Genomic DNA, 65225 nt, shown 5'->3' with positions numbered 1-65225 from the left:
TTTGTATGATGATGAAAACATTCTATATCTGAATCCTGTCTGGTAGCCTTTAGCTACATGTGGCTATAAAGCACTTGACTACTGCAGCTGGGAAACTGACGTTCTAATTGTATTTAACTGCAGTTAATTAATTTAATTTAAATAGCCCAGTGTGGCTAGTGGCTACCATCTAGGACAGTGCAGTTCACCATTCTCAAAGGTTGTAAAGCACACCCCCACTACCCCCCAAAATGTTAAGAACCACTGGGACCAATCACTTCCCATTACAGCCCTGTTATGTTGGCATATAGTAAGTGCTTATTAAACTCCGATTGATTTGATTAACTAGTACTTAACGAAGAGTTACTCTAGCTCCAGAAAAAGGGAACTGAGGCAGAAAATGACAAATGGGCTCCTCGAGTTCACAAGTTTTATTTTCTAAGCCCCAAATTTGTTACCTTCAACCCAGAACTTTTCCCTAAACATTTTCCACTCTGTCACATACCTTGGAAACTTACTTTATGGCAGAATAAACTAGAAACACAAGCCAAGGGTTGAGGGGTATAAAAAGATTAATGACAGTGCTAATAATGTTTTTTGAAAGAGGAAGCCTTAATTTAATAGAATGCGGACATTTTTGGACTCAAACCAGTTTTGTACTAAGCAGATTTTTAATGAACTGTGTTAATATAATTAACAATGGCACCTCAAAAATAAACACATTCCTTAAAGGTAAAGAACAAATATGGGAAATATCTAGAGGTTTTTAAAAAGGAAATAAAAATAAAAACGAATAGAGAGCCAAGAAGCTTCTAAACCACACATCCCTCTGTGCTAACACATAAACTGACTTCTGTCTGGCTGAGGCTGGCTGCCCCCCCCCCCCCCCCAGCCAGCACATGTGCAGGGCTTCTGTGAATGTCACATTGACAGACATTTCGTGGAGCTAGGCAGATGGGGACCAGTTTCTTTTGTTACTCCATCCTTCTCACGGGCTGCCAGTTTGTCTAGTCATGGCACAGTCCTTGACGCGGGCTGCAGGAGACCAGGTTTTTTCCCCCTCACGGAATGCTTCTACCCCAGCACTAAAAGCCCAGGATTGTGTACCTGGCATCTGGGACTTCGCTGGCTCCCCCTCTCCTTGTCCACTTGACACTTGTTCATTCATTAAACTGATATTTATTGAGCCACACAACTGCCTGGCTCTGTGCTGAGTGCTAGAGATACAACAGTGAACAAGACCCAAACTCTGCCCTCGCACTGTTCACAGACACCTCAAAAGGCAACGAAGTGAGCTGTGTGCTGTGAGACATACAGGGTGCTCCTGCCGCAGCTGTTAACCCAGACGAGCGGGGTGTTCAGGGGAAGACTTTTCGGAGAGAGTGGCTTCCAAGCTGAGATCTGAAAAACCAGCTGGGGTTAGCTAGGTAAAGGAGGAGAAAAGAAAAGCATTCCAGGCAGAAGGGAAAGCGTGTGCAAGGAATGCTGGGAGAACAGAAAACAGCTTGGTGCTTTAGGAAAGCTAAATAGCTCAGCACAGTTAGGACACGGGGTGGGAGTGAGGGGTGTTTTTTCTCACTCTAGAGCCACAAATGCCTTAGGGAGAGATGTCCTCATGTAAATCAGCCTGGCTGGGCTAGATTATACATGTAAGGCCAAAGTATTTCAGCTGCTCAATGTAAATCAGTGTGAATTGCCTTTATCATACAAATGTTTATTGTATATCCTTGAATAGGATGATTGTAAAGGGGATGAGATACTCAGGCTGGGGGAAGGGAAGGGCCTGAGGGGAATACAGCCTCACAGTCTCCTAGGGGAGCTGGGAATAGCAAAGGGGTGCTTGTTTGGAAGCCAGAAGAAAAGCAGAAGAGGACTAAGCAAAAATCCAGTAATCCCTCCCAGTCCTGAGGAAAAAGGGCCACAGGGGGCACTAGCTTCAAAATGCTAAGATGTTCGTTCATAATAACTATGATTTCCCCAAAACTGGAAGAGACCTCAAGGTCTGTCCAGAGGGAACTTGTTACCCGAGAAATGTGCAGTTCTGAATACGATGTAGATGTTAAACAGACCAAGGCCAGATCCACAGGTATGAAAAGATCACCAAGCTATTTCTGGAACATCTGCAGTGTACACTGTGCTAGATGCTAGGGACAGAGGTGGAGGAGACAAAGAGCCCCCTGGAGGGAGCCCTATCTCCTCCCCCTTATCTTGGCCCTTAGCGATTTGCCTCCACCAGCCTCTCCTGATCGGCTGCTACTCCACCAGCTTCTCTAGGATCCGCTGTGTCTGAAGCCTGCACTAGATCTTTGCAGCGGCTACTTTTCTCCTTGGAACATTGATTTCTCCACCTCTGCCTCTCCAGTCGTTCCTAGCCATCCCTTCCCTGATTTAGTGAGTTGGAGCTCAGTGGTGCCAAGACCTGTGTGACCCAAGTCTAGAACTTTCAGTGTGTACCTCTTGTCGTCACTTCTTGCTCCTGGCGTTCCCTCCGTACTCTGGCTGGGTGGTTTGTCTGAGCACATTTTAGAATCTTTTTATCAAGTTTGTATGGCAGCTGATTGGTATTTTAATTGGAATGGTGTTAAATCTATAAATTTACATGAGGAAAATTTTTTTCATTCTTGCTATATTTGGCCTTCGCATCCAGAAGCGTTCCATTTATTCACACCTTTTTTCCTCCTATTTGTGGCTTATAATTTTTATATTTATTGAAGTCTGTGTATCTAGCACTGTGCTAATACCCATTGCCTTCCTGTGGTGTCTATTTTGACATCACCTCGGACATCAAATGTGTTGTTTCTCTACACCGATTTTCTAAAACCAACTCAGTTCTGACACTTACTACCCAGAGTTAGTGCAGACCCCCATAGGTTAAGGGCTTAGTCCCACAAGTCTTACTGTCATTTCAGACACTAGCCACAAATGGGGTTCCTAGTCTACCCAGACTTCTTACTGGCTGGCTATGAACTTGAAGGTTCCTATAGACTGAATGTTTATGGGTTTTCCAAAATTCATATGTTGTCTCTGCTGCCACACTGGCACCCCTCCCACCTGCCCACTCTCCTTAGTGACCTTTTGATCATGTGGTCCCCCACTTATAGCTTTTCAGGGCTGGTGGTGGCCTCAGGACAGAGTCCCTGTGTCTTAACCAGGCTCACAAGGCCCTGGAGGTTTGGCTGCTGCCCACCGCTCCAGCCTCAACCCTCCCATTCCCCCACATCACTTCTCTGTAGCCAAGTTGGCTTTCCTTCAGCTGTCAACATCCTTCCGGCCTTCAGGCCTTTGAGCATGGTGTTCCTCCCACCTGAGAAGCTCCCGGTACTTCCCCTTAGCCTAGGTTCCAGCTCCTTGAGATGGCTGCTCAAATGTGACTTCCCTGGAAAGACTTCCCTGCCTCCCAGGCAGAGCCCCCATTAACCGCTCTCAGACCAGCCTGCCTTCTCTGTCATTCTACTTGTCATAACTGTAATCACATCATCATGTGCACCTCCTCCACATGCAAAACGTAAACTCCATTAGGGCAGGAGCCATATCTGACTTACCCCCTTTCATGTCCCTGGTGCCTAGATGGGGCCTTGTACCAAGTAGGTACTCAACAAATACATGTTGAAAAAATGAATACGTGAATAAGAGGCAGGGCAGGAACTCTCAATGTTTAGCCTCTAAGTGGCCAAAGCACTTAGGCAGGAAAAATTAAATAAGTAAGGGAGTGTTTCTTGGATAGGTGCTGAGGGATCTACGTCTCTGTACCTAGTACCTAGCTCAGGGCTTGGCCCATGGTAAAAGCTCAGAGAATGTTGCTAGCTGAATAACCATTACTTCTTCCATCTGTAGGTACTCCTCCCTTGTGGTGATCTCACCCAGTCCCATGGCTTTAAATGTCATCTACAAGCTGATGACTCCCTAAATTATAGTTCTAGCCTGGACCTCTTCCCGGAACTCATATGTCCAACTGCATATTTGACATCTGCACTTGGAATGTCTAATAGGCATCTCATACTTAATATGGCCCAAAACAACTTTTTGTTTCTGTTTGGCCAGCCTTCTCCAAACTAATCTATTCTTCTCACTGTTCAGGCCACAAGCCTTGGAGTCATGTTGACTCCTTTCTTTCCCTCACACCTGGTATTAAACTAATCTGTCCACTCCAACTTCAGAATATATCTATAATCCAACCACGTCTCATCCGACCTCTGCCTGGTCCACACCACCATCACCTTTTGCCTAGACTGTTGTAATAGCCTCTCCCGGACCCTCTGCTCCCACTGGCTTCCCCACACCCAGTCTTCTATCCAGTAGCAAAGTAATCAAGTTTTGGCTCAAATGGCACCTTCTCAGAGAGGCCTGCCAAGAAACCTCTACATAAAACAAGACGCCTTGACTTGTCAGTCAGCCTTGGTCTTATTCGACTTTATCTTTCTCCATTGTACTTATCAGGGTCTGACATTTGTGCTTGTCTTTTTTATCTTTATTCTCCTGATAAAATATAAGTTCCATGAAGAAGGGACTTTGCCTGTTTTGTTCTCTTGTGCATCCCCAGTAGGGTTGTGATCACCAATTGCTATGCATGGGAGAGGCAGGGTTTCCCCTCACACCAACAAGCAATTCTCCAGGCTTTAGCTGGATGTCCTACAATTTTAACTCAATTCTGACACCCAGAGATAGCCCCAGATTCCATAGGTACGGTCAGTCATATGTATAGAATTACCTCACCCACCCCACTTCAGACTCCAGTCACAAGCCCAGGTTGTTACCTGTACTTCTGACCTATTGGTTATAAATCAGAGGTCCCCTCCCTCCTTGGGTTGATTAATTTGCTAGAGCTTCTCAGAGAACTCAGAGAAACATTTTGCTTACTAGATCACTGGTGTGTTATAAAAGGCTCTAACTCAGGAACAGCCAGATGGAAGAGATGGTAGGACAAGGTATGAAGAAAAGATGCAGAGCTTCCATGCCCTCTCCAGTTGTGCCACTCTCCCAGCTCCTCCACATTTCACCAACCTGGAAGCTCCCTGAACCCTCTCCTTCTGGGTTTTTATGGAGGTGTCATTACATAGGCAGGTTGATCAAATCATTGGCAATTGGTGCTTGAACTCAAATCTCCAGCCCCTCTCCTCTTCCCTCAGACAATCAGTCCCCACCATTAGGTGCTTTCCAAAAGTCACCTTATTAACACAAACCCAGTTGTGGTGAAAAGGGGCTTGTTATGAATAGCAAGACACACATTTCACCTTACGGCTTTGCAGGGATTTCAGGAACTGAGGACAAGAGACCAAATATTATGACAAAAGATGCTTCCATTGCTCATATCGCTCAAGAAATTCCAAGGACTTGGGGAGCTGTGAGCCAGGAACTGGGACGAAGACCAAATATGTATTTCTTATTATGAATCACAATATCACAATCCTCAGCACCCAGACCAGTCATGGATACCTAGTTCTCTCTCAAAAATCTCTCATCAATCATGAATGATGCTTTGAATGAAATCTTGAGTTCCAGAGAGTCAGGTTTTCCCTCAGTCAATGGATAAGAGTAGATATGCCAGAAATCAGATATCAACTACCTGTCCCTTTGTCTGGGGCCCTAGAATAATTGAGATTTAACTCTGGGCCACTTTGCATATAATTAAAGAGTGACACAGAGGTCACCTAGTGAGTCAGAGGGGGCTCTTTGGCTCTTAGAGCCGACTTAGGTCCTGCCTCTTGGTCCGCCCTGGAGAGAGCTTGTTCTGTGATTGTTGGACCTCCCATCACTTCCTTTGTAAGTAGGACTGCCTATCTTGTGGTCTTTACACGGGGCTGTGAGTTTGGGATCTGTGACATTCAGATTTAATCCAGATTGTCTAGGACAGTGGTCCTCAACTGGGGGCAGTGTCCTCCTCCAGGGAACATTTGGCGCTGTCCGCGAGACATTTTTGGTTGACAACTGAGTGTGAGGTGCCATCTAGGGAGCAGAGGCTACGGATGCTGTTAAACATCCTCCAGTGCACACGATAGGCCCACACACAACAAAAAACTTTCTGGTTCAAAATGTTAATGCCAAGGTTGAAAAATCCTGGCTCAGGGTAACCTTCTAGCATCGCTGATTTTGCCATGTGCCAAGTCCTGCACTACATACTTTACAGGACCATCTCAGTCTCCAAATTGTCCCTGAGAAACAAGGACTACTGCAGTACCCATTGTACACATGAGGAAACTGAGGCTCAGAGAGATGGACTCACTTACCTGAGGTCACACCTTAGTAGGGGTAGAGTCAAGATGCACACCCAGGTCTACCTGGCCTCAAAGTCTGTACTTTTCAGTCTCTGTTCTTGGTTGGTCGGATTCCTAATGGGGAGCTGAAGGGGGCCTATTAGGGCTCTGTGGAGGTGCTTGAATTTACCCACTGCCCCCAAGGACAGGAGGCTGAGCACGGAGCCTTCACAGGTATCTATCCACTCAGGTGAGGCTTGGCTATTGGCCAGGAGGGAGATTTTTCTTCCCTGAGTTTTCCTCCCTCGGTCCCGGCCTGTCTGACCTCACTCTCCCTGCTCCACAGCTCAGTTCTCCTGCCAGCCCCAGGCTAGTGCCAGCCCTTCTCCATGGGGAGGAAGCTTCTAAATTCAGTTCTAGGCATACTCTCCCATGGAGCCCCTCCTTTCTGGGCAGGGGTCTTTGAGTCAACAGTAGGGGCTATAAGGTCATGTCTTCTCACTCTTCCTTTCAGGTAAGGGAGGGCCAGAGCTGCTAGATAGGTGACAGAACTTATGGTCCAAAAAAGGGTTTGAGGTCCCAGAAAATCTTGAAAAGTGATTGCTGGACAGGGCTGGGAACAGTGCGATCCTGGGCTCATGGTGGGGTAGACGAGGAGCAGGCTGTGGTCCTTCCTAGTCTGTTTGCAGGAGGGTAGAGCTCCAAGACCTGCAAGGAATCCCTCAGCCTTCTTATGAACAATTCCAAAGGGCTTTCTGAAGGCCCTGGGAAAGTCTGACGGTTAAAGTACAAAGGTAATTTGTCCAGGGAAGAGCAAGACCACTCAGGGACCAATCTAGGTCAAGTTTGAGAGGAAGCAATGCTGGATTAGTTTGAAGTATCCACCCTTTCTTCCATCTGTCCCGCCAGCCAGCCAGCCAGCCACCCACCCACCCAGCAATACAGAGAGTGCCAAAAAAACGTATACACATTTTAAGAAAGGAAAACTGTATTAAAATTATAATACTCAATATACACCAATAACAAAAGATGAATACAAGTCATGTTTGACTTCTGCAATGACAAGAGGTGCTCAAAGTGGTTACCATCAGTGTCTAGACACTTCTGATGACGGTGAATTACTGCTTGAGCAACACTGACCAGTGTCCTCTTGTATACATTGTTTTTGGTACGCCCAGTATTTAGGGTCTTCTGCCAGGGGCCAGGCTACGTCAAAGTCTCCAGGGACACGCATTAGCTCCTTTTGTCTGGGAAAGTAAGGCAGGTCAAAAGTTCCATCCACCATGGGGGATTGTGGAGTCAGACCAGAGTTTAAATTCCAGATCTAACCTTTTCTAGCAGCATCACGTTAGGCTGGTGCTTCACCTCTCTGAACCTCGTTTTCCTCATCTGTGTAATAGATCAGTGGCTCTTGAAGTACACCTCATACCGTTGTGAGAAGTCAATGAAACAGTGTGTCCCAGATGCCTGGCACATACTAATAGTGAGGTCTCAATACATCATAGCAAGAGCTACCATTTTTTTAGACCTTGCCTAGGTCTTCAGATGCATTATTTAATATAATCCTTGCTACCTAGTACCTATGATGAAGGTATTATCCTATGAGCACCACGCTCTAAGCCAACTGAGCTAACCAGCCACCCCCGAGAATTACCATTTTTAAACGTTGCTCACAAATTCATTTTTTAAAGCAAACTACAGTCTAGATATGCTTTATGGGCCTCCAGTTTGCAACGTCTTGTCCAGTTGAATACTCTGTTTTTATAACCAGAAGACAGACTCAGGAAAGGTGTAGTATAATAGAAAAAATATATATATTTGGTCTTTGTCCAGGGTTCCTAGCACAGAACTCTTAAAACTTGGAATTTCCACTGAAGGGTGGTGTTTAGAGAGCAAGGAGAGATGGAGTTCAGGGAAGATGGCATTTGAGCTGAAATCTAAATGAGCAGACAGCTGTGTCAAGAGGGAGCTGGGAGGCAAGGAGTCCCAGGCACAGCTGTGGTGAGGAATCACTGAGTGAATGCAAAGCACTGGTGGTAAGCAGCCACTCAATAAATAGCAGCTATTCTTATTGCCTCATCCACTTGAACTACTTCCAGCAACTTCTGTTGAAACAATGAGAAGCTGGCCAAACTGTAGATCAGAGGGATAAATATACGTGTGCGTGTGAAAGAGATTTATGTTCTCGAGTCATCAGTAGATTCCACAGCTCTAACTCACACACCCAAGTCAGGTAGAAGCACCAACCCTGCCTCACTCTCATTGCCAACCCAACTTCTTCCTCAGGAGTGACACCATATAGAACTCATTTTAACTCTTTAAATCCATAATCCCAGCATTGGAAATCCTCTTAATTTGATTTAACTGATAGGCATACATTGTACCTTAAGTTCTTATCATTCCCACTTCTTTCTCTTTGGAGGTGTGTGCCTCTGGTCAAATTGTAAGGGGCTCTGGGGTAATTAGAGTAGGTGGCTAAGAAGAAAAATGCAGAAATCTAAATAGCTTCTGGTGACATGATTAACTTGATAACTTGTTTATGGAAGTTCAAAAACACATTATAGGCATTTAAGGGTTGTTTCAAAACCTTGCTGTGATTCTTGGGACAGTTGCATAAAGTGATAGTTGATAAGATTCGTTGGGCACTTACTATGTGCCACAGGTTGCGCTGAGAACTTCAGAGGCTCCCAGCATGCCTCTATGAAGTGTTTTCCTTTTATACTTATTCCACTTTACAGATAAGAAAACTGAGGTTCAAACAGCTGGTAAAAAAAACAACAGTGCTGGGGTTTAAATCCAGAACCGACCCTGCTCCCTAACCACCGGCAAGACCTTGCCTTTTTTTTTTTTTTTCCAACCACTTAGTGGTTAGCCTAAGCCAGAGGCAATACGTCTGAGGAATGCCTAATCATTAGGGCACTTCCCTCCGCCCTACAGATAAATCCCAAACCAAGAAATTCCCATACAGGAAAGAATGCCTCATCAGAGCAAGCAGCCCCACCCTTGCCACACACACACACCTGGAATCGGCAACTCCCATATCCACGCAGAGGGCCCCCCACACACTTAAAGGAGGTCAGCATTGCTCGCAGGGAGACCCCTCTCTTGGGGGTAATCCCTTAATTCATAAATAAACCCTCTCCCATTCCTGAGGAACCTCCCCCCAGTATTTCAAAGGAGGACCCGCTACATAATTCGCGGGGGTCAATACAAAATGAATATGTGGGGTACCTTGTTAAAGAAAAAAAAAGTATCACAAATGAGACAGTAGAGCATTAAACCAAGCCGTGGGGTCCCTCTTCTGCGACTGCACTGGTTGTTTGCCCAGGAAGCCTGCCCTGCTTCAGAGATAGATACCCTTTCAGTGAAGGGATTGGTCACCTCAGTCAGAATCAGTAAATCCTTCCCACCTGGGGTGGACCCCAATATCGTTATTCCAGAACAAACCTTAGGACAACCTCCGTACATTTGGAATCACTTCCCTTGGCTGGGGCAGAAGCTCCCCTCGTACCCCTCTAGCCGCTGGCTAGTTCTCGCAACCGCGCCCCAGCTCCACCTTCGGGGTGTGTGGGCCTCACCGCGTGCGGCCCATTGCCGGGGCAACCGACGCCACGAGTGGTGCATTGTGGTCTGCAACAAAATGCAGGGGAAAGATCCTCAAGGAACCATTGAGCCCATGGGCCAATGGGAGAATCCTAGGGGATGGGCCAAGCCAATAGGGATGTCCGGCGGGGGCGGGGCCGGCTGGAGTAGGGCGGAGCCGAGGCACTAGGCGGCGGCGGCTGGTGTGGGGCTCCTTAGATGCGCCACGGCTTCGGTAGCGACGGCTTCTCCCGCCGGGTCTGAGCCTCGCCAGCCCCTCCCCCAGGAGACCGTTGCAGTCGGCCAACCCTTGCTCCACTGTGAGAGACTTGGGTACACTGGGGGCATCACAACCTGGTTTCGTCCCCCGCTGGACTTCTCTCGTGGTTTTATCCGCGCGGCCCGCGCTCCCTGAGAAGTGGGGTGGAGGGCGTCATTCCGGGATGGCGTGGGGCGGGCGGAGGGGCCGGGGGAGCGGGCGCTTCGGAGACGCAGCGCACAACCCAACTCCTCACCCCTTGCCCGGGCCTCGTCCCCCAGGTAACCATGTGCGACAGAAAGGCGGTGATCAAAAATGCCGACATGTCCGAGGAGATGCAACAGGATTCGGTGGAGTGTGCTACTCAGGCGTTGGAGAAATATAACATAGAGAAGGACATTGCGGCCCATATTAAGAAGGTGAGGACGGGGCGCGGGCGGGGGGCTCGGGCCGATTACGCTCAGCTTGGGGGAGTCACGACTTAACGTAAATTCTCCCGGTTCATGCATCCCCAGAGCGCCTGACAGATCCTTGGGGGCACGGTACGCAGGGCAGCTCCGGTATAGAGGTTTCCAGAAAGAATGCAAATGAATTTTACGCTCTTCAGAAGACTAGAATCTCGGTGCCCCAAGTTTTTTTTATTATCCAGATCCGCGGGGGAAAGCGCCACCTAGCAACGGTTTCTAGGATCATGGAGCAGCGGTTCCCCCTTCTTCATGATTCCTGCGCGGAGGATCCATCTGCATGTTCCCGAGCGGGGAGCTGCGTGGGTGTTTCCAGCCGGGCAGGAGGGAGATCTTGCCAGCCTTCCATTGGGGAGTTCAGTCGGCAATTGAGAGAAAGTGGGTGGTAGTGGTGGTTGGGACCTGAGGTGGGGGCTTGGTAAATGGCAGTCTGTAGAAAGCTGGCAGGACTGCCAACTTCTCCAGCTATGTTTTCTGGAAGGAAAGGAAGCTGGCAGCCTAAGCCCTGGTAGAGTTCCAGTCGAGAATGGGAAGATGAAAGACTTAAGATGGAACAGAAATACCTTTTTTGACCAACGCAGCAGTGTGTTCTTCTAGCTTGTAAGAACGTTATTTCCCTTGATAGATCTTAAAGATGTTCACGCAGCCTACAGTATGAGAGTAGCCAAATTTTGTAACTTACCACAGACTTGTAAGAGTTTTATAGAGAAGGATTAGCTTTGGCCCCTGCCTATGGTCACCTAGTGAAGAAATTAACACAGGCATTCTAGATTCTAGTCTCCAGAGCCTTAGGGGGATGGAGAATAGGGGAAAATTGTTCCTGCAATTTGCTCCTTGTGGACCAGGTGGTAGATTATCAACAGGATAGATTGTGGAAAGGAGGGCTGTTGAAATTATAATTAATTAAGGGTAAAATCTGACTAGGTGGCTGTCAGGTTCTGCTTCAGGCATTCTTTTTGTAGGAGCAATGGAGTGCCAAGTATCTTGTCCCCTTAAATTCTGATCCACAGTGGTTTAGATGCTAATTGAGACTTTGTCCTTTTGGAAGTCTTTTGTTATCAGTGATACTGGAATGCAGTTAAAGAGAGATATAATGGGGTATTTTGGGCCAAATATTTACCATTTTCTTGGATTTTGGGGTGCATGACATACAGTAGAATAGTTTAGTTCTGTTTACACATACCGTGTTTCCCCGGAAATAAGACCTAGCCGGACGATCAGCTCTAATGCATCTTTTGGAGCAAAAATTAATATAAAACCCGGAATTAGATTAGATTAGATTAGACCCGGTCTTATATTACAGTAAAATAAGACCGAGTCTTACATTAATTTTTGCTCCAAAAGACGCATTAGAGCTGATTGTCCAACTAGGTCTTATTTCTGGGGAAACACGGTAACATTATAAACTAGAACTGTTGATGTCACCTGCTATCACTGAATAAGAATATTACAGAAATTATGAAGGTGGAATTACCGTGATAACAAAGCACCCCTGTCTTTGAGGCTGCCCTTTCTGCCTTTTACCTCCCCAGCCTCCCTTCCCAGCTTAGCTCAGACTGCAAGTATGTTTGCATTAATGCAGTATGTAGGCGACTTGGAGCAGGGAAACATTCTTTCATTCTAAGAATTTGCAGATGCTAATATTCCTCCATTCTGCCTCTACAGGCCCTCCTTATCCAGGGGCAAACTCGAACCTCTGGTTTAGCACTAAAATTCTAGTGTTTTCTCTCTCCCCCCCACCCCCCCAGGAGTTTGACAAGAAGTACAACCCCACCTGGCACTGCATCGTGGGGAGGAACTTCGGTAGTTACGTGACACATGAAACCAAACACTTCATCTACTTCTACCTGGGCCAAGTGGCCATTCTTCTGTTCAAATCTGGTTAGAAGCATGGACTGTGCTACACACCCAGTGATCCATCCAAAAACAAGGACTGCAGCCTAAATTCCAAATACCAGAGACTGAAATCTTCAGCTTTGCCTAAAGGAACACCTTGATCTTGAACCTTTGTGTTTTGTACAGGGCTTTCGCTGTACTCATTTGTTGTGGTTATAAAACAATTAGCAAAACAGCTTACATTTGTATTTATTTTCTATTCCATACCTCTCTGCCCCATGTTTTTTCTCAATCCATTCCTTTCCAAAAAAAAAATAAATCTGTTGAAGAAGTGTTAGTTATAATTTGTTCAAATAATCTAGAGTCGAAGATGGTCTATAGCTTCATCTTGTCTAGGTTAATGGGGGTCTTTGAACTAAGTTTCAGTGTTATATAGTACACTAGCCTATTCAGTACTTTTGAGCCTTTAATTCTCACCCATCTGCAACTGTTGTGCGTGGTAGAATAACACTCAGAAGTGCATGTCAGAAACATTTGGATTAAATCTTACTACTAATCTGATAAATACTATCTTTAAGTGCTCATTTTGTTAAAAGTTGTTGCTATGGAACGTTCTAGGCCTTAGGTTGCAGGTGGTGGTGATGAATGTGTAGTAGAACTCCCTTCTATAAGCTTTCTATGGCTGTAAAATGGAAATAAGCTGATAATAAGTTGGGCTAATGAGAAATTTGGGCTCTGGGCTATGCCACCTCTCCTGCGGGGCCTCAAAAGGATACTCTAAAGATGAAAGGTGGTTTTAAAAGGGAAAAAGTTTCTGAGCAGCAGCCCTCTGTGATTCTTCCCAAGTCTGCAAGAATTTAAATATGTAAGCCTGATGTGCTGTGCTTTAACTAGCTTTGGTCAGAAACCCAATTAACAAATGTGAATTGAAGCTTTCATTAAAAGACCCAATTAAAGCTGGATCGGTAACCTTCATTAAAGGTTTCCTGCTATCAATTTTAGGAAGACTTAAGTCTTTTAAGAAAAGCAAATATGGCAGACTTGGCTTTTGTAGGTAGAAAAATAGTCCCGAGTCTGAAACAATCCACACCCATCTTGGGGAGTTGTCCTGACTTTCTAGTTACTCTGCTCATTGTTCACATGAGGTAAGGCTTTTTGTTTTAGATCTTAAATCTGAGATACAATTAGGATTTCTGAAAACCCAGGCTACTGCTACACAGGAGGGGCTGATAGATTCTACTCCATCTTAAGAGCAGAGTTAGGTCTGTAACATTTTTGGAAGATTATTTTTGTTTACCAGAACTTAGGGTTTTAGTGAACTTGAACTGTGTTAAGACTGGGAAAGTTTCAGGGTAGAGGGGCAAAAAATTGTTTTCCTGTTTATTGTGGCAGAATGGGAGAAGAGTTTCTCATACTTTCTGCAGGAAAGCAGGATAAGGAGGTACTGTGGAACAGGAGACTGCAATTGGGGTGATTTAGGTTTGTATTTATATAAACAAGACTGAAAGTGTTCCCATAATACATCTTTTTTCTATCTCCCTTCCCTCTTTAGTGACCTGGCTATATTTCTATTTGAAGCCCAACAGCAATTTGGCCTTCAAAGCTGTATCCATCTTGTTCAGTTAACCCCACTTCCAAATAGTCTCCAGCAACAGACCCTAGAGCTGACTTAAGTCTCAAGCAGCTGGACATGGGGTGGGGGTGGGGGGTCTGGTTTGATTAGGTTCATCTGTATCTACTGCCAGGAAGTGGCAGGTTTTAACTATTTTTTAATTCAGATGTGAGAAAACCACGTTGTTGTGGAAATACTGTTTCCCTGAAAATAAGACCTAGCCAGACCATCAGCTCTAATGCGTCTTTTGGAGCAAAAATTATATAAGACCTGATCTTATATAAGACCTGGTATTATATTAATAAATATTATATAAGACCGGGTCTTACATTAATTTTTGCTCCAAAAGATGACGGTCCGGCTAGGTCTTATTTTTGGGGAAACACGGTAGGACTAGGTTGATGGTTTATGAAGTTCCTTCCAGTACCTGCTCCTTGTTAGTTTTAAAGGCTAATAGGTTGGCTGAATACAAAATGTAAGCTAAAGCTTTTCTAAGGTTTAGCATTTTATAAAATGCTCTTAGTTGCTGTTCATTGAGATAGTTGCATATTAGATAGCTGTATCTGGAAGCTTTTCAGTGACAGCAAGATCCAATGAGTGAAGGTACATAAATGACCCCTACTGTGCTGGGCCGAGAGGCAGCCTATCTGAAGCCTTTTCAAATAGCCCTGAACTAAGTTACCTGTAGTTAACAAACTGCCTGCCAACTCACAGCTTGATTCTGGCGATTTCTTAGCAAGCCTCCACAAAAACCTTAAGCTTTATCCACACTCAAAACATGGCCTCATTTTACATTCAGTTAAAATGTATTAAGGACACAAGAGCTCTGCCCAGCTCTGCCCCTGAGTACTGGAGGGGGTTAGGCTAGATAGTTTTCAAACTTTTTTTTTTTTGCTATAAAACCCTTTCTTCAAATGTATTCTGATGAAGCTCTCTATATAAAGACATGAAAGCAGGAACTTGGTGGTACATTTATTCTTTCAGTGAGGATTTGTTTTCATGACACCGAAGACGTGGTACTAAAGACACAATAGTGGCTTTTGGTAGAAGAGCACTGAATGAATGATGACAAATATATTTCCCTTACCCCTTGAAAAAAAAAATCACAAATACCATACAAATTGTAAACTGATTTAGTGGTTCAGTACATAATTCTAGTTGTGATCGTTAGCCCTCTGATTTGGGCCTTGGCTTTTGGCCCTCAAAGAGTCGTAAGCTGAAAGGTTGACTCAAGTTAGGAAGTTCTCTGGTTCAAATCATTAGGTTCAAATGACTCATTCCTCTGGAAGGCAGCACCAGCAGGGAAACTACAAACACTTCAACACTGAGTTTTAGTGCTGGTTTTATCTTAACCACACACTGCACAGCTGAGAAAAATTAGCAGGAATTGAGCAAAAAATACACAATACCTCGGGGAGAAGGCCTTGAAGCAGCTGCTAGTGAAAGCTGCAATACAGTGAGAACATCAGAACATGAGTCCAAGGCACATGTCCTTAAGAGGAGATGTTCTGTTGCTGGTCTCACTAGCCTGATTATCCTTCAGTTGCAGGCTTTTGACAGGATGTGACTGGTTCACGGTCCAGGATAGTAAAGGAGTTACAGTTTGAAGCCAGAATGAATGGCCACGATGCCCGATGTTAGACTTTCATAAGTCACCTTCTGAAAACCTGCATCTTCTATCATCTCCTTGAACTCCTCCTAAAACACAAAGGAAGATACAGCAAGGATCCGCCTGCATTTCAGCTTTAGGTCCTTTGTTGTAAGCTATAGAAGTTTTGTACCTGAGGTGGGAACTGTCGGATACTCTCTACAAGGTATTGGTAGGACTTCCAGTCTCCTGCGATGACCTCTCCCAGGACAGGAATGACCTGGAAGCTATAGAGATCATAAAGCCTAAGCAAAAAGGCAAAAGATTAAGATCAGAACATGCCAGCTGATAAGAAGCAAGATCTAAGCTTAGGCTCATAAACTCAAATTCCTACATATGGGGGTCAAGCAAGTACCTGAAATAAGTGAGTGGGCCAGCTGCCAGACAAGTAGGGAGCAGTGAGGATGTGGTGACAGGTACAGTTAGGAAGCATCATAAAAGTGGAGAAGGGGCAGTTACTACTCAGCTCTGACTACTGCCATGTGGGAATTGGCTTACCCAGGGTTGCCGTATATCTGATTTCCCACGTGTATGGAAATCCAGATTTTTTATGTAGACTTACTGATTTTTAAATATGGACATCCAAGTCAATTTTTTTTTTTTAACTTTTACTTATTTTAAGTGTGTTTTTCCAGGACCCATTAGCTCCAAGTCAAGTAGTTATTTCAATCTAGTTGTGGAGGGTGCAGCTCACAATGGCCCATGTGGGGATTGAACCGGCAACCTGTCGTTAAGAGGACTGCACTCTAACCAACTGAGCTAACCAGCTGTCCCCAAGTCAACGTCTTTTTTTTTTTTCCAAGTCAACTTCTTAAAATACCAGCAGTCAAACAAAGTATCTGTGGACTGACTAGAGCCTCTAGTTGCTGGTTTGAGACTCTTCTGACCTAGGGGTTGTCATTGAGAACTGGCTGACCTCTGAGGTGGCACTGTGCCTCAGGGAGTCTGGGACTCTGAACTATGAAGTTCATGCTCATAGCTTCCTGGCTACTTTCTATCCATTTGGGGATGGGAAACCCTTGGCTAGACAATGAGAATCAAGCCCTGTCAACAATGCCAACCTGGATACGAGGGGATTGTTCACTTGGCTGAACTCCAGACAGAGAAACCGTCCTCCTGGTTTCAGGACCCGATGGGCTTCCTGGAGAGCCTGAGTGAGAAAAGGAATAAGAAAATACACTCTTCAGCAGACCTCACTCAGTTCCCTGAGGCCGAGACAGCTTTAGCTTCTGTGAGCATTGTAAAAGTTATTTCCCACAGATCCCTTGTTCCTTCTTAGTTGGGAAGCTGTAACAGCAGAAATAACCCTACAATATCCTCAATTTTATAGGCCGCCTGCTGCCCATGAAGAGGTTATTTGGAGTAATCTAAACCGACTTAAATTGGTACAACCCCCATGGAGGGCAATTTCTGAATTAACAAAATCACAATGGAAATTCCTTTGATCAAGCAATTTCACTTCAAGGAATCTATCTTACAGAAATGCTTCTGTGGAAGTGACATGTATATGGGTTATTCACTGCAGCACTATTCAAATAGCACAAGATTAGAAGCACTTTAACCATTAATGAGAGACTGGGTAAATTATGGAACATCTATACAAATGGAATCCATGCAGCTATTGATAAAAGGAAGAGCCAGTGTTCTTCACCGACATGGAAAAATCTCCATGATAATACTTTTGAGGGAAAAAAGCAATAGGAAAAATGTTTCATAAATAATATTTGCATAAGGAAAGAAAGAAAAAATAATAAATATATTTAATATGCACAAAACATCTTTGTACAGATACACAAGAAATTGGTGATTGAAGGAAGAAGAAGGAAGCACTGAATGACCGGGATGCAAGGGCAGGAGGAAGATTTTCACTGATATAACTTTTTGAACTTTGAATGTATTCGATTTTTTTTTTTTTATTAAAAGAAATAATAAACAGGCTACAGAAACAGGACAGGTCATAAAAACCAAGCTAAAGAGTATTGTAAAGAATGCCCCACCAAAAGCAGAATTGTCCCACCAAAAGCAGGAGCCTACATTACAGAAACGAAACTGGTGCCGTGCACATTGTCTTCAAATGCTTTGGACAGAATGTTAAAGTAGAAATAAAGAAGAGTCGCATCAGAACAAGAACTGAACATTCCCTTCTCTCTACAGAGGAATCGCAAATCTATTAGCTATCTTCTGCCAAAATAGTGTGTGACTGCCTTTTTCTGTGTCAACCTCAGAAATGCCTCTGCTCTGAAAGGGATCACATATATGGTGATGGAAGAACTGACTGGGTGGGGAACACACAATGTGATATATAGATGCTATATTACAGAATTATACACCTGAAACCTAAGTAACTTTACTGACAATTGTCACCCCAATAAACTTTAATTTAAAAAAAAAAAAAGAAATCCCTGTGATCTTCTGCAAACTCACAAGGTCAGATGGCTCCACAGTGGGAGGAAAGAGCAAAACTGACAATCTCAAAGATGTAAATTAAATATCAACCCAAGCAACAAAAGGCTCCTATGGGGATCTGCTGTATGGTTTTGGTCTTTCTCAATTTTGTGACTAGGAATATTGGCAACTTAAAGGATTAAGGCCCCTGCACCTCAATCTTTCCACTCAAGAGCCAAGCCCAGAGAAGAATCTCCCTCCTTCATTCACTCCAGCGGTGAATGAGCCACTCCAGGAGAACTCGTATCCTGAGATTCACACAAGCTGAGGATGCAGCCATTCGTACCCGGTCGATGTGTGTGACATTCCGGATCCCAAAGGCGATGGTATAAACATCAAACTTGTCTTCATCAAAGGGCAGTTCTTCAGCATCTCCCAACACCCAAGCAAGTCCTGAAAGAGAAAATTGGTTTTCCTCTCAGCCTGGGTGGCTGTCCCTTCTGCACCCAGCAAATTACCAAATCTGAGGAGCAGGTCATGGGAACCCCTGAATTTGTAGTCAGCCAGGCAGAAGTGGGGAGGGCCTGGACACCCATTTGCAGCTGGCTTGTGAGGTGGGGTCAGTCTTGTGGGGTATTCTAAGTACAGAATTTAGCATTGTTATATTAGTTATTTTTTAAAAAAACTTTTTTGTTGTATTAGTTCTATTGGAGTCATAGAGAATCAAAGTGTCTAGACCCCAAGTCTGGTCATGAATTCAGAAAACACCCAAGGGAGTCCCCTATCAGCGTGGTTAGGTCCTCTAGGATCTGGATTCAGCTTTAACATTAATCAATTTGCAGCAAAGTAAGACATATGATATTGAAGGAAGGCTCTATAGAGGAAGACAAATGAAAACCTTTCTGGAAGACAAACGAGCAGTATTTAACAAGAACCTTCAAAATAAGCATACCCTTAGACCCAGCTCTTTTGATTTTTAGGAGGAAATTGATGACATCATCATAGCTACTGCTTACTGAGCCCTTGATGGCAGGGTTTGTGTTATTAATATCACTTTACAGTACTGCCCCCTTATGCGAGGTTTCGCTTTTATCTGAGGTTGACTCCTACCTATGGTCAACTGTGTTCTGCAAACATTAAATGGAAAATTCCAGAAATAAACAATTCACAGGTTTTAAATTTTGCATGATGAAATCGTACTCTGTCTCGCTCTGTCCCGCTGTCCCGCCTCTGACTTGAATCATCCTTTTGTCCAGAATCTCTGTATACACTCTCTGCTTGTTAGTCACTCAGTAGCCATCTGGGGTATCGCAGTGCTTGTGTTCAAGTAATCCTTATTTTACTTAATAATGGCCCCAAAACCCAAGAGTAGTGATACTGGCAATTTGTCTATGCCAAAGAGGCGCCGTAAAGTGCTTCCTTTAAGTGAAAAGGTGAACGTCCTCCCCTTAATAGGGAAAGGAAAAAAAATTCGTGTGCTGACGTTGCTAAGATCTACGGTAAGAACGAATCTTCTATCTATGAAATTGTGAACAAGGAAAAAGAAATTCATGCTAGTTTTGCTATCATACCTCAAACAGCAAAAGTTATAGCCACAGTGCATGAGAAGTGCTTAGCTAAGATGGAAAAGGCATTACAGTTGTGAGTGGAAGACAAGAACAGAAAACATGCTCTGATTGACAGCCCCATGTTGCATCAGTAAGCTTTAAGCCTACAGGGAGACTTCAGGAAGGGACCCCTGAAACGAGTGACCACATTCACAGACTTTTATTACAGTATATTGTTTTAATTGTTCTATTTTATGTATTGTTAATCTCTTACTGTGCCTAATTTATAAATTAAACTTTATTATAGGTATGTATGTATAGGAAAAACATAGTGTATATAGGGTTCAGTACTATCCACGATTTCAGGCATCCACTGGGGGTCTTGGAACGTATCCCCCATGGATAAAGGGGGGCTACTGTACATACATCATCTTATCCTCATACTAACTCCATGAGATAGCGGTCACTATCATCCTCGTGTTTCAGGTGAGCAAAGTTGAGTATCAGAAAGGCTAACTAAGTCCAAGGTCACACAGATGGTTGAGAACTCAGGTAGTGTTATCTCAGAGCCTGTGTTTTTAACAGCTATGGTATAGTACCTCCTATTATGAGGTGGTTATTATTTTATCCATTTCAATATATTGAAATCTAGATAGTTAAAACACTTGTTCAAGGTTATATAGTAAGTAAAAAAAATGACAAATGCATGCAAAAATGTACACATCAGGACACAATGTTGTGCTATATATAAAAACAGGAAAAAAACGAAAGATCAGTTGGTTATGTAAATTGGTTATATGAATCATGAAACATCCATATGGGGAAATATAAAAATGATTTTAAGGAATTTTTAATGACATGGAAAAATCTTGTGATACAATGCTGAATTAAGGCAGGATATTAAATTGTATATACAGGATGTTCTTAATTTTATAAAAAGGAAACGATTAGGAGAAAGAAGGAAATCTTTTAATATATTGAAGGATATCTTTGGATGTTGGAATTTTGGGTAACATTTACTTTCTTCTCAATATTTTCCCCAAAATTTGAATTTAGAAATCCAAAATTTCTCTCATATCATTTTTAGAACACATCAAATAATCTTTCTAAAAATAATAATAATAGTCTTTCTAAGGCTGCTGCCCTCAGAACTTCCATTTGGGGAGGAAGTGAGACACATAAACATAAACAACCAGATAACAGTGCTACACATAAAAATGCCTTTACACATTAAACCTATTTTATTTTATTTTATTTTACTTTATTCTATTTTATTTTATTTAAGTGTGTTTTTCCAGGACCCATCAGCTCCAAGTCAAGCTGTTGTTTCACTCTAGTTGTGGAGGGCGCAGCTCACATTGGCCCATGTGGGGATCGAACCGGCAACTCTGGTGTTACGATCATCGTGCTCTAACGAGCTGAGCTAACCGGCCACCCCATTAACTTTTACATTAAGTAATTTCTAGGATCCTCCTACTTAGTTTCAATGATGTTTGCATGGTATTTTTTGCAAAGGCATTATTATTATTTATCAGTGGAGACTGATACAGCAAGGAGGAAAGATAAAGACAACTGTCCTAGGCGACACTTGATTCCTATGCAGGTGGATTTGTCTTGGCAGGGAGGAGAGCTTGAAGGGCAAGCCATACTACGGAACAGCTGCTTCCAGAACTGGAACGTTACCTATCATTTCTGTCTTTGTTCTCCATTCTTTATGGCTGAGCACCAGAGAGAAGGGAAACACGTTTTTCAGTAGGAGTAAGGAAACATAGTGCCTTTGTCTAACAACGCTAATGACTGTCTGCCTTCTGCTCAGTGTTGATGGTTAACAAAAGAGCCCTTCATTTTGGGGGCCCAGGGAGCTGTGGTTCATATAGGCAGCTCCTTCTGGGGATGGGAGGAGGAGGAGGAAGAATTGAGCTAAAATCACCCTAGACACTCCTGATGGGGCTGAGGGAGGGGGAGGAGAGAAGTGCTGATGCAGACCTGAGTGAGGGCCTGGGTTTTCTTTGCTGTCCACCACTGCCTCTCACAGTGGCTGCCTGCAGTGCTCGGCCTGCATGGGAGAGGGCAGTGCAGCACTCTGAAAAGCGGGCTCAATGTGGTGCAGCTGCCAAGATCATTACTTCTACTTGAAAACATTGGGAGTGGGGGGAAGCAGTATTTCCAAACGTTAAAAGAAACGGAAAGCCAAATGCAACATGTACATCTTTAAGCTAGGCCACAAATTGTCCGTTTTGAGGTTGCAGTGGGTTCCTGGAGATAGGCAGTCACTCTCCCAGCTGCTGTTGAGAGTGCTGTGGTAGAGAAGGTTTAGGAGAACAGTAAGTCCTCACTTAACATCATCGACAGGTTCTTGGAAACTGCGACTTTAAGCAAAACGGCATATAATGAAACCGATTTTATCCTAGGCTAATTGATATAAACAAGAATTAAGTTCCTATGGCATATTTCTCGTCACAAAAACATCACCAAACTTCTAAATGCAGACCCAAAACACTAATATTAAATATTGAAATAAATGTGAGCTATATGTATATTTAAGACAGATTAATAAAAGCAAGTCAGATGATGATTTTCCAACCCGATCGTTCCAGGTCAGCATTGCAGGTGGCTAGAGCCTCTCCCAGCAGCTCAGGGCGGGGAACCCACCCTGGACAGGACGCCCTTCCAGCACAGAGCACACTCACACACACCCACACTCACGCAGAGTGGGATAATTTATACACACCAATTCACCTCATATGCACAACCTTGGGATGTGGGAGGAAACCAGTCCCTGGAGAAAACCCACTCACACAGACAAAGGGAAGGACGTGCTAACTCCACGCAGACAGTGGGTGGAGCCCTGGCCGGGAATCAATTATTTTTTCTCATTAATGTTATAACAAAATGATGTTGAATCAAAAAAATGTTATTTGAGGACCTGCTATACTGGCTACGGGTGTTTCTTCACCTGTGTCAGTTGGGCCTTCTGAGAAACTAATGCTGAAATGGAGGTAGGAGTGCAAAAGTATTTTTGGGGGAGGGGGCGGACATTTGGGAAAGGTGAAAAGAAGAGGAAGCATGACTGCCTTGGGGAAAGCTGTTAGACCTTGATGCAGATCTGATAAAGCCTCAGCCTCCCAACAGGAAGCTCTGGGGCAAAGACTGTTAAAAGAATCCCACCTGGGAACTGTCCAGGCCCTAGTGGCCCTCTAGTTCTCAGCTATCAGCTGGGTGCTGCCAGGAAAGAGCCTGGCTAGAAAGCTGAGGCAGAGCCTGAAGGTGCTAAGAGCTGGAGGCTGTCAGCTACCTGCAATCCTATGGTTGAAGGGCACGTCCCTTCTTTAAGGGCAGCGCACTGGCTCAGCTTCCACATCAATCAAACCATCCTGGCACTGATAGGAGAATGGAATAGCTCAGGAATAGGACATTGTGGTCATCGGGGAGCTGCTGGAAATTAAAAGCAAAACCTCTGTCTCAGGGTCTAGGAGCTGAGATCTGAACATTCCGCTCCAATGTGGGATCTGCCATTTAAACTATGTTACTTGAATAAGATACTTAACCTCTTTGGGCTTGGGTCATCTCCCCTGTCACATAGGGCTGATAAACTAACTCCCTGGGTCGCTGAGATAATGTACGTAACAGCACAGACTGGATTCACCCGCACAAATTATCTTCAACTCCAACCTAGCTATACATTTTTGAAAACTGGATAATAAAGCATTTAAACATTTTCCATATTCCATTGTATTTTATAAACCTACACGCATTTCCTCCGTGTCTACTTTCTGTAGGACTTACCAGCCTTGTATCCTTGAGCGGAGGCTTTCTGCTTTCCGATCTTTAGCATCTCCTTGTTGATGTCACACACCATGACGTGGGAACCACCCAAGGAATCCTCTTCATTCTGGTACTTTTGGGCAATTTCTTCCCAGGATAAATTTTGCTGGGCCCTTACCTGCCTCTTCTGCTTTCCCCGATACTGTGCCTGAACATAATTAAGGAACCGGAATGCAATGTCACCTGTGGGAAGCCAACAGGAGGAAAGATGCAAACATAAACAAAAACAAAACCCATCATTTCCTAAACCCAAAAGGGGCAACAAAAGTACAGGAGCTGAAGCGAGTACGAAAATGAAGTTTGTACTCATCTCCACAGTAACTGATTTTTTTTTTTTAACAGCGATTCTAAGATTCTTTAAAGAACCTTTTTTAAAAATTGCATAAGTAATACATGGACACATTCTTGCTATAAAAGACTCAATACCTCAATATATAGAATAAAACATGAATGTCACATTCCCTGTCCACACCGTCTCCAGACATAAGAAGTGTTAGGAGCTTAGTGTGCAGCCTTCTAATCTTTTCCTAATGATTTTTATGACAGTAACAGAAGGGCATAGTTACAAGGAACAATCTATGCCCCATCACTTCACTCCCAGTTCAGTTCCCTAGAGACCATCTTGCCCTACTCTTTTAGTTGTTTCTTCTGTGGGTTACAGCTATTTCTTTACTTACCAAATTTATAATATATTCTACCCTCCCATCTCTGCACGCCCCTACCATCTCAATATATTCACATCACTTTTCATAGTTCCTCATAGATACCTTTGCAACCTAGAGTAATAAACTAATCAATATTTTATTCTTATTACATCAACTACAGATGGTATCTCTTAACTCCCCTTCGACCTTCCATCATGTGTATTTTTACTCTATCAAGATGTAACATTTTATTTGTTCTATAGCTATAATTAAGTCTTCTGTGCTTTACTGGTGGTTTGAGTCCAAAAGCTGAAAATCAAAAGTGTTTATATTATTGTGACCAGGTAAATACTGTTTGGGCAAAGCCAGTGCTTTTCAGGATCTCATTTCCTTTCTTATAATGCTGGTTCCTTATCTTTGTTTTCCCCACACTATTTATAAGAAATATATCCTTTTTTCCAGTCTCTCCATCAAATTAGGTATTCTCCAGCCACTTTTCTATATCTATGAAACAACTTAGAAACATAAATGAGGATCATATTATACACATTGTTACACAGCTTGTTTTCTTTTCTTCCCACTTAACATCTTGAGACATTTCCATCAGTATTTATAGGTTTTCCTCATTCTTTTAAATAGCTACATAGTATTTCATAGGGTGGATGTATCTTAATTTAAAGTCATTTATTTTGGGATAAATAGGTTATTTCTAATTTTTTACTATTATTAAAAATGATGCAGTGAGCATATTTATAGCTATATCTTTTTAAAAATGTCTCTTTAAATATATGGGGTTACTTTTTAATTACATTTTCTAAATGGGCAGTTGACGCTACTGGTTATGGTTCACTGGAGATGTAGGCAGCTCTGACTGAATCCCTTTGGTAGCTGTATCTGCGTGCAAGTTTTTTTTTTTTTTAGACTCAATCTCTAGAATTAGAATTGTGGGATCCTAGACTCTAAGCATTTTCTATTTTGTTAGAGTCTGCTAAATTGTCCTCCCCTGAGCAAGGTATCTTACTGCCTTCTGAACTTCCACTTGGGGAGAGGAGCACACCAACAAAGCCACATACACATGTTTCAAACATGGAGATTATTGTACTGTAATGTATTATACATTCTTCTGTTAGTATGCTTGATCACATTATTACTTTACACATTGCTCTAATGTAATTTAATATGGACATTAACCATGTAATGGTATCACCAAAATGCACTTTAGAAACCCATGACATTTTCCTCCCCAAATGCCTAGTGTGCACCAAGTAAAAAGGAGCATGCCTAAACAATTGAGCTTTTGATATTTGATGCTACAGTGTATTAAGCAGAAATGGCTGCCTCGAAAGCTTATGTAATAGGATAAAAGGCATCTTCCCCAGAGAAAGCGAGAAAGTGGGTTAAAGTTTAAACAGAAGGTAAAACAGTCTTTTAGATGGTGAAATGTCACTGGAGTAAAAAAGTGGTCTTTTTACTTTGTAACCCTGTATTGTACATTTTAGAAAAGTGACAAGCACAAAGCTGATATTCTGTGCTTTTGATTGACATTCATTTAAAAAGAAAAGAGTAAACCTTTCTTAGAAGTGTATCGATTTTCAACTACCAACTTCAGGCTAATGGGATGGTGAGCTTGTTCATTCCAACAAGAGACACTAATTTCTTTAAAAGATGTTCAATGGTACCTGAGGACACTAACAAAGTTAGGACATTACCTGTGCCGCCCGCAACATCAAGCAGCTGGGTCCCAGGAAATGGGCGCATTTTCCAGAGCAGCAAATCCTTCCAAATACGATGGATACCAAGACTCATCATATCATTCATTACATCATACTTCTTGGCCACACTTTCAAACACCTGATAGACTGACGGGGGAGAAACACAACACAATTAGGTTATTGACAAGATTAACTTGGGAAAATCCTAAATTAAAGAATAGGAAGCTTTAACTTCCCTCCTGAAGTTGCCTGTCTGTTGCAAGGTGAACCTAAGCCATGATGTTTGATGCCCAAATCTACATCTTAACATTATCTCTTTTTAGAAAGGCTTGTATTCATGTAAGAAATCAACCTATTTTCTACTGTCTTAGTTAGCTTTATCTAGGACCACTAATGCGGAATCATGCCATGCACATACTTGGTACTAAATATATTTCTGTTTCTTAGAGGATGGGGATGTGTGTTGAATTTTTCTAATGGTTATTATAATAAAGACAACAAAAATCCATTAGAAAGACACATGACTAATGGATGGAAAGGCCTCATCTCATCTCTGCCTGCATCACTGAGAAACAGAAGGAATTTACTATCCATGACACTTTAAGGCTGCCATGAAGCTGAATTTGGTAATGAAGGGGAGATGCTTTGAGTTCCTCAGACGAAATGTGCTGCATGCATTCAAAACATTACTCTCCTCTCCTGGATCAGCAGATTCTAGACCTCCTCTTTTCACTCCCTCTCCAATGCCTATTCTTAACCTTGGGTCTCCAAGCTTGCTTTTTTTCTTCTGAACATCTTTTGGGGGTATTGAGGGGCATTAAGGCTCAGCCCACTGCTGGTTTTGCATGGTTCCGATGTGCATAAATTTCAGTGGTTTAGTTCAATAAAACCAGTCCCCCAGCAGCAGCATTTAGATACAATGGTATATTAACTGCAACTGCACATAAAGTACAAACTTTGCTAGTTCTTCAGTCCACAAATCACTATATAAATAATAGACATGCATCATAATCAATAACCAGTCATGTCACTTCTTTCAGTTTGTAATTGGTTGGTCACTGTACATCAGTAATGTAGTTCACACACACACAGAACAAAGCATGTAGTTGTGTTACCTCCTTATCTCTCAGCTGTAAACACACGGGCATTTTACAAAACTAGATAATTGAAAGGGGAAATTGGCCAACAAAAACGAAAGTGCAGCAAAGAGATGAAAAGTAATAATGCTGGAAGTGAAATTTAAATAGATTGTCCATGGAGTTAGAGGAGAAACCGCTGACCATGGGACTGTTGATACTACACGAGAGATTCTAGATAGGCAGACAGAAGAACTTTGAGAAGATGAACTTATGGACGTAAATAAAGATGTGGTTGTGATGAAAAGTTTGAAGGTGTCCCAGGGGAAATAATACCAGCCAAAAATTTCACAGTAAAGAAATTCTTGGAGGTATTTCATGACATTGAAAGTGAAAGGATAAAATGTGAGAAGTTGATTGAAACTAAGAAAGGAGTATGACAATTTGCCAAGGCATAGAGACAATGCTCACTCCCTGTTGTAAATTATATGACAACAAGGTAGTAAACACTGTTTGAATTACTCTTGGTAAATTTTTACAGAGGAATAAAACAACTTAATTCCCAATATTTCTAATTTTTTATTAGAATTGTAATTTAACAAATTTTCAACTTAAATTAAAAATTCTAATTGACTTAAATGAAATGAAAATTAATTAAAAATTACAGTGTGCTAAAGAAATATTAACTTCACTATTTTTTCATGTCTCTATACATTTATAACTGACAGTAAGAATTTTTGATATTCAATAATTTTTAAAGGTCATGGAACAATGATAATTTTCCCCATTGTTTATTAAGATCATTGTGTATAATTTTAGCTTGCATAGTCATTTTTACCATCCTGCATCACTGTGTAAAGGGAAGACTCTGCCTGTACTTTAGTCTTGGGTCCCACATCTGAAAGCCTTATCTAGCTCAATTGATAACTCCTAACATGTTTGTCATTGTGTGAAATGTTGTTTATGTACTGTAAAACACAATACAGAAGTTATACATCACTATTTTGGAAGCAGTCCATCTGGATTCAAATGCCAGCTCTGTGACTTACTAGCAGAATTTCAGCCAAGTGGCTCTGTTTCAATGGTATCTTCATCTATAAAATCAGGCTAATAGTCCTATCTCATTGTATTTACAAGAATTAATGTAAAGTATTTTAAAAGGTTTCAGGCTCTCAATAAATGTTTACTATTGTTTTACTTGGCTCCACTTATTTCACTCGACAAGCAGTTATTAAACTCCTAAAGTTGCATCAGGCATTGAAGATATAGATATGAATGAGCCACTGTTCTAGCTTTCTGGGGATTAACACTGAAATAAGTGTTAATTTAAATTCAATATTCAAGAGTTACACAAGAGCTATGTATTTAATAAAGTTGGGGTGAGAGGTAATATAATGTTCTAGTTTTTAAGACGATGGAAAATTCCATTGCAGCCTCTTTTTCTTATTTCCTGAATGTCCATAGTTTAAGTGAAGGAACCTCTCAGAGCCACACCATAGCCATCTGTAAAATGGGCATAATATCTTCCTCATTATAAATGGTACAGTTGGAGTTTTAAAATAGTTCTTTTCCTTTCCCATGCCTGTGGCACAGTGCTGGACTCAAAGAAACTGCTCTATCTAATATCTAATATTTACTGAACACTTACGAAATGTCGGGCATTGTTCAAAATACTTTAATTTTAATGTATGAAGTGATCTAATCCTCACAAGAACTTTAAGAAAAAAGTTACTATTATTCCTATTTGGCAAATTTGGAAGCTGAGGCGAAGAGAAGGTACTTTCCTTCTTCTTTTTCATAAAAAATGACCAATGTCCTTAGCAAGAGATTAAGAACATGGGCTCTGTAGACTGACCAAAGTGGATTGGAATACTGACTGGTTCCATCACTCACTAGCTAGGTTAAATTGGGCAAGTTCTTGCTTAACTTTTAAGTCTCAATTTCCTTATGTGTAACATGGGGATAACAATATCCACTATCAAGAATTTTAAATGAGAATTGGAAATGTCTGCACAGTACCAGGTACATTATAAACGCTAAAGTGATGCTAAGCTATGCTGGGTCAGGCAGGGGTGTGGCGGCTCCTTAGATGTCAGGACTGCACAAGCTACAGCATCGAAGCTAACAGAACGTTAAGTCAGCCCTTAGTTGGGCAGAAGAAACTAGATTGCAGACGGTTAGATCCCTCCATCCGCCCTCTCGCCCCTTTCACCTTTGCCCCCCTTCTCCTCCTCCGACACAGTCTCAAACCCGAAGTGCGTTTCCGTTGCCCGCTTCTGTTGGGACAAGAGCCGCGCACCTAGCGGGCACCCAGGCCAGCAGCTACGAAACCCAGGGAGCCGGCAGCCCGGCATCAACCGCGACCACCCACGGTCGCAGTAGCCCCATAGAGCGAAACTCCTGGGGGCCGCCATGTTGACAGGTGACAGCAACCCGACGGTACGTCTCATTGCATCACTAGACGATCGACGGCGGCCGGCCGGAGACATTATTAGCTGAACGCGTCCTGAAACCTGACATTAGGGAGTTATGCATGATCTCTGGGATCCAGAGGCTGCTTAGTCCTCCAGTACCCGAAGTCTTTTCTCTCTTCCTATACCGAATATAGAATTCACCAGGAGTGAGCGTACTTTAGGGAGAGCCGCCAATCACCTCTCAACTCTTGTTTTCTGGTGAAAAAGTGGGGAACTGAGGTACAGTGTGGTAAAAGGCTAAGATTACGGGGTCAATTCTCCCAAACTTTGGTGTGCGTAAGAATCGACTGGTTTGATCTTTAAAATGCAGATTCTTGGGCCCCAAATACTACAGCTTTTGAATCATTAAATCTGGTATGGGTGCTGGGAATCTTTATTTGACCAAACTTTTCTTTGAAACTCAATAAGGAAACAACTACGTTCCCAAACAGCTAAATATGCAGGTCCAAAAATGAAGGTTTTTTGTTTTAACTGCCACACTCGCTGCGAAGCCCATTCATCTCCTTCAGCATCCCAGAGATTATGCACATGTTCTGCTTATCTATGTTATAAAGTGGCAAAAACGCTGCACCCCTGACATCACAGGACAGTTGCCTATAAAACTAGACTTCGGAGGCTGAGCCCCAGCTTCCCTTTCTTACAGGTCGTCATCCTTGTCCAGGAGAGCCGTTGTCTGAGCACCCTCTAGGTCGTGCTCATATTGTGCTGCCAAAGCCGGATCCATGACAGCCTCTGGTGGGGCAAGAGCAGGCATGGCAACAAACTCCACGTTAGGGTCTCCGATGAGTTTTCTAGCACGCCAGAGGAAGGGCTTTTCAAAGTTGTGGTTACTTTTGGCAGAATTGTCATAGTGCTGAAGATTCTTCTTTCAGTGGGAGACAATTTTGTTTTCACTTTCTTGTCCTTAATACCCACTCTGTTGCCACATAACAGGATGGGGCTGTTTTCACATACTTGTGCCAGATCTCTATGCCAGTTAAGCACATTCTTATAAGCAACTCTTGAAGTTACATAAAATATTATGACATAGTGGACTTGGATGTAATAGCCATCTCTCGGTCTACCAAATTTCTCCTGACAAGCTGTATCCCATACATGGAACTTAATAGGTCCTCTGTTGGTATGGGACACAAGGGGATGGACCTCAACATCCAAGGTAGCTACGTACTTCTTCTAAAAGTCACCAGTCAGATGACGTTTCACAGATGTAGATTTTTCAGTTCCACCGTCACCAACCAATATAAATTTGAACTGAATTTGGGGTTCTCCTTGGGCAGCCATCGTGATGTTACTTCCAGAAGTGTCTCCAGGCCCATCTTTCTGGTGATTCCGATGCAAGGAATTTGCAAACCATTCTTGAGAAACATAGGCTAGATTACTCAGAAAAACAAACATAGGAGACTGTTCTTTGGCCTTTCCATTTTATGAATCTAGGAGTACCTAAATGGGAAAGAAAGCTCTGGTATCGGTTTAGGAAGTCAGAACCAATCACCACTCACCTTCCCTCTCCTGCTGTCACACAGCTGCATTTCTAGCTCCAGTTGGCATAGCATGGGTATTTTACTTCAACCCCAGATTTTCCTCTTTGTTTTTTATGGAAAGGGTAATGTAGAGCATCTTGCACAAAAGAGGATGAGGGTGGTGCGTTTTGCTGGGATTTCTGTATGTTTCTGCTTTGATTCTCTTTAAATGTATGTTTCCTGTAAATATTTTACAAGGAGAAAGTGCTAAAGATGCTAAAAACTATTTGAAAAATGAGATATCTCTTTCTAGTTTAATGTAGCCTACCACTTTCTTTTGGGAGAACTACACTGGGCTTTCTCTCTTTGCCATTTATTTATTTATTTTTAATTTTTCAATTACAGTCAACATTCAATATTATTTTATATTAGTTTCAGGTGTACAGCATAGTGGTTAGACATTTATATAATTGCCTTTTTTATTTTTAAGAGTGAAAGGAAGGATTCATCTGTGTAATCAGAGTTCCCACATCTTTGTTAAAGGAAATAAAAATTCATCAAGGAATCTTAGTATATCTTCCAAATCTAGTCATATATAAAAATGGACCTTAGGATTTGGGGCTGTTCCTTCTAAACATCAAATTAAGTTTCCAGACTAAAATTATGTAGCTCTTCTCTCATTTCAATATGATCTGTTGGGGAAAAAACTGGAAAAGGTAAAGCAAGATAAGGACTGATGAAGGGCATTTTATGGAAATTAAAAAATATGAGATTAATATCTAATTTCCTTTATCCCAGTTAAAACTGTTAATTTCAAGAAATTGATTGGCATATATATTTATTAATGTTTTGTATAACATGTGATAATTAATAGGAACCAATTCATGACTTGGATTTTCTGGAAAGATTTCAGTTGAGGAATGGGAACAAGATTATAACAGCTTTCCAATCACCACCAACTTCAATTTCCTTGGCTGTTATATTCAGCTTCCTCTGCTGGGCCTTGAGGTTCGAGTTTATTTCCAGCTCAAGAGGAGCCTGGGAAATGCCAGACTCCTACTCCTCTGGCTTCTTGCCAGTGGGCTTCATGATCTTTGGGCTGAAACTGAACATGGCTTTCTCCTTGGTGAGCATCAGCCTAGCCACAGTAGTTTCTTATTTGCTTAACTAACTCAGGAAATTATATAATAAAAAGCCTCAATCTTAATGTATTTTGGCATTCCTTGTGCTCAGCACAGTGCCTGGCTTAGGCTTCTAACTAGCTAAGGTTACTCTGAGAAGAATTATTTGTTCATCTCTTTAACAGTGAGTGTATGCAATCCATTGAATTTCAAACTGCTACGGTTGGAGGGCATCATTTATAATTTTCCAAAGTACAGGTGAATGTGATGTGATTCCAAAAATACCTATGTGATTTTCTAAGTTTTAGTATCTACATTTGTAAAATGGAGAGCTAATCTCATAGGTAGTTGAGAACATCACTTATTAGCTATGTGATCATGGATAAATAATCTAAGCTTTTTTTTTTTTAGTTTCAGGTGTACAAAACAATATAATGATTAGACATTTACACCCCTTACAAACTGATAACTCCCCCAAGTCTACTACCCCTCTGACATTGTACATAGCTATTACAATACCATTGACTATATTCCCTATGCTGTACTTTACATCCTGTGACTATATATGTATATATATGTGTATATATATAACGAGGCGTGCCAAAAAATGTGTACAAGTGGACACTTTGGTCAACGTTGCTCAAGCAGTAGTTGTAATCAGAAGTGTCTGGACGCTCATAGTAACCACTTTGAGTACCTCTTGTAATTGCAGAAGTCAACGTGACTTGTATTCATCTTTTGTTATTGATATATATTACAATTTTAATACAGTTTTCCTTTCTTAAAACGCGTATACATATTTTTGGCACCCTCTGTATATAATTATAGCTGACATTCAACATTGTTCTACATAAGCTTTAGGTGTACAGCACAGTGGTTAGGCATCTACACAATCTATGAAGTGATCTTCCCCGATAGGTCCAGTACCCATCTGACACCCTACATAATGTTTACAACATTATTGATTATATTTCTCATACTGTATTTCACATCTCTGTGACTATTCTGTGACTACCAATTTGTGCTTTCTAATCCCTTCACCTTCTCCTCATCCCCCAACCCCCCTCCCATCTAGCAACAATCAGTTTTTTTCTCTGTATCTATTTTTGTTTGCTCGTTTATTCTGTTCTGTAGATTCCACATATAAGTGAGATTATATGGTATTTGTCTTTCTTAGTGTGACTCATTTTACTTAGCATAATATCTTCTAGGTCCATCCATGTTGTTACAAATGGTAAAATTTCATTCTTCTCTATGGCAGAGTAATACTCCATTGTGTAAATGTACCACAATTTCTTTATCCAATTGTCTGCTGATGGGCATTTCAGTTGTTTCCATATCTTGGCTATTGTGAATAGCGCTGCAGTAAACATAGGGGTGCATATATTTTTTTGAATTAGTGTTTTGGATTTCTTTGGGTAAACACCCAGGAGTGGAATTGCTGGGTCATAAGGTAGTTCTCTTTTTAATTTTTTGAGGAAACTCCATACTGTGTTTCATAGTGGCTGCACCAATTTGCAATTCTACCAACAGTGCACAAGTGTTTCCTTTTCTCCACATCCTCACCAACACTTATTCTTTGTTGATTTATTGATGACAGCTATTCTGAAAGGAGTGAGGTGATATCTCATTGTGGTTTTTATTTGCATTTCTTTGATGATTAGTGACACTGAGCATCTTTTCATACGTCTATTGGCCATCTGCATATCCTCTTTGGAGAAATGTCTATTCATGTCCTCTTTCTATTTTTTAATTGGATTGCTTGTTTGATCTAAGCTTTTTAAGCCTATTTCCTTGTCTTTAAATTTGAGTTATTGTGAGGATTGTGATAATCCATATAAACTGCACAGCACAGTGTCTGCTGGTGATAACCACTGAATGATGACTATTATAATTAAATACTAACAATGGCTTATATTAACAAATAACTTAACAATGAAATGAAGTATTGTATGAGGAAGTGCTGTAAAGTGATATTAAATGTAAGGTTTTACCATTATTGTTGCTATTATTATTACAGGAGATAGAATAAGAGCCATAAATAAATTGATATCAATATTAGTATAAGAACTATAAGTTAAACAGTGAGTCAATAAAAAATTTCACAGGTATTCCAATGTTTGGATGTGTTATTAGCAGTGTATATTATTACACAGTACATATTATTAGCGTTCTAAAACCTGACTACAAATCCCATTATCCTGAACAGCCTCTCCAACACTGAGAAAAACAAATCACTGGACCCGGATGAAGGAGAAAACCACATTTCCCAGAGTGCCTCACTTCAGCATCTCCACTATATATAGTCCATCCGGGTTCTTCGAGATGCTGTTTGGCGACTCGTCGCCATTCCCAGAGCAGCTCGGCCTCGGCCCAGAGGCGAGTGTCAGTCGCTGTGTCGGAGACACCGGTCCCCGACACCAAGAGAGCCAGCCCTCTCCCCTGCCCCGCGGCGGGAGAGCGTGTCCGGCCGGCCGGCGGGGCTCGCGCACCCTCCCCTCGCCTCCCCGTCCCCCGCAGCCTCCGCCCCGCCAGGCCCGGCCCGGACCTCCGAGCCCCGGCCTCCTCCTCCTCCTCGGTCACCGCCGCCACTGGGCTCGACAGCCCCGTCTGCCGCTTCTCCTTTCATTTTGAGAAGCCGAGTAAGGAAACAGGGAAAAAATGTCGCCATGAAGGCCGAGAACCGCTGCCGCCGCCGACCCCCGCCGGCCCCGAACGCCATGAGCCTGGGTCCTTGCAGCGCCCGCTCCGCTCCGACCGCCGCCGCCGCCGAGGCCCCCGTTGATGCCGCAGAGCTCCCCCAACGCCGCCGCCACCGCCTCCGACATGGACAAGAACAGCGGCCCCAGCAGCTCCTCCGCCTCTTCGGGCAGCAGCAAAGGGCAACAGCCGCCCCGCTCCGCCTCGGCGGGGCCTGCCGGCGAGTCTAAACCCAAGAGCGGTAAGGGCGGGCTCCTATGGCGGTGGGCGGGGGTTGGGGGGCAACTGCCCCTCAGGCTGGAGCGGATCCTTGCTTTGGTGTCTGCTGGGTCACACCCCGGGACACGCTCCGCTTTCTACCATGGTTCCTACCTTTCTGCCCTTTTCCATGGCTCCCATTACTTACAAGGAACACTTTAATGAGCCCTGTACCGTGTGGTTTACGTGTATCCTTGCATTCATACTCGCAACAGCTCGTGAAATAGGTGCTATTCTTATTCCCATTTTGCGGATGAGGAAACAGGTTCCGAGAGGTAAGGTTGTCCACCCAGTAGGTGCCTCACAGGAGGCTTTAAGACCTGGTTGGCCTGACTCATCAGTCCCGCTCCTAAAACCACTAAGTTGTTCTACCCTTGAATGTTGAATTAGCATTGGATAGTGTTCAAGTTTAAACAGAGGAGGGTGGGGCAAGGACTTTTCAAACTCAAAGCTCGTATTTAATAACCTGGCCCCTGAGCCATCCTCCCTCTGTTGAAGAGGGCTTGTCCTTGAATGGCTTTGTTTGGTGTGGAGCAGTTTAAGAGCACAGGCTCTGGATTGAGTCTTTAGGTTTGCCAGACTTTGAGTGAGTGTCTGAATTTCCTTACCTGTAACGGTGGAGGTAACGAGAATTAAATTAACTTAAAAAACATGAACCTGAGGATTTAGGAGAGGACGTGACACCTATTATGCACCAAATACACATCGTGCCTCTTTCCGTGTTAGGCTCCAGTAGTGTCCTTTTACAGGGAAGATTTTGTCATTTTTGTAGTCATGCTTCTCAATATTATGACCATCATGATAATAATAGCTACCGTTTATGGAGGGTTTACCATGTGCCAGGTCCTGGGCTAGGCGCTATCCTCTGTTATGGATACTCCAGTTACTAACCTGTCCAGCAAGGTGGAATTGTTTATCTAAAGAAGGAAAAAGTTGAGAGGCCAGGAGTTTAGGAGTTGGCTGAGTCTGGAGTCGCAATCTCTTGTAATCTCTGCTCTTTTGTATTGTGATTATATTAACAGTGGTAGGAAGGTGTTTTCGGTGGGAGTGGGGAAGTGTGTCAGAGAGGGGAACATTTGGAGTCCCCACATGTGGAGGTCCAGTTGTTTAAAAACTCTTTGAGGCTGACTTAGAAACAAAAAGGAAAAACTGTAAGGCTTACTTGAGTTGAGAGTTTATCTGCTGGATATAGCGCACTTGTTTACCTGGTGTGCCAAGTACTTGTCGAGATTGGTTATGAAACTCAGGTGGAGACCAGTTGTCTCGATAATAAATGAATGCTTTCAATGTCCAGGCCGGGATTAGTGTGGACTCTTCAGGCCACGTCAGGCAGTATTATGTAGACTAATTTTGGGGTTTTGCACATGTGTAGCTTTATCACAGATCCCTCTAGAGATAGAGGGTAGCTACTCCTGGCTAGTGTTGGGACTGGTTTAGAGAGGTTAGAATATTTCTCAGTGTAGTTAATAAATTACTTTTGTACACTATTCCCTGATGTACAATTAAGGGTTTTGGTTTTCCAGCTATCCGAATTTTCAACTAATTTTTCTGGGGCTCTTGTTCAAATCACTAACATACTGTTATGAGTCAGCTGCAATAAATGTCTTAAGTTTATTCTTTAGTGAAGCAACAGTTGAAAGTTTTCAACAACCGAAACAAAATAAAACTGAGGTATTTAAGGCATTTTACTCATATTGTCCCTCACTTGGGATGTGTTGATTAGTGGAATTAACTCTGATTCCCAAGCAGGATGATACAGAATTCTGTTGTAGTTTGACCAAAGCAAACATTTGTCAGTGTTAATGTATCAAACAGACTTGTACAGAATAATTATTAATTGTTGGGTTCATTCTGATTAAAGTGATTTCTGTTTGTTTTTTTAAACAGTTAAATACTTATAAAGCACTTTTAAAACACTTGTTCACCTTAATTGAAAGCTTTTGAGGAAGAAAATTTTAAAAGGGAATTTTTGCTAAGTTTTATGAAATACACAAGTGTGCCCTCTGGTGTCATTAGTTATTGTTTAATATATTTGTTAGAAAACGTGACCATGTTTGCCATTGCCAGTGCCTACTTTTCTGACTACTGCTATGTATTTACCCTTAGCAAAAGGGACGGTTTGTAGCTAAGTAAAGAGTCCTTCATCTATAGTCCACTGCTTGCATTAAGGAACAAATTCAAAGGTATAATAGAAACAGATTAAAAATGAAATAGGAAACACTGGATATTGGCTAATTTTTAAGATGAAGTGAAGGGTAGCGTACTCTTATGCTGCCTTCAGAGCATTACAGACCAGTGCTGCCATAAATAACTTACTCAGTACCTCTTATACAGTGACTTCTAGATGGTTGCTCTAACAAAAGGGTGGACTCAAATTCAACAGAATTCCATAAAAAGGTTTCTGAAATATTTCAAAATTTGACTCAACACTTGATGTATTTGATTCTGCTGGAAGTTGTTGAAAGGACCTCTTGAGTTTCGGAGTACTGAATTGAAGGAAGAATAGGAAGGGTAAGGTGAAAGAAAAGACATAACTTGGCCTTTCTTTCGTCAAAAGTAACAAGAACAAGAGTTCTGCAATTTTTAAATATTTAATTTCTTTTCCCATTTCCTTTCCCTACCTCATATGAGGAAAGAACTTCTGTAATTTCTGTTCTCTAAACCATGTGTGTAATACATGGTTATTTGTTTCCTAGCTACGTGATTAATATACTTGAGTCTTTGATCCTGTGGCTGGCTTAAGTTTGCCCTTCATGCACACAAGAAATAGGTAAATTTGGCTTCTGGGGTTTATTTGATTCTTCCAGCCAGAGTGACATACCATGGTTTGTTTGCCTTGGCTGATTGCTTCAAACATTCACATACATTCCTTTTCTTGGACATATTCCGTACAGCTTTGTTTTTGTAGGGTTAAGATGCACTTCTAAGAATATCAGTGAATACAGTGAATATCCCAGGAACATAGCCTGGAGGAGAGAGGTGGGATAGGGTTTGGGAAAGTCTAGAAAGAGTAAAAAGAGGCAAGAGGACGCTAGGCAGTTTATGGGCAAACAATGGACCTTGGCCTGGAACCAGTCTCTTGCCTCATCCCCTAGGGTGGGGAATGGTACTGCCATGGAGGTTAAGAGAAGGTCAGGTATGAAGAAACAGTTATTTTGAGGTTGGTGGTGTGAAGCACCGTCCTGACACTCTTCCTCTTATTCCAGTACCAGAAGCCAGCTTACTAGTGGTAATCTGCCTTGAAGAATGCCTCTGAGCTGTAAATGGACCTGGAGGTTCTAGTGGTTTTGAAAATTGAGGTGACTTGAAGCCTTCCGTAAAAACCGCTTACAGAAGTTAAAAGAATTCCAGGCCTGTTGGCTAGAGTCCTTGGTTTATATGGCTTTGTTGGAAGTTGGTGGCTGCTCTTGACTAGAATGAATTAGATTTATTAATAATAAGCTTTCAAATAATAACAGCAACTATGTGCCAGCCACTGTGGTAAGCATTTTACAGAGGTTTTCTCTTAATCCTCATGATCCTGTGAGGTGGGGGGTAGAGGATTAGTCCTATTTTACAGACAAGAAAATTGAGGCTTAGGGGGGTTAGAGTGATTTATTCAAGTGAATTCTTAAGAAGTCTTAGGCAATATTTATAAATACATTTTGTATAAATTCATTTATCATGAAGGTAACTTGCTGGCACATCCATCGTTCCTGATACCGCCTCTCTCTTCCTTTCATTCAGAATTACTCATTTCAGCAGGATTCCATTTGTTGTCAGTTGATTCTGTAGTAAGGCCATATAATGCCCCTCCGGAGGTGCTTGTCAACCACTCTGGACGATGGGTAAGCAGCTTGCTTGTGATTACAGCGTGAATCAGCAGCAGAAACTTCCTGGCTGGTCTTCTGACATCTAGGCTGTGCCACCTGTCAGCACTAGAGCTAGACATGTTGAAGATACCAAATGATTTAGCTGAAAAATTTATGGCCTTTAATTTGGTAATGGAGGCAAGAGACTGAGGTATGCTTACTGTTACTTGGTAGAGATCTTTTTACTAGGGGAATGTGAAGTAACTGAGACATTGGGTTAAGTTTTCAAGTCTCTTGTGGATTCTGGGATCCTGCATTCTGGTTTTGAGCCATTTAACTAATGGTCTTGTCCCTTTTGGAATGTGTCTTGATAGTAGTTCTTGGCAGTTAGTTGTCAGCTCTGGCTGTGCATTAGACTCTCCTGAGGACCTTTTTAAAAAATAGGTCGCTAGGGAAGTGTAGGGCCCTTCCCTAACGATTCTTTCTGATTCTTTAGGTTTGGGTTGGGCCCTTGGGCCCTGACATCCATAGCTTTAAAAGTCTCTGCGAGTGATTCTGTTGTGCAACCAGAATTGAGAACCACCACTTTGAAATGTAAAACTTTCAATATAGAGTATGTTTCTCCCAAAAATTTAACTTGACTTTTTTTGTTTAAAATAGATCATCTCACTGCTATCTCCTATGAAAAAAGGAGGACAAATTCTACCCTTAGGTTATTTACATGTATGTCCTGGTAAGTTGTCTGTAGAACATTTCAAAAACAGTACTGTGAATTTTATCCCTGTGTCCCAGGCCTGACTGTGCCTTCAGTCTTTAGCTGCCTGTTGCCTGGGTCTAGAGATAAGAGCCAGCTCTCACTTTAGATGTCTGACTTCATACTTTTAGGTAAGTGGAAGACAAGATAAGGGAGTTGATTTTAGCAACTGAAATCATAAATCCATATGTGGTCAGTTGTTGTAATCTGTTTTAGAAATAGTTCTCTGTCCACCAGAGAGCATTATGAAACTGTTTCCTTGTCAGTGTGGTAATAAGTGACTACATGAAAAAACCATCCTGCTGTGTGCCAGCTTACTTTCTTTTTGAGCCTTGAAGTGTATAATCTGGCTTTAGTTAAATCACTGCAAATTATTAGGTGTTTGTTTCGAAAGCAGCAGAGTCAAGCAGGACCATCTTAAACAGTCTTAGGTAATGAGGTTTGAGGAGTACATGTTTTTTGTGTATACCTCTATGAGACCTCATTTATTCTCATGGTAAAGTTAGCTGGGGCCTGTATCACTCTGAATTTTCTATTTATTTGAAATCATGTAAATGAATTCCATGGGTTGAGGGCAAAGCAAAATTTGTATGAGATCTAAACTTCACTCTCTAATTGTTACACTGCCATATTTGACAGTAACTTGCTAACTGAAATAGGTAAAAGTATTTCATAAATTCTAACTTCAGATTAAATTCTAGCCACTTTCCCTAACGGGTTTAAAGGTAACTGGTATGGAGTGAGCTTAGCCTGGCAGTGTTTCTGTGACCATCTGTTCTCTGTTTACATCGCTAACATCTCACATGACTATTAGCTTGTTTCCTAGGTCATAGTTTGGTCAGGTTTGGACAGGATGGCATACTTCTCATTTATCCCATGTTGTTGTCAAACTGAGTGCTGTCAAAATTTAGACTCTCGTTTGTCAGCTCACGTTTCCTTTTCTCTGAAGATGTGCTTACACCTTGGATTTATTTAGTCTGCTGTAAAATAAGCTAGTCATCCTACTTGTCTAGAAATAATTTTTTCTAGGTATTGATAGTTTTAAAAATTACTGAAATAATAATATACTGAAATCAGAATCTTGGAAGGTGAGGCCTGAACACAGGAATCCCTTAAAAGCTCATCTGGGTGATTTCTGTGAACTAGTAAAAGTGGATAGTTCTTTTCCCAAAGGTAACTGTCATTAACAGTCTGCTGTGTTGCCTTTCTGGACATCTTTCTTTCTTTCTTTTTTTTAAAAGATTTTATTGGGGAAGGGAAACAGGACTTTATTGGGGAACAGTGTGTACTTCCAGGACTTGGTTTCCAAGTCAATTTGTTGTCCTTTCAATCTTTGTTGTGGAGGGTGCAGCTCAGCTCCAGGTCCAGTTGCCATTGTTAGTTGCAGGGGGCACAGCCCACCATCCCTTATGGGAGTTGCACCGGCAACCTTGTGGTTGAGGGGATGCGCTCCAACCAACTGAGCCATCCGGGAGCTCAGCGGCAGCTCAGCTCAAGGTGCCGTGTTCAATCTTAGTTGCAGGGAGCAGAGAGCCCACCATCTCTTGCGGGAGTCAAGGAGTCAAACCGGCAATCTTGTGGTTGAGAGCTCACTGGCCCATGTGGGAATCGAACCGGCAGCCTTTGGCGTTAGGAGCACAGAGCTCCAACTGCCTGAGCCACTGGGCCAGCCCCTGACATATTTCTATTACATATTTTTAACATAAACAGTATTAAACTATATATTTTGGGGGGAAAACTTCGTAGTTTCTGATGCTCATGCTGAAAACCTCTACTCCCTTAAAGTTTGAGGGTTAGCCTAATGAATTTCTTCGTCAAAAATCCAACTTCCGTTTTCTCTTAAGTTTTTGCTTTTAAAGCCATTAAATTAGTATGCAAGATTTGATTTGGTCAGATTTCCATGTTGAAATAAGACAACATGGAGTGAGCAAAAGGACAAGAATGGTACATTAGTCTTTTTTTGTCTAAAGATCGGGGACTTCTTTTACCTTATTTAGCTGTGTATGGTTCTCACACAGGTTTTGTTTTGCCTTTTTTTGTTTAAAGCTGATAAACCCTGGCGCAGGTTAAGTATGTCTGGTCAGGGCTCTTTGTTCAATTTGGGACAAAATAATCAATGCAGTTCAGTTCCCCAGCAGAAAAAATGGGGCAGAGAACAAACTGTTTACACAAAATACAAATGGTCAGCAGATTGAAAAAGTGCTTGTTGCCAGTCATCAGAGAAATTCAAATTTAAAACAAACTATTTTGACCCTTCAATTTAATAAAGTTTATTCAACTCAGTATTATTGAGAAAGTAGTAAATTAGACATTCTCTCTTATAGTGTTGTTACAATATAAATAAATTAGTATAATGGTTCTAGAAAGTAACTTGAGTAAAAGGCTTTTTTTAAAAAAGATTTTATTGGGGAAGGGGAACAGGACTTTATTGGGGAACAGTGTGTACTTCCAGGCCTTTTTTCCAAGTCAAGTTGTTGTCCTTTCAGTCTTAGTTGTGGAGGGTGCTGTTCAGCTTCAAGTTGTTGTCCTTTCAATCTTAGTTGTGGAGGGCGCAGCTCAGCTCCAGGTCCAGTTGCCGTTGATAGTTGCAGGGGGCACAGCCCACCATCCCTTGCGGGAATCAAACTGGCAACCTTGTTGAGAGCCCGAGCTCCAACCAACTGAGCCATCCAGGAGCTCAGCGGCAGCTCAGCTCAAGGTGCCATGTTCAATCTTAGTTGCAGGGGGCGCTGCCCACCCTCCCTTGCGGGACTCAAGGATTTGAACCTGCAACCTTGTGGTTGAGAGCCCACTGGCCCATGTGGGAATCGAACCGGCAGCCTTCGGAGTTAGGAGCATGGAGCTCCAACCACCTGAGCCACCAGGCTGGCCTGTAAAAGACTTTAATTATCATATTTGACCTGCTGATTCCACTTTAAGAAATTCACATAATCATACAGGCCTCTGTATAGATAGAGAGGCTCCCAATACTATTATATAAAACTAGCAAAAAGGTTAGATGCCACCTAAATGTATAGCAATAGGGAATTGCTTATATTATTATGTAAGCATATGGTAGACAATAGTGCAGCCATTAACCATGCTTCTGAGGACTACGGATGCATGGAAGTGCTCCTGGGGTGGTAGGTAGAAGACGGTGTATCTTGTATGCCTGTCATTTTGTGGAAGATGTGGCATGTGGGTAAAATGGAAAGTACAAGGAGATTAAACACTTCATAGGCTGGTATTCCCTGAGTACTGGCAAATGTAAATTCTTCTGGGTTTCAAAATTGAACATATAATTGGAAGGATAAAAAGCAAGAAATATTTTTTAAAAGGGTGTAACTTATGCTGATCTAATGCTTTATTTTTTTATTTTAGATTTTTATTTATTTATGTGTGTTTTTCCAGGACCCATCAGCTCTGGGTCAAGTAGTTGTTTCAATCAAATAGTTATGGAGGGTGCAGCTCACAGTGGCCCATGTGGGGATCGAACTGGCAACCTTGTTCTTAAGAGCACCGCGCTCTAACCAACTGAGCCAACTGACCACCCCTGATCTAATATGCTTTTAGAGCTCAACTTATGTGGTCAATTTAATAGCTTCTCAGTTTGACCTCTAGAACATATGTAAATATTGTTTTGCTTTTATGCCTTTTCAATATATCTGCTAGGGCCTAGGCCAAGCTGTTGCAGTATAGAATCTAGCTATTTTGTTGTAATTTAAGGAAAAAATGTCTTCTATCCTGCCTCCAGATAAAATACTTTTCCCTTATACATATAGACTGTTTCTATCACTTTGTGTGAATGGATTTTTATAAGAGCAGTGGTTAAGCTCTATAAAACAGAGTCATTGTGAACTGAAAATCTGTGTGGTTTGATCTGTATAGTGTTTGTCCTGAGGGAGAGACCCTTCAGGTTTCATCATTAAAAAACAAAACAAAACAACACCGTACTATGTGATGACTTATGCAAAGCACCAATGCTCTGGCCCAAACCCAGAATTCTTGGAGGTTGTGGAAGGGCCTCATTTACCCTTGTTTAAAGACAGCTTTGTTTTGAGGCAGACAACAATTGGCCAAAGTATTGTATCATTTCTCAACTAGTTCTTTTGTGTTTCTTGCTTTCAGATGGAAAGAACTCAAGTGGATCCAAGCGTTATAATCGCAAACGTGAACCTTCCTACTCCAAAAATGAAAATTTCAGCAACCAATCCCGTCGCTCCAATGCACAGAAAAGCAAAACTTTTAACAAGATGCCTCCTCAAAAGGGCGGCGGCAGCAGCAAACTCTTTAGCTCTTCTTTTAATGGTGGAAGACGAGATGAGGTATGAGATTTTATAAATGTTCTTTCTAGAACATAAGCATGAAGTCTTTTTTTCCCCAGTTTATCGCTGGTTGGGGAGGTGGAAAACAAGAGGTGGAAGAGTAAATAACCAAAGCAGTCTTGAGTAGCTGAGGGTTAACCAGGTTTGGAGCTTTGCCTCCTTTCTTGCTTTGAAGGTTATGAAAATTTCGTTGAAGGACGAAGACATCATAATCATGGATTGTGAAAAATTACAACAAATTTGGAGTACTTTAATTTGTATAGTCCTTTTATTATTGCTGTTAAATTATAGGTACCCTTTGGAATATTTAGATAATAAAAAGATTAATTAATGACATTTGCCCTATAGTATCTAGCAAAATATAAAATGCTATATCCTTAGTCTCAGGTACTCTGATTTGGGAAGTTTCTTAGATACCAGCTACCCTTCTGTAAGGGCGTAAAGACTTACATAGAAGGGAGTTCACTGTAGCGTTGTTTATATTGCAAAATTTAGGAAACAACCCAAACGCCATCAACAAGGGACTGGTTAAATAAATTACCCTGCTGTTTGAATGTCCCACACTATGTAACCATTTCAGAATAGGACAGGTTTAACGGAAGAATTCATTTATTTACCAGAAATTCGCTCCTTGCCTGCTATGTACCAAATACCATTTAGGAATTTGGAATTTAACATAAAGTGGAACATTGTCTTTCAGGAGCTTACATTCTAGTTTGGGGAGATAACAAATAAATTGTTATGTAATAAATCCAACGGTGAGTGCTTATTAATTTTTTAAAAAGTAGACTAAGAGAGGTAAAGGGATAGAGGTAACAAGCAGTACAGTTTTAGAAGGTGGCTAAAGAAAGCTGCTCTGAGGAGCTGAATTTTGATGAGAAGCCTGAGTGAAGCACGGGAGCATACCATACAGTGTTGAGGTCAAGTGTCTTAGCCGGAGGGAATAACAAGTGCAAGGGACCAGAGGTGGTAATGTTTTTGGTGTGTGGGAGGTAAAGCAAGTCGCTACTATGGGTGGAGGCGGAGTGGGCAGTGAAGCCAAAGAAGGGGAAAGGGATCAGATCCTGTGGAGCCTTGAGGGCTTGGCTTTTGTTCAGAGATGGGAAGCACCTGGGTTTAAGAAGAGATGTAAGGTAATCTGACTCGGAGTTTAAAAGGGAGAATGGAATCAGGGAGACTATTCCACTCTCCCCTTTAATAGCTATAAAGATATTCCTGGTGAGAGTGATGGAAGCTTTGAAACAGTGATGGTGGTGAGAGGTGGTCATATTTGGGGGATATTTGACGGTAGAGCCAACAGGATTTTTTAATACATTAGATGCAAGGTCTGAGCAGAGAAATGAATGAGTAAAGTTTTTGGCAGGAGCGCAATTCAGGTACCATTTGCTGAAATGGGGAAGATTTCTGTCTGTATGCAATTGGTGTTTGCTGCTGTGGATCTAAGAAGGTCATTAAAGAAGTGAGTGTTGCAAAAAACAAATGGATTCAAGGACTGAGCCTGTAGTCACCATGATAGGGAAACAGCACAAAGGGAGGAAAACAATTGAAATCCATTTAGAAAAAGTGATCAGTTTTGTCCTGTGCTGTTGATAGGCTGAGATTAGAACTGAACGTTGACCATTAGATTTGAGAATGTGAAGGAAGGTTGTTGGCCTTGATCTGCTTTGGTGGAGTAGTGAGGACAAAATCCTGATTGGCATAGATTTAGGGAGACCGGGAGGAAGGGAAGAAGAAACAGCAAATTTAGACAACACTTTCTCGTGGGGAGCAGAGAGGTGAGGCAGGCAGTACCTTGAGGGGAATGTGAGATTGAGAGAGATTTTGAGGTTAGAGAAATTCCAGCATGTATCTGCTAACGGGATTGTTCTAGTGAGAGGGGAAATGTGTTGCAGAGGAAAGGGGGAGAATTGCTGGAACAGTGTCCTTGAGTTCCTGAGGAGTTGGGAGCCCAGTACCCCAGTGGAGGAGTTGGCTTAGCTAGGAGCTTCGCCAGGTCATCCTCAGTAACAGGAAGGCAGAGGAACAGGTAGCAGAACGCAGGAATTCTTTTCTGGAGTTGTTCTTACTGTCTCAGTGAAGTAGATAAGGGAGCTGAGAGAGGAGGTTTGGAAGCCTGAGCAATGGAGTTGTCTGGGTGAATGGGGAGTTAATGGAGTACAGAAGTGCAATAGGAGTGTAGTATGACTGCCACGCAGCATCAGGGTCTACGTTAGTGAGACTGGCAGTGTGGTGTGGCAGTGTTCTTTAGGCCTGTTTAACTGCTCTGGTGTCGGTGCAGAACAGGCGGCGAGTTGGATTAATCAGGGGAAGGGTTTTGCTAGGTGAGTAAAACTGGTGAGATGAGAAGGGGGCAATGGACCACAGTATCTAAGGCAAATAAGGAAAGAAACTTTGGGGGATTGGATCACTAGCTTGAAGATCCCAGTGGGGTGAAGAATTGTTGGAATCGGAACTAGAGGGCACAGGCTGGGAAAGGAGTCAGTTGCTGTTGGATGTATGGTGCTCACAATTAAGATGGTGGAAGAGGTGTTCCCAGCATGGTCTAGACTGTAGAGCAGTACTGTCCAACGGAAGTGCAAGTCAACAGGTGTAATTTAAAGTGTTCTAGTTGCCACATTAAAAAAGTAAATTTAATTTTAATATGTGTAACCCAATACAGCCAAAAATGCTCTCTCACAATGTGATACTTGCAGTTCTCAGCAGCCACATCTGGCTAGTGGTGACTGCTGTATTGGACAATATATATGTAGATGGTATGACCGTGGGAATGGGTGTCAGGGTGGGGGGCCAGCTGAGTGGAGGAGAGGAGGTCAAGGAACTGAGAGGTTAGTGTGCTAGAAAGATAATCAGGAATTATGGGCAGTGTCGGAAAAAGTGGCAGTAGGGTGGTAACTGGTTAGCCCAGCTGGTTAGATAGAGCGTGGTGCTAATAACACCAAGGTTGCCAGTTCGATCCCCGCATGGGCCACTGTGAGCTGCGCCCTCCTTAAAAAGAAACAAAAACCATCTAACCATGTTTGAAGACAAAAAAAGTGGCAGTGGGTCAGCTGTGGTAACAGGGTGAAGATAGAGGCTGAGAATATGGGGGGTTTTGCTGAGTGAGCACAAGCTCTTATCTAAGCTTGGGGCATTGGGAGTAGAAAGCTGGTTCGGGGACAGCAGAGCCAGACGGAAATGAAAGTCTAAGGGACGAGAGATACATATGGGATGAGGTGGGATTCTTGGGCTTCCACAATGGGTGGGGTGTTGTCTTCCAAGACCTGTTAATAAGATCAAAGGAAATTGCCTAATTGTATTTAATCATAAATATAGTATGCCACTGTATTTAATGATAAAAGTCCTAATACTATGAAGTGTACTATGATTCTGTATGCATAGAATATGTGCATAGAATGCCTCTGGAATAGGAGGTGTCTTTCATCACGTCCCTTTTTGTACTCCTTAGGTTCTTTATCACCTATGTGCAAGCACTGCTTACTAATCTCTAATTTGACTAAGCAGCAAAAGCCTTACCTTTGCATTTTTTGACCCAATAATTCCTGCTGTACACTCAAGAAATAATTGTAGGTGCCCAAGTATTTGTGCATAAAGATCTATCCAAAAATGTGTTTATCACAGCATTATTTTGTTACATGGTGGAAAGCTACAAATAATCTGCGTCCTACACTAGAGCGTTACAATACACACATACGATGTAATGATAGTGACTGTATCATTTACAGTGATTGTATGCTAGTATTAGTGACATGGTAAATGCTCATGACATTAAATGGGACAGTGGGATTAGAAAATGCATTAGCTGACTTACAGCAGGGATCTGTCCCACTTCAACTTGGGAATATTAAGAGGACCGAAAAAGCCCCAAATGATTTCTTTCATCTTTGTGTGCAGTGATATTTCTCATGTTTCCTGCCACTTTCTAAACTTTCTGAGTCTGCTGATCGGATTTATTTCTGGACAGAGCCACTCTTCCTACTTGTTCTAATTCTGTCAGTTTTAATTAACAATGACTAGCAGTATGTGTCTTAGATAGGAGGTTTCTGGCCGGCTCCTGAAGCTATGGCAGTTAGCAGCTGCCTGCGAGCCGCCTGCAGAGTGTAATTCCACAGATTTGCTTTCGCCAGAAACAAACCAGAGAACAAGTAGCTAACAAGAGAAGCTGTAGGAGTTCTGTGGGACTGTGGAAAGATTAATCCCACAAGGAAATCTTTGTGCTTCAAGGTAGGTAGAGGAGTTCATTTTGTCCTTTAATGGTTAATTGCCACTTAGCAGGGCAGAGCGAACAGTTTAATAATTGTATGTTAAAGACTCTTTTTCTCCTCTCCGCTTCCACCTGGATCTTGGGTAGATTTTCGCATTGCTCCCTCCTAGGAAGATTGTGTACTTTAAGCCTGTATTTTATTTAGTTGATATTTTAGGCCATAGAAGGAGGGATTGTGCTGTTTTCTGCTGTAAATCATTGTGTCATCCTAATCAAAATACTCTGATTCATTCTCATTCTCCCTAGGTAGCAGAGGCTCAGCGGGCAGAGTTTAGCCCTGCCCAGTTCTCTGGTCCAAAGAAGATCAACCTGAACCACTTGTTGAATTTCACTTTTGAACCCCGTGGCCAAACAGGTCACTTTGAAGGCAGTGGACATGGCAGCTGGGGAAAAAGGAACAAGTGGGGACATAAGCCTTTTAACAAGGAACTCTTTTTACAGGCCAAGTGAGTATGGCTACTCTTAGGAGGAAAGTGAAATTGCACCTCTGGGTAGTTGTACTCAGAAGAAACTTCTTTAAACTGCTGTGGGAGAGAGACAGAAAAGGTCTGGGTCTTTTTCGTTTTTTTTTTTTTCGGTTCTCTCTTTTCTCTTTTGGCAAGTATTGAAAACCCACTTTCCAAGTGAATGTGTTCTTTGTGCTTAAAATAATACAACGCTTAAATAAATAAATAAGTAAATGCTAAAATTAAACAATGCTTTAGTATCATGATGAGGTACTAAAAGTGTTTGCTTTGGAATTAGACCCAGATTTGAATCTTGTTTTGGCCTTTGATCTTGGGTAAGTTAATCACTTTGAGATTCACCTTCTCCTCTGTAAAGGAGGAGAAATTACTTAAGGGAGAATTGAATGACAAGTTGGAGTGCTTGGCATATATTTGCTCAAATACTGATTCCCTTTTTTCTTTTGTGTGGTGTTATAATGTAAGATTTGACCTTGGATCTAGACTGAAGTAGCCATTTAGTACTTTATTTGAACTGGTACTCAGATGATTGAGTGGGAACAGCCTTTTCTGCTGCCTTGAAGACTAACTCTGTTCCAGGGTTTCTGGGGGTGAGGGAGCAAATCTGGCTTCCTGCTGGTTGTTGAAGCCACAGTCTGGGTTAATTTTAGTTCAGGGGAGGACTGTAGGCCTTTTTGCTGGGCTTGGCAGCAGAAGAAACAGTTCATGGATTAGACTCCTACCCACTGAGTCTTTGGAGTTCTTCCAGAGCCAGGGTTCAGAACTGAGGGTGAAGCCCCAGTTCGTTGCTTCACAAACCATGGCTGCTAATGGCCTGCATTTGATTTAAGTGAAGAGATGCTGAATTTCTGTTGAGGGCTTGTTGGTAGATTCTTACAGCCTGCCTTTTCCATGTCTTCCTACTTCTAGCTGCCAATTTGTGGTGTCTGAAGACCAAGACTACACAGTTCATTTCGCCGATCCTGATACCTTAGTCAATTGGGACTTTGTGGAACAAGTGGTGAGTAGCTTCCCTAAGCTTCTAAGCTGTTAGTGGGAGAGAGAACTAAAGAAAGGGGCTGCGGTGACACAGCAGTGCTTGGCTGGGTTCATTGCCGATACTCTTTGCCGCATGGCCTTACTGCAGACATTTCTCAGAGATCAGTCCTGGTTTCTCCTGCAATTCACTTTGTGCTCATTGGCACTGACTTGTCGGACTGGGGAGGTGGAGGGCTCTGATCTGAAGGTGTAAAAGCAGTGCTACTACCTTCTCTTTCCTGGGAAAGGTAACCAGGGGAATACATGACAGGCTCTGGTTACCCTTCTGACTCAGGGTGGGCTCATTACGTGGACATTGCTTCATTGGTAGCTGTTCATAGTAATCAGTATCAAATCAGGCCTCAGCCTTGAGGCTGGTGAATGAGCCACACAGCTGTACTTCTGTCCAAGCCACTGCTACATTTGTTTTCTATTGAAGTTAGAGCTCGGGATATCCCTTTGCTGCTCCTAGGTTCTGTGATATAAAGTACCTTTCAAAACGATAGGCCTGAAAGCCTAGACTCCTGTTACTGTGAAATTCATAAACTCATCTGAGAATGACATAGAAGGCCTGTGAAACTTAAGTTTTATATGCATTGGTTTGAAAAAATGGAGATTCATAAAAAGTGAAAGTCTCATTGACTGCTGTGTTGGAAATTACTGGAACATTACTTCTAGACCCTTATTAAAGCTTTTATGTATGTATGTGTACATATAATTTTTTTTTGTAAATAGGATCACATTGATTTCTGTCATTTTTTCCCCTTTGATATAGAACCCCCAAGATGCCTGTTGTGTAGTTTTATTATATTAAACCACTATTAACGGTTTCCTTAATGATGTGCTTAAAGTGCTATCATACGTATACTTGGCATTGTTGAACAATTTTATGAAGATGGTGTTGAGTAGAGATTTGTAGGGATGAGGACGGGGATGGCAGAGGAGAGGCTTTAACTTTGCGAATCCCTGGTCAGTTCTGAAAGCAGTGTAACTTGTGGTGCCATTTTGTTTTCAGCGTATTTGTAGCCATGAAGTGCCATCTTGCCCAATATGCCTGTACCCACCTACTGCAGCCAAGATCACTCGTTGTGGACACATCTTCTGTTGGGCATGCATCCTGCACTACCTTTCACTGAGTGAGAAGACCTGGAGTAAATGCCCCATCTGTTACAGTTCTGTGCATAAGAAAGATCTCAAGAGGTGAGAGGGAGAGATTTACTAGATGAAACCCCAGTCTGCTAAGTCCTGGCCCTGCTACATCTGCATGTCCATGTTACAGTGTTGTTGCCACAGAGTCGCATCAGTATGTTGTTGGCGACACCATTACGATGCAGCTGATGAAGAGGGAGAAAGGGGTGTTGGTGGCCTTGCCCAAATCCAAATGGATGAATGTAGACCATCCTATTCAACTAGGAGGTGAGTTCGGTTCATTATAGGGGCAAATAATCCTGGGTCCACCCTTTGAGGCTATTGAATATATCTTCCTACTATCAGGAATTGAGCCTTTAGGCATGCACTTCCAAAATTAGTCATAGGGTTCCAGGGGGTTCGGGTGGAGTTCGCAGAGAGTGGCTTAGCTCAATTTTTAAGTTTGGTTCTGGTGTGTGTGTGTGTGTGTGTGTGTGTGTGTGTGTGTTTTCCATTTTACGAGGCTTTGTTGAATAGTATGTGGCACTGTGCCCAGTCTTAGAGAGTTCAGTCAGCCAGTCTTAGCACCTTTTGTAAGGAACTTACTAGTCTAATAGAAGAGACAGACCGGCAGTTAGGGTATAGAGTGTGAATAAGGGCTTATGGTGGGGAAAGTGCAAGGGGTTGTATTCCCTGTAGAAATGAGCATTGGATGAAAGTGGTATTTCAGTTTCTGGGCACAAGCTTTCTCAATAAATGGTATTGAAATAACTGACTGTCCTATGAAAAAATGAAATAAAATTGGATCCCTATCTCATAAAAACAAGTCCGATAAATTGAAGAACTAAATGTAAAAACATCAAAAACTTAAACCTTTAAAAGAAAATATAGGACAGTATCTTTGTAAATCTTCAGGCAGGGATGGATTTTTTGAACCAGGCTAAAACTACAGATGCTGTAAAAGAAAAGATTGAGGGGTCAGGGAAGGGTGAAGTGGGTAAAGGGGGTCAGATATATGGTGACAGAAGGAGACTAGACTTCAGGTAGTGAGCACACAATAGAGCATATAGATGTCGAGTTCTATAATGTACACCTGAAATTTATATAATGTTATTAATCAGTGTTACCCCAATAAAGTTAATAAAAAAGAAAAGATTGATATATTTGAAATCTGACAAGATTCCTCAAAGTCAACAGTTGATAAGCGAGGGGAAAATTTATACATTTAAAACTAAAAATTAACATCCAGAACATACAGGTGTTCTATAAAACAGATTAACCTATGGGCTGAGCATATGACAGGACTTCCCAGAGAAGGATATTGAATAACCTCCAAGTATCTGCAGAGTTCACTTTACTAAAAGTTACGCAAATCAAAATGCCTATTAGATTGATGCAAAAAAAAAAAAAAAGACATTGGGAACACTGGGTATTGGAAGGGATAGAGAAATGGGTACTCTTATTCTTGGTGGGAATATAAATTGAATAGCCTTTGGAGAGGCAATTTGGTAGTATTTAAAATATGCACAACCTTTGATCTAGTATTTATACTTAAGTATCATAAAGAAATAATTTGTATTGAGTCTATAGGATTGTTTTTATCATGAAGTTGGCAGTAACCTAAATGTTCCAAAAGGACTTACTAGAGTGTATAGAACTGTGGAACACTATACAGAAGGTAAAAATGGGATAGATCTCTGTGTTAATATTTTGAAAGATTTTAAGACACATTGAATGAAAACTAAACTGAACAAAATTTAGTTTATTTTTGGGAAAACCTTTATTTTTTATGAACAAGGGTATATGTATGGAAAAGGTTTGAAGGATACATATTCAAATTTGTATTTGGGGGTGGGAAAACAGGGCATTTCAAGGTTTCTCAAAAGATAACATTGTTTTAAAGTACAGAAAATATGAGGGAGGGAAGTAAAGGAAATAAGTCATCCATGATCCTTTTACCCAGAGATACCCCCAAAAGTTTTACTCTAGTCTGGCATCTATTCTTTTGTTCATGTAATGTGGGTATTTTCTCTGTGTCACTAAATGCCTCCTTCGGAAACCATTTTTAATGTTTGGAAAATTCTCTTTAGTGAATCCCATCATGTCGTTAACCATTTCTTTGTTGTTGATTGGTCGATTGCAGCTTTTTTTATATTAGAGACAATGCTATAACCAGTATCATTGGACTAAATTTTTGACTGCATCTTTGGGTTTCTTAGGATAGATTCCTCATATGAATGATGGGGTCAGTTATAAACCTTATATTAAGGTCATTGTTAAATTATTTTTAGGAAATTATGCTAAATTACTTCATCTTCACCTTAGGAAAAAAGCTTAGGTGAAGGTTGCTGTTTAGCCACACGGTTGCGAGCTTTGAGCGCTGCGCTGTTGTGATCTTGCTGGCCTTCTTGCAGATGAACAGCACAGCCAGTACTCAAAGTTGCTGCTGGCCTCCAAGGAGCAGGTGCTGCGCCGGGTGGTTCAGGAAGAGAAAGTCGCACTTGAGCAGCAGCTGGCAGAGGAGAAGCACAGTCCTGAGTCCTGCTTTATTGAGGCAGCCATCCAGGAGCTCAAGGTGAGGTGACGCGCTAGAACCCAGACGGGATGCGGGCGTGAGTTACTGCGGCCCCGCACTGAATGTAATAATAGCGGGGGATGGCTGAAAGTGATTTGTCCTGGGCTTTGGTGAGGGGAGGGAAGGCTGACCTAGTGGGTTTTCAGCATTCTTTGCAGCTGAAAGGAACACGTCATAATTACTTATAACTCAAAGACACCGGAGTTTCTTAGGTTAGCTGTGTTCTTAGTTAAACAAAGGTGTATTTTTTGTTTTCTAGGAAAACACTTGGATTTATTTTTAGAGATGTGTTATTGAAGGACATTGTGGAGAAAGTATTTATGGCCTTTCCAGCAGGCCTTAGCAATATCTGCTGAGGATTTTGGAGCAGCAAGAATGACCAAAATACAAAATTCCCTGTCTCATATCCTCCACAACAGGGATTCTTTAGCTTTAACAAGCATCAGAATCACTCCATGTTGGGCTCCACCCTGAGAGATTGATTCAGTAGGTCTGGGCTCAGTAGGCTCAAAATTTGCATATAACAAGTTCCAGGGGGATTCTGATGCTGCTTATCCCCAGACCACACCTTGAGACTCACGGATCTGTAATAGAACAGTGAAAGGCCCTATTCATTGAGAGAGTGGCATGTAACAGGCCCTGTGCTAAGGTACTGTACTTCATTTATTTCACTTAAGCTTTGTATCCTGGTGTGATAGCTACAACTGTCCCCTTTCCTAGACGAGGCAATGGAATCATGGCTTAGGTAATTTGCTTGAGGACACCTAACTAACAAGAGGTGAAGCTGGTATTTGAATTCCAGTCTCTCTGACTCCTAAATCCTCCGTGGGCAGTTCCGTGTATTTAATTTTATTTTTTCTGTAGTGCAGAGTGTTTGTTCAAATGCATTTCAGGTAGAAGAAAAGCTACATAGAAGTAAAAAGCTGTCCAGGTTGAGGTGAGGGTTGGCCAAACCCCTGCCTCTTGCGCTGGGGCCATCTCAGTTTGTAAAAACTGGAAGACTAGTTCTGTGTTCTTGAATTTCTGTAGGAAACTTGTGTAGTGTTGTCATTGTCAGAGACTTGAAGCAAAATAGATCATCCTGTTTGAGTACGGATGGTTTTTGCTTTCTGTTTCCTTTAAAGATTGAGGATTTTAAGTACTTAAACTCTTCCCAATGGGTCTTGTTGCCTTTTAACTTCTGTTGAGAGAGGCCATTATAAGCCCTTGCCTTTCAAACTACGTTTGTTTCTGGAAACTTAGCTTCCTCTGGTCTCTCTGGTGGTCTAGACTCGGGAAGAGGCCCTGTCAGGATTGGCGGAAAGCAGAGGGGAGGTCGCTGGTGTCGTGGCTGCTCTGGAACAGTTGGTGCTGATGGCTCCCTTGGCGAAGGAGTCTGTTTTTCAACCCAAGGAGGTTAGTGTGTCCCTGTTCCAAACTAAATGGCTGCCATTCCTCAAATGCTGCTATTGAGTTGCAAGGCACTGTTGTGAGATCTGAACTTTCTTGGGAGAAGAGGGGACTTTGAATATTTCCTCTGTGCTTATTATGATAGTTCTTTCCCCAGGGGATCAGTAAATGTGACAGCTAAGATAAACATCCAGAGAGCTTGGTTCCCGTGCCTCCCTTTGCCACATGTATTTTCTGTTGACCTAGAATTTGTCCTAACAGGGTGTGCTAGAGTATCTGTCCGCTTTTGATGACGAAACCACCGAAGTTTGTGCTCTGGGCCCTTCTCGTCCTCTTGGTCTCCCTCTGGTAGAGGAAGAGGAAGCAGTGTCTGAACCGGAACCTGAGGGGTTGTCAGAGGCCTGTGATGACTCGGAGTTAGCAGGTGACAATCTCAGAGAGGGGACCATTTGTATGGAGTCCAGCCAGCAGGAACCCATCACCACGCCAGGCTTCACACACCTGAGCAGCTCTCCTTGTTACTACTTTTACCAAGGTGAGGGTCTCTGAGGGGAGGGCTGGGTTGCCACAGAGATGTTTCGGAGAGAGGACCTGACTCTCTGAGCAGAAGGAAGTATTGTCACTAGTTCCTGGGCACTTAGGTCTCTTGTGCCTTTCGGCTTGGGGAGGGAGAGGCAGGCCCAGCTGTACAGAGGGCCCTGTCTGGGGGCCTGGCGAGACTGGTGTGTGATAGAGGTGCTTGTCTTCAGCGGAGGACGGGCAGCACATGTTCCTGCACCCTGTGAATGTGCGCTGCCTCGTGCGGGAGTACGGCAGCCTGGAGCAGAGCCCAGAGAAGATCTCGGCAACGGTGGTGGAGATTGCTGGGTACTCCATGTCTGAGGTAAGGCCTTGCCTTGGAGGTGGAGGGTCAGGGAGCAGCATTAACCTCATGTTTTTGAAGTGCGCCTGGCCAACCCAAGCTCACAAATCTTCAGGGCCTTCAGTTTTTGTATCTTAAGGCTCTTTTTGACAGTGGTGGTGCTTGTGAATTTTTAAAAAGTAAATGTTGTTACCTTGCCCTTCCAGGGTTCTGTTCAGTGAGTCACCACTGCTGTCTGCTTCACAGGTTATTTCCTGTGGTTTGGGAATATAGATGTCTGTTACTTTGAGTCAAGATGAGTTTGTTTTTGTTTCTCTTTCTCCTTACTGCTTGGGAGAAATGTCCAAGAAAACAGAAAGTCCTTGGAGGCTCTTAGCTAGTTTATACATGCTTGAAATGCATTTTTGGTTTAGCAGACACCTATGAATTATTGCCTGATAATTTACATGTATGAATTTTTTGTCCTTTGAGAGTTATCCCTGCATCGATCACAAATTTGTTATAAGCCTCAAATTTAGACTTTTTGAGTACTATAAACTTTGTATCAAACATGCAGAAAAAGAAAATTAAACTTAAATTGATGGGTTTCAGTTTTTACTCTTTTTAGGCCAAGCTTCGTTTAATAGGGAGATCTCCTTTATCATTAATGGTATCAGTTATTATTAATTCTGTCAGTGGTTCCCAGATTTTTGCCAACAAACAACTCTTCCTTATTCTCTCCCCTTAGTCATGGACCCCAGAAAACGAGAAACACCTGATCAGCTTTAGATACCTGATTACCAGGCTCTATACATTTGCAGCACAAACCAAAAAACTGCTTTTGGTCACTTATTCTACCTTGCTGTAGCTTAATTGACACTTTCTGTTCAGCCATTCACAATGGTGATAACTTGAGCACTCCTCACGGAGCCCCTAAGCCTGGTCTTAGGTCAGTGTTGGTCCCTTTTCCATTATAGGATGTTCGACAGCGTCATAGGTATCTCTCTCACTTGCCGCTCACCTGCGAGTTCAGCATCTGTGAGCTGGCTCTGCAGCCTCCTGTGGTCTCGAAGGAAACCCTAGAGATATTCTCAGGTGAGAATTCCCCTACTTTGCTTCTCTAGAATGGAGTTCAGGGCTTCTTGTGACTAGAAATCCACTGTGGGAGGAGTTAAGAAGGGGTGGTGTCATGAGTCTCAGAACCTCCTGATACACTCCATCTGCTCATCCAGTCCATCTGGACCACTCGTGTGGCCTTAGCTATTAGTCAGCCCGGGGGAGGAAATGGCCAGGTTGTTCCGGCTCTGCCTCCTCATAACCTGACCAACCCACAGATGACATTGAGAAGAGGAAGCGTCAGCGCCAGAAGAAGGCTCGGGAGGAGCGCCGCCGAGAGCGCAGGATTGAGATGGAGGAGAACAAAAAACAGGGCAAGTGTAAGTTCAGGAACTCTCATCTTTGACTAGTGCAGCTGTGTATCATTGTACAGAGGCTCAGTGTCCTGGCCCAGAAGCCAAACTGCTTGGGTTCCTATCCCAGCTCTGCCAGTTGTTTTCTTTAACTCTTAAATATGAATCGTGAGAGCATCTCTTTCATAGGCTTATCTGAGAATTAAATGAGTTAATGCAGGCAAAGTGCATAGCACATAGTAAGGAATAAAGTTAAATTCGTTCTTGGCACAGTGGATGAATAAGCCTGGCAGGGGAAGAAGTTAGAGATCTGCTGAGTGCTGGGGATAATTGTCCCATGTGTTCTCTGGATGGATCATTGACCTCACCTTTGACTCTATTCAAAGGGACATCTGTACATAGCAAGTTTGCCAAGAGGGTCTGATGGAGTAGAAAAACCTTGACAAACTAGGAAATATATGCAGGAAGTTACATTTAAGAGTTCTTTCATACCAGTAAGTGCAGAGTCTTTTGTTCTGGTTCTCCAACATAAGCTTCATTGAACCCAGGAGATCAGTGTGACATGAGGGCCCAGTTATCCTCCAGAAAACAAGGAATGAGTCCTTGGTTAGGGAAAGGACTTAGCTATATTGACTCCATATGGTATGGGAAACATGAATTATACTTCTCCAATGGGGGTAAGTATATAGCTAGTGTTCCAGTACTGTAGCTTTTGGGCACATATTCTAAACATTTGAGAAAACTGATGTTTCAGGAACAAGGGCTTTTTGTTTAACTTTTATTATGGAAATAATAAACACAAGTCCATAGACTAGTGTGATTAAGCCCCATGTTTATCACTGAGCTTCAATTACAAAAATCAGAACAGGCTTTTATATTAAAACAAAGACATAAAGTGGCAGTTATAAATTTGGGTTTTAAAGTTTCTGTCTACATAATACACCCCTGGGGGATTCATACTGATTATCCTCAACTGTTGAAAAAGTTTTGAGGAAATCTGTAAATGGGCCTAACAGTCTCATCTTTCCTTTGCAGACCCGGAAGTCTACATTCCCCTCGAGAATCTACAGCAGTTTCCTGCCTTCAACTCCTATACCTGCTCCTCTGATTCTGCTTTGGGTCCCACCAGCACAGAAGGCCATGGGGCTCTCCCTGTTTCTCCTCTTAGCAGAAGTCCAAGTTCCCAAGCAGGTAAATAAAGTTGCGATTTAAAGAATGAAATTGGCCACCAGCCACAGACCTTAAATCAAAGCCCTAGTGTCTGAATATACAACACTGAATTTATTCAGTGTGGTGAGGTCTTTAGGTGACCATCCTTTCTTTGGGTAGTCAATATATTCCTGAGGTACATCAAATTCTTGCCATTTGATTCACCTTTCCCATTGGCTGTACTGACTACTTTATGCCTTAGCTTCTAAAAACCCCAAAGCAGCTCATATGGCAGGACGGTTACACCTAGATTCTTCCCTGCGACCCTGCTGCTTTATTTCTGGTTTCTTTGAGATACTCCCTCTGTATGCTTGAGCACGTTTGTACATCTCTTTGTAGCACTGTTTATAGTAGTAGGGAGGAAGAAACAGTCAACAAAGTCTACTGGTAGGAAAATGGCTAAATCATAGCATTTGTACTATGAAATATTTTGTACCTATTTGAAGAAGGAAATAGCTCTCTTCGTGCTCTGATGGGTAGACCTTTAAGATAAAAGGAAGTTGTAGAACAAAACATGATCCCATTTGTGGGCTTAAAGAAAAGACACACAAAACAAAGCATTTCATTATGGGTTTATGTATCTAAAAGTATAGAAAAGTACTGGGATGTTTATATTCCAAACTGGTATTGGTGTTCCACTCCAGGGGTGAGATCAGGATGGAGAGGTTGTTAGGCCTTTAGCCTTTTAAAAATATTGTTTTCTCATAGAGAATCTTTTGATGTGTTATGAAATTAAACACTTAAGAAAGAGTTGCTGTAATTTCAGAGCTATCATTTCTGATCTTCATCCACCTGGCAGATATTTTGGTACTTAAAATTTGTTTCTCTGTCAGGCATTTAAAACAAAATGTGCAAGATCAGAATATTGAAAACTCTTGGTTATCCTTGTGATCCAGTGCCTATCACTGACCAGGAGCCTGAGGCTGAGGCAGGGACTTGCTTAGTGGCAGCGACTGGGACTAGAACCTGGATCTTGACGGCTGCGTGACCATGATGCTCCGCAGTGTAAGGAGAGAGCTGCTACACAAGGAATGTGGCAGAACGCTGACTACATGTTAGTGAGATAAAGATTGTGTTTCGTGCACTAGCTATTCTGAAGGTATGGGCTTTAATGTATTTAGGTAAGAGCAGTTGGATGGTTCGAGGAATAAAGGTATTAAACAGCCTTGGCTGACTATGGAAGGGCCCGCTACTGGGAGTGTGAATAGGCCTCTCTCTCCCAGTAGCCATCTGGGCTGATCTATGGGAATGTTTAAGGCCAGGAAGGATGGAGAAGACTATTCCTTAGGGAGTATCAGGAACAAGCTTGCATCTTCATGCTGGATTTTGTTGATGTATGTGTTCTGGATGCTAACTGAATATTCCGAAGTCATCTGCTGGCTGGAACATAAAGGCTGACCGGATAAAATTTTATATCTTTTACTTGGAGCTTTTTCATCTATATAAAACCAGTTAATGACAATCCAATACCTAGGCCTTGAGAGCCAGCCAATGTGGACAGGGGTTTTCTTACTGCGAGAATAGATTCTGCCATGCCTTTTAGTGTTATTGTAACCACTGACTTTTCTCTGTATACTGATCAGTGGTGTGAATAATAGGCCATGTTCTTGGTAGAATTGAAGTCGGATCAAGGTTTGCTTTTTGAGGTGAGGTTGGTAATTATCCAGACCTGATTCAGGGTTCATCTCTTTGGAACTTGATTCGTATAATGAATCTCTCGTTCCCTTTTAGACTTTCTGCTGACCCCTGTGTCACCCACTGCCAGTCAGGGCAGTCCTTCATTCGGCGTTGGGAGTCTGGAAGAAGACTCTCCCTTCCCTTCCTTTGCCCAGGTAAATCCTTTGCTTGTGAAGTAGCCAAAGGGTATTTAACATAAATTCTACTGCTTGTTCTTTCTGGAAATCCCTCTGTTGAAGGGGAGGCTTCCAGGCTAACGTTGCACTGACTCTAATAATCACGGAAAGCTTTCTTAAGCGGGAACCTCATGGATTTAATCTCAGACATCACCGTAGATGTACCAAGGAAAGAGGCCAAGAGTACTTGAGGGAGAATCAGAGTTTTCATTATTTAACCAATTACTAGATTTCTTTTTTCCCCTTTTTCCACTTTGGCAGATGCTTAGAGTTGGAAAAGCAAAAGCAGATGTGTGGCCCAAAACTACTCCAAAGAAAGGTGAGTATAGCCCTCCTGGTAAAGGGAATTTGGCCCCTTTCAGAAAGTATGTCTCTCGAGTTTTTTCTAGAATTGTAACACTGCTATTTTTTAGATGAAAACAGCTTAGTTCCTCCTGCCCCTGTGGACAGTGATGGGGAGAGTGACAACTCGGACCGTGTTCCTGTGCCCAGTTTCCAAAATTCCTTCAGCCAAGCTATTGAAGCAGCCTTTATGAAACTGGACACACCAGCTACTTCAGATGCCCTGTCTGGTAAAGGCAAAGCACTGAGTGCTCAGCTCAGCACACGGTTGGCCTTCCTCCCTGGATCTCGGGGCAGACGTCACTAATCAGTCTGGCTCCTTCCCCGGAGCCTTTCATTCTAGGTTCACATTCTAGGGTCAGCTGACATTCCATTTGGTAGGTCATGTTGGACCTTTTTGCCACCTCAGATTAATTCTGCAGCCTGCATGTGAAACTCTGAGGAATTCATTTTTCCCTTCTAAGATACAGTAGTGGAGAGTAGATTTTGGAATCCTGAGTTGGTAGAGTGGCTCACAGATGCAGAAATTGGGCTCAGAGCCCAGCCCCACTCTGTGGTATTCATGATTAGACAAAAATAACATTTATGGTGTGCTTCCTATATGTGTCTAGCATTGTGCTAATTTTATTCTTCCATTAACCATATTAAATGGGCATAACTCATGTTACAGAAGAGGAAACAGAGGTCTAGGGAGATAAAGTGCCTTGTTCAAAGACAAACACCTAGAGTATGCAAGGACTGGTATTTGAATCCAGGCAATCTGATTCCAGAGCCTGCACTCTTAGCTGCCACTCTGATTCTCAGTAATGAAAACTGGCCGGGGACAAAGGGATGGCATTCTAAGATCTCTTTCTGTTTCCATTTAGAGGAGAAAGGAGGAAAGAAAAGAAAAAAACAGAAACAGAAGCTCCTGTTCAGCACCTCGGTCGTCCACACCAAGTGACACTACTGTCCCAGGCTACCTTCGCCATCTGGTTTTCTTTTTTCCATGCTTTTGTTCTGCTGCTGTAATTTTTAAGTATTTGAGTTTGAACAGATTAGCTTTGGGGGGAGGGGGTTTCCACAACGTGAGAGGGAACCAAGATTTTAAATACAGTGTATTTTCCAGCTTCCATCTTTACACCAAAATAAAGTATTGACACTCACAAGAAATTTCTTCCTGCCAAGGTTTTTAGTTTGTTGCCAGGTTAGTCTTTTTCAACCCCTGTGTAATTAGTTTTTCTCAACCCCAAATAAGTTTTGAGTCCCTTCAGCATCCGTTGGAGCAGCCCAAACCAAAGTATTAAATAGTACTGCTCTTGTTGTGACATCATGTCAGGGCATCATGGTTTCAGCACACCTATCAGTGTGTCTTTTAAAAAAAAGTTGAATCTTTTCTATCTGTTCAGTTCTCTTAAAGAAACAAAGGGATGGAAATAAAATGGATTTAGGATACCCCGCTTGAATTGCAGTTTTTCTTCTGACAAATGGCCAGGCTATGAGGCCAGACCTGGGTTGCACTTGCATGTGTGATGAAGGGTTTTGCCTCTTGCACGTGGCTTCTATTTGGCAAGGAAAGCTGTGACTGTCACTAAGGAAGCCCCAGGGCCTGCCAACTGTAAATGACAGTGGCCTGAATTGTTGTAGAAGCAGGAGTCTAGCACACCTAGAGGCAGAGTAGGAGAGGTTTGAAAGCAGTAGGGTTGCCCGCTGCCTCCATTATTTAATATTCTTTTACCTTGGTTTGAGGTAAATTTGAGTGATGTGAATTCTTTTGCTGCGTAATAAAGTGACCTCTAGGTGTAATAGAATGTGAAGGCAAATAGTTGCAATAAATCACCTGCACAAGCAATGTGAGCTTTCTGTTTTTTTAAAGTTCATTACAGGTCAGCTAGATAAACTTCTTAAATAGGTTAAAGCAATAACTACTATGAGCGTGAGCAATTTTGCTATCGTGGAGTAATGTCTTTCCTAGGGTCATCAGGTCTAAATAAAGGGTTCTTGAGCTGGGTTTAGGTTTAACCTGTCCTTGTTGAAAAGGTTCAGAAATCCTGCGTGACGAACTCTCCTGGGTGGGTGAGTGTGTTCTAGCCCGAGATGAGGGTGCATTGAAGGAAAAATCAGAACTCTGTTAAATGTGTCAGGGACTTTGAGTGACATCCATTTTTATTATCAAGAAAACATCCTAGAAATGTCATTAGTAGGTAGATCAAAACTAACCACAATCTCTTCACCCTCCTAATTCCTGTGAGTGTGGCAGTCTCACCTGTTTGCAGGTGCCAGGCAGGTATAAGACAATAGGGAAGGGTGTTAACTACAGAAACTACCAGAAGTTGGCAGCTACTACTTGGCTTTGTAATAATGGTCTGGTGAAGCCAGGTTTTTTCCCCTCCAGAAAAGTGCTAGAACTGCATTTTTTGTCAAGTTACCTAATGAAGTAGACAAGAACCTATTTTCAAGGTTCTGTGGGTTAGTACTGAGACCAGCTGTAAATCTGTGCCAGTTCAGTTGCTGTGTCTCATTAATGCTTCTACTCCACATGACCTGGACTGCTTAGGGCCCGTCCCAGGGGCTGGGGGTACAAGGCCTCAGTGGGAGACTGCATCTCGTACTACATAGGGAGCCAGTCTTCTCACTGAGGTAGAGGGAAGAGACTTGGCCAAACATGATGAACTTCCTAAGTACATATGCTAAATGCTGTAGGAGCCAAATAAAATTTATTAAACATATCTTAGGCAATTAGAAACAAAGATAGCTGTAACCACAGAGGGTCCACAACCTGCAGAACCACTTGACCGGGCAACGCTAGGTAAAGGTGACATCAGTTTATGTGAATAAGTCCTCCATTTTGAGCTGCTAACCTGGCCTCTGATCAGCAGTCATCCAGTTTGGAGAACTGTAGAAGATGCTGCTGCCTCCCAGAATGTCCTGTTGCAACAAGGCCCTGAGGCTTAGGCACAGTGCCACCTGCAGAGGCTCACTCCATTGCTTCAGCAGCCTCCTCAGCACCATCTGAAAGGTCCTCCTCTCCCGACTCCTCTAGTAAACAGCTTCTTGTGACAGATTTCTGGATAGCTTCCCTCTCTCCTGGAGAAAGGCAGGCAGACAGCATGGATGAAAGATGTCTTTGGGAGAGAGACCTCTTATTCAGCTGGAGATCACTGCTTACTGGACACTGGGCTAGTAGAATTGCTTACCTTCATCCGTGCAGTTCTGCAACAAGATCAACAGCTGTCTCCTGTTGTACTGAATTAGGAACTTCTGACATGTTCTAATTGTACCTGGCACGGGAAAGAGCTTTGTGGTCAACAGCTTGTGAAATGGGTCTGACTCAAAGACTCAGAGCTAGGGGAAGGCATCTTGTTCTTGGCAGAATAGCAGGAGACCCACCCACTAGTCAAGACTCAACTCGGAACCTGTTACCTATTGAAAATCAGCCATTCCACAGGCATCCCTACCTCCCACATGTAAGGTGTTGAGAAAACACGGGTAATGGTGTCCTTTGTTCTCCAAGTATGTGATGAAGGGAAGAGCTGACCACACAAGCTGGTAGAATTCCTTTCGGCATCGAAGTAGCACTATTCCAGTATAGGCATTGAGGTATCGCACTACAGCAGGAAAAAAACCACACTTTTGGGGGGAACTTTGGAGTCTCAGGAGCAGGTTAAAAACCTTAGCGTAACAGAGAGCCTATTATGTGCCCAAACTGTTCAAGATAGTGGCACTTGGGATGCACCAATGAGTTAAAAACATTCCTGAAGGAAAACAAATTTTAGGGAAATTTCATTTATGGAAGGGGGATAGACAACACCCAGTGCCTTGTACACTGCTCATAACTGGCTGCTGATTTAGAATTTTAAATGCTCTTAATTCACTAGCTCAAATGGGATGGGATAGGGAGGGCGCGTGGAGAAAACCCTTGGCTGAAAAAAAGGTTCTAATACAGCTAAGCTCTAGGTCCTTGAAGCAGCCAACTGTCTCACCTGATGGAGAAGTGTGCCTATGTGCATTTAATTCTCCAGGATTCCATTTCGAGCATATGGTATAAGGGAACAAATTTAGACAGTGTGGCTGTAGGGAAGGCCCTGTTCTTCCTGATTTACACATACACCATTTGTTCTGTACTTTACTAGCCCTATTAAGGGCTTTTCAGGAGTAATTCTGAATGTTTTCCATGTGGTGTCAATGTAACCAGTCAAATAACTTGAATTCTAACCATTCTATTGAGTTTAGTCGCACTCCCCAATATACACATGTCAAACAGGTACAGGGAGTTCTCGCCCAAAGTTCCACTGCCTTCTCCGCTTATCTTCGGACTCGTCCAGACTTGGGGCTCGGGGGTCCCAGACGCCTAAACAGGACGATATCGTACAGAGGATGGTGCATTGGGGTTGGCAGGCCCTGGGGTCGCTCGTGCTCCTTCGTCATCCCTCCTCCGGCCCCCGTTCCCTCCAAATCTCGCCGTCTGTCAGTTCCCCAGCACCCTTGTACCTGCGAGGCCGATGGAGGAGGCGGCCGCGCCGAAAGTTCCGTGTACTCGGGCGATCGTGTCCCGTACGAGGCCACCCAGTACTCTGTCATCCAGACTCAGGCGGCAGCGGGGGTCGTCAGACACCACTTCGCAGAGCAGGTACCTGCGGCGGGCGAGAGGGAGCTGAGCGCGCGGCCAGAGCCGTGGGCACCGGGCAGGGACCGCATTGAGAGGCCAGACAGAGGTTGCTCACCTGTGCTTGAACCGCACCATGGCGACCTCCGCGCCCGGCTTCCCGTTGCGCAAACCGGAAGTCTGTGTTCCCGCTGGTGGCCAATGGGAAGTTAGCCTCCGCAGTCTTGCAGCCACTCAGAGAGGGAGGCAGGATAGGGGGAGGAGCTATAATGTTGAGAGGCCAAGTCCAGCGTCAGTCTCCTTTAAGCCCCGCCTCTGCGTTTGCAGAGCGCATGCGTCATGCTGAGATCCACGCTGCTTTGGGTGGAAGTTGGACTCGGTGTTGGAGAGGTTCGTGGCGGTGACAGGTAGTTCTGCTCCACGCCGGAGTTTGCAATACTGTATAAGATGTAGCTGCTGCATTTGGCGCCCTCGGAACGTTTACTTTCTATTATCTTGTAATAAATACAGTTGTGTATGCACTTATATTC

The 65225-nt window shown here is 42.6% G+C and overlaps 4 protein-coding genes, 1 long non-coding RNA gene and 1 pseudogene across 8 annotated transcripts; 3 read left to right on the top strand and 3 right to left on the bottom strand.

The window, feature by feature from the left end:
• The first annotated feature begins 9934 nt into the window (after positions 1–9934).
• DYNLL1 (dynein light chain LC8-type 1) lies at positions 9935–12643 on the top strand. Of its 2 annotated transcripts, none has more exons than XM_019727853.2 (3): positions 9935–10072; positions 10293–10430; positions 12224–12643. In XM_019727853.2, exons 2-3 carry the CDS (start codon positions 10299–10301, stop codon positions 12359–12361), a joined length of 270 nt encoding a protein of 89 aa, XP_019583412.1. In that variant the 5' UTR covers positions 9935–10072; positions 10293–10298; the 3' UTR covers positions 12362–12643. The 2 variants fall into 2 exon arrangements, with proteins under 2 accessions (XP_019583412.1, XP_019583413.1); XM_019727854.2 differs by having other exon boundaries at positions 9952–10085.
• A 2239-nt stretch (positions 12644–14882) lies between these two features.
• COQ5 (coenzyme Q5, methyltransferase) lies at positions 14883–29207 on the bottom strand. Of its 2 annotated transcripts, none has more exons than XM_019727855.2 (7): positions 28973–29207; positions 25682–25831; positions 23290–23511; positions 18303–18409; positions 16633–16721; positions 15705–15816; positions 14883–15621 (listed from the first exon to the last, which is right to left on the bottom strand). In XM_019727855.2, the coding sequence occupies exons 1-7, from the start codon at positions 29172–29174 to the stop codon at positions 15520–15522; spliced, it is 984 nt and encodes a 327-aa protein (XP_019583414.1). In that variant the 5' UTR covers positions 29175–29207; the 3' UTR covers positions 14883–15519. The 2 variants fall into 2 exon arrangements, with proteins under 2 accessions (XP_019583414.1, XP_019583415.1); XM_019727856.2 differs by having other exon boundaries at positions 15705–15798.
• A 664-nt stretch (positions 29208–29871) lies between these two features.
• Positions 29872–30515, bottom strand: LOC109445481 (GTP-binding nuclear protein Ran; annotated as a pseudogene).
• Positions 30516–34136: 3621 nt separating this feature from the next.
• Positions 34137–61544, top strand: RNF10 (ring finger protein 10). Of its 2 annotated transcripts, none has more exons than XM_074321390.1 (17): positions 34137–34756; positions 43426–43622; positions 48130–48329; positions 49257–49347; positions 50380–50564; positions 50644–50780; positions 52907–53067; positions 54337–54462; positions 54718–54991; positions 55206–55339; positions 56275–56392; positions 56632–56727; positions 57742–57897; positions 59647–59747; positions 60030–60087; positions 60182–60340; positions 60977–61544. In XM_074321390.1, the coding sequence occupies exons 1-17, from the start codon at positions 34600–34602 to the stop codon at positions 61051–61053; spliced, it is 2427 nt and encodes an 808-aa protein (XP_074177491.1). In that variant the 5' UTR covers positions 34137–34599; the 3' UTR covers positions 61054–61544. The 2 variants fall into 2 exon arrangements, with proteins under 2 accessions (XP_074177491.1, XP_019583416.2); XM_019727857.2 differs by having other exon boundaries at positions 56632–56733.
• LOC141569174 (uncharacterized) lies at positions 37378–40529 on the top strand. Its single transcript, XR_012492620.1, has 3 exons — positions 37378–38072; positions 38500–38600; positions 39225–40529. It is a non-coding gene; the product is annotated as an uncharacterized LOC141569174 (long non-coding RNA).
• Positions 61545–62220: 676 nt separating the features above from the next.
• On the bottom strand, positions 62221–64893 carry POP5 (POP5 homolog, ribonuclease P/MRP subunit). The gene is made up of 5 exons (XM_019727858.2): positions 64814–64893; positions 64581–64723; positions 63548–63697; positions 63287–63370; positions 62221–63176 (listed from the first exon to the last, which is right to left on the bottom strand). Exons 1-5 carry the CDS (start codon positions 64831–64833, stop codon positions 63067–63069), a joined length of 507 nt encoding a protein of 168 aa, XP_019583417.1. The 5' UTR covers positions 64834–64893; the 3' UTR covers positions 62221–63066.
• Between the last annotated feature and the right edge of the window lie 332 nt (positions 64894–65225).

The sequence above is a fragment of the Rhinolophus sinicus genome, linkage group LG16 (assembly GCF_036562045.2).
Source record: "Rhinolophus sinicus isolate RSC01 linkage group LG16, ASM3656204v1, whole genome shotgun sequence".
Classification (NCBI taxonomy): domain Eukaryota; kingdom Metazoa; phylum Chordata; class Mammalia; order Chiroptera; family Rhinolophidae; genus Rhinolophus; species Rhinolophus sinicus.
This window is presented reverse-complemented; position numbering and strand designations above follow the sequence as displayed.

Bases quoted from the DNA above. Each gene is read 5' to 3' on its own strand.
- DYNLL1 (XM_019727853.2), top strand. From the start codon at position 10,299: ATGTGCGACAGAAAGGCGGTGATCAAAAATGCCGACATGTCCGAGGAG. The intron at 10,431-12,223 runs GTGAGGACGGGG...CCACCCCCCCAG, and splicing joins TTGCGGCCCATATTAAGAAG to GAGTTTGACAAGAAGTACAA.
- COQ5 (XM_019727855.2), bottom strand. From the start codon at position 29,174: ATGGCGGCCCCCAGGAGTTTCGCTCTATGGGGCTACTGCGACCGTGGG. The intron at 16,722-18,302 runs GTACGAATGGCT...TTTCTCACTCAG, and splicing joins ATGTCACACACATCGACCGG to GCTCTCCAGGAAGCCCATCG. The intron at 15,622-15,704 runs GTACAAAACTTC...TTTGTGTTTTAG, and splicing joins TCCGACAGTTCCCACCTCAG to GAGGAGTTCAAGGAGATGAT.
- RNF10 (XM_019727857.2), top strand. From the start codon at position 34,600: ATGCCGCAGAGCTCCCCCAACGCCGCCGCCACCGCCTCCGACATGGAC. The intron at 54,463-54,717 runs GTTAGTGTGTCC...TTGTCCTAACAG, and splicing joins CTGTTTTTCAACCCAAGGAG to GGTGTGCTAGAGTATCTGTC. The intron at 57,898-59,646 runs GTAAATAAAGTT...GTTCCCTTTTAG, and splicing joins AAGTCCAAGTTCCCAAGCAG to ACTTTCTGCTGACCCCTGTG.
- POP5 (XM_019727858.2), bottom strand. From the start codon at position 64,833: ATGGTGCGGTTCAAGCACAG. The intron at 63,371-63,547 runs GTAGGGATGCCT...TTCCCGTGCCAG, and splicing joins CAACACCTTACATGTGGGAG to GTACAATTAGAACATGTCAG. The intron at 63,177-63,286 runs GTAAGCAATTCT...GCCTTTCTCCAG, and splicing joins GCAGAACTGCACGGATGAAG to GAGAGAGGGAAGCTATCCAG.